Source organism: Accipiter gentilis, chromosome 30, assembly GCF_929443795.1.
Source record: "Accipiter gentilis chromosome 30, bAccGen1.1, whole genome shotgun sequence".
Lineage (NCBI taxonomy): Eukaryota > Metazoa > Chordata > Aves > Accipitriformes > Accipitridae > Astur > Astur gentilis.
The window spans coordinates 15310428-15363296 of record NC_064909.1 but is presented as its reverse complement, the minus strand read 5'-3'; the positions used below and the strand labels follow the sequence as shown (position 1 = coordinate 15363296).

The 52869-nt window shown below is 40.6% G+C and overlaps 2 protein-coding genes across 5 annotated transcripts; one reads left to right on the top strand and one right to left on the bottom strand.

Moving 5' to 3' along the window:
- Positions 1-2568: 2568 nt before the first annotated feature.
- On the top strand, positions 2569-46309 carry LIN9 (lin-9 DREAM MuvB core complex component). 4 transcript variants are annotated; one of them, XM_049833638.1, is made up of 15 exons: positions 2569-2587; positions 15024-15056; positions 16165-16259; positions 20087-20191; positions 22117-22250; positions 25219-25344; positions 30178-30335; positions 31469-31602; positions 32605-32724; positions 32871-32972; positions 39061-39141; positions 42583-42708; positions 43080-43262; positions 43373-43470; positions 44828-46309. In XM_049833638.1, exons 3-15 carry the CDS (start codon positions 16257-16259, stop codon positions 44931-44933), a joined length of 1476 nt encoding a protein of 491 aa, XP_049689595.1. In that variant the 5' UTR covers positions 2569-2587; positions 15024-15056; positions 16165-16256; the 3' UTR covers positions 44934-46309. The 4 variants fall into 4 exon arrangements, with proteins under 4 accessions (XP_049689595.1, XP_049689594.1, XP_049689597.1 ...); XM_049833637.1 differs by lacking the exon at positions 2569-2587 and adding an exon at positions 5341-5419; XM_049833640.1 differs by lacking the exons at positions 2569-2587; positions 20087-20191 and adding an exon at positions 5341-5419.
- Positions 46310-49053: 2744 nt separating this feature from the next.
- MIXL1 (Mix paired-like homeobox) lies at positions 49054-49945 on the bottom strand. The gene is made up of 2 exons (XM_049833650.1): positions 49631-49945; positions 49054-49539 (listed from the first exon to the last, which is right to left on the bottom strand). Exons 1-2 carry the CDS (start codon positions 49943-49945, stop codon positions 49054-49056), a joined length of 801 nt encoding a protein of 266 aa, XP_049689607.1.
- Positions 49946-52869: the final 2924 nt, after the last annotated feature.

Sequence of the window (52869 nt, the reverse complement as noted above, 5' to 3'; positions counted from 1 at the left end):
GCATTCAGTATCTCCTCCACTATGACAGTTCCCTTCCCACGAAGGGACAGTTCAAGCTCATTCTGACAGTTGTAGCTTCAGTCTCTGGTAACCTGTGTGGTGACAGCAGATCTGTTTCCTAAAACATTGTCATGTCCCAATACCTTTTGAAAAAGGAGTTTGAAGCCAAAGTGGTAGCTTACGGTGCAGCTGTTTCCAGGACCCCTGAAGGAGAGGAGGGTGAGGAGTGGTAGCCGGAAAACAAAGCTGTTGTCGGGGAGAGAAGGAAATGTGGAAGGACCGGGTAAGTCAAATGGCTTGACAGTTCAATGCAAGAGAATCTACTGAGGTTGGTGCTAATGGATTTTGAGGGGAAGTGAAGAGAGTAGCCCTTGTCTTCTGGTTCTTCAGTAGCTTAACCAGTGGCTAATCATTGTTTTGCTTCCAACAGAAACTTTTGGGCAGTCACTTAAGTATAATCTTGTCAGTCTCTGGAAGAGAACCAGGAGAACTCATTCAGTTTAGTTGTGAGGTAGATGTTTGGGCTTGGGGTTTTTTTGCGGGGTGGGAGGGAGCCCAAACAGGTTACAGTTCAGTTTGGGACCAGGAATTAAAGGTAGATGCGTTTGATGTTCCCTCTGTCACCTGTACCAGAGGTGGCTCAAAGTTCCCTTTTGCTCCAACCCAAGCAGCGCAGGGAGTGCTTTACGATGTGTATGTAGTGCTCGGTTGTAATTGCAGCACAAGCAAGTGTATCCCAAGCTGTCTCTACCCTTGCAAATACAGCAGTAACAGATAAAATGGGACAGGACTTTCTGAGAAGGCAGCAGGTGCCCTTTGGGGATCATAGGAGAGCCCTGCTGTGACTGCCCTGCAGTGAAATCTAATGTGAATTCAGGCGCTGCTTCTGCTGCCAGCTTGTCCAACTGCAAAGTGGACCTGCTTCTGCCGAAAGCAGGTGCTGGTACCACCGCGACCCAGCATGGACAGCCTCTCCCTGGGGCCAGGCTGAGAAGAGCAGCACGGTGACAACCACTGAAGGCACTGCTTTTGGAGTATGTGCACGAAGCAGAGCTGGATGAATAGGTAGTCCCATTTCTGTCAAAACTACTTGAAAGGAATGAGTTGTCAAGACATTGGGTCCCATGACATCTTCTGCTTTTTTCAGAGGAGGGATGTTGAGGTATGATGAGGAATGACTGCTGATCTAAATGTTAAGCTACAAAAAGCAGCAATTTATAAATATTTAACCATTTTATCTTTATTTAGCATGGCTGGAGGCTCTGTTGTACAATGGCTTGCAAATGTTAAGATAGTCCATGCAGCTTATATGATCTGGGTAAACTGAAGGAAGCCAGCCTAGGCCTACTGATTGGCAGTCAGTGTAAACTGTTTGTGTCTTGCCCAAGGTCATGCGGGAAAGAAGTGACTGAGAAAAAAATGCAGCACAGGTCACCCAGCCTGGTACTTTAGCCATAAAACAATCTTTAAATCAGTTGGTACAGCCTTCAATGAAATCCATGCCCCCCCCCCCCCCTTCTGTTTATAGTCGGGGGGGGGGGTGTGTGTGTCAAATAATTATATATGAAAAAGATCTCTGGGTACATCAAACTTTCTCAATACCGTAAAGGGTTGTACTCATGTTCTTAAATGAGTCGTGCACTGTTTGTAACACCTGAGGTCTTTGCTTCAGCTTGCTTTCTGGAAGACTGTTCCAGACCTCCCTCTGTGAGTTCTGGGGACATAATTTTCCGCTGAAGTGTTTTTGTGGCCAACTTACATCCCACTTAGTATTTTGCTTAAATGGCTTTTATATATGTGGTGAGGCCCCTAACTTAGTTCATTATACTGTCACTCCTGTTATGCCCTTAAAAAAATAGTTTCCACTGTCATGTAGTACGTGCATCTGACCAAGAGCTTGTGTGTGCTTTTATTTTCAAATAAATGCCAGGCTACTTCTCCAGAAATTTATCATTTTGGAGATGCAGTGGCACCTATGAGAAGAATTGCAGATGTAGGTCCCAGTCAAGATGACTTGCTGCTGGTTTTCATTCATTCCAGCGTGAAAGTAGTATGTGAGCCAGTGGGCTTTGCGGGTCACTTTCACAGAAAGTGAGATACTCAAGTACAGTCTGAAGGTGAGAAGAAGGAATGGCTTCCCAACAACTGAAAGGGGAAGCTAACTGCTGCTCCTACCCCCTTGTAACAAATTCTAATTTCATAATGTGATTAATGCAGCAGGACTCAGACTTCACAAGAACATCAGTGACCGAAGAGCACACTCTTCTGCCAGCTGCCTGTGCTTTTCTTCCTACTACCAGTGCCTGCCTAGGGGAGGTGAGAAAATGACACCCTAGCTGTCTCCTGTCCCCAGGATGTAGCACTACCTGCACTGTGCTGACACTACTCTAAATGCATTGATTAGTAGGTGGTGTAACCCATGTCTTAATATCATCTGCAGTAATTAAGGCGAAATGGGAGCACGGGAGTGCTTTCTGCAGCGTTTTGGCGCGCACCATTAAGAGCGGTTGCCTAACATGACCCTCTGGGAAAGCGAATGGCATGAGTGAAGCCAGTTTAAAGATCTCCCTCCATCTGTGCGAGGCAGGTGAGTCAGCAGTACCTAATGGCAGGTTGTTAGCAATGATGTTCTCGGTCACCATGCCTGTCTATCAGAATAATTGTGTCATTTCCACATCACCCAAGTGTAAACCGCAAATTTGCCAGAATAGTAAAAGGATGCACTGAAAGCATTGTCTATTTGTCTGCATACAGTCAAATGGCACTGGCTATGTCAAACACCGCTTTGTCAAACAGGGTTGCGTTTGTGTGAAACAGCATGCGCAGGAGAAATGAAGAACCAGAATATAAGGGATGCTGCAGCATTCATAATAGGCCAAGATGTAAAAAGTCTTTTATCATAGGAATCCTCATAATACAGTGTTGATCGTTACCCTTTCAGCACAGTGAATGGTAATAGCTTCTGCTAAATATTTTTCAAATGCAGCAGTTGGAATGAAATGAAGGAATACCCAGCATTGTGCTGTTGGGAGATGAATTCTGCCTTCTGACCTGGTAATTTTTAAGATGATTGTCAGGAGTGTTGGGGGTGGGGGAAAATTTAGCTCTTTCATCTGTTTTCTAGTTTTATCACAATGTACAAAGAAGCCCTGAAAGGCCTTGGGGATTTTTTTTGTTTCTTTTTTCCTCTTTCCTTTCCCTTCTAGAAATGCAGGCTCTGAGGACTGCTGCAAAATGCGATTGTGTTGTAGAAGTTTTTTCTTTGCTCCCCTGAAAATCCCTTCCTTGGGTGAAAGGTCTAGCATCGGGGTGGTGCTGGGCAACCGCTGCTTTCAGCACAGCGAGACCTGATGACCAGGTTTACAAAGCACAGGAGTAGAAATCTCGCTGGTGGTCAGTATCTTCTGTCAACTGTGGAAGTCTCGGTGTCGCCTCTCAGTTGAGCATTAACACACAATGCTAGGAACAAGGGGAGCCAAGCTGAAATACAGAAAGAGTAATGGTGTTAACACACTCTTGTTTACCTGAGCCTGGAAGGTCTGGTCCATGTCAGGCCTTTTGGGTGGTGGAGGTGTTTTATTAAAGGGGAAAATTGTACAGGGTTTAATGTGTAGGTTTTGCCTTTGAAAGAGCACAGATAACTGTTTTGTTGCTTTTTGTTATTAGTTTATTTAGCGCATTATGCCTATGCTGCTGTGCATCTCTCTGCTGTAGTTGCTTTGTTTTGTGCTGTGCAGTATGGAGAGTTCTTGCTGAACTGTCTTCAGCCCTTTGGGGGCTAAGGGGAAGGAAGGCTGTTTTAACAGCACTTCAGAATGACCTGGAAAAGGGGGTGGTAATGCCTGCTAGCCTTTGTCTTCTCTTTTTACCTTTTTTTTTTTTTTTTTTTAAAGCTCTGCTGCAATGTACATAGAAAGCCCTGGGGGAATTTCTAAATGATTTTACTCAGTTTGTTTCTTCTCTTAGAAACTCACTTTTTTCCTCTTAAGCACAAGGGCAGCATTGATTTTTTTTTATTATTTTTTTAAAAATTGTTTAATAGCATGACCTATATCCTGCCCCTCTCAACCCGCTACAGTGCCTAGTCATCTGAGTTCATTAGCAAATTAAGAACACAAATTAAAAACTCTATTCCATGTCCCAAGGTATACATTTTCTGTGTTTTGCAGAATCTTTGATTACACCTAGATGCTGTTAAAGAGATGCAAACAGGCATAGCATCCATTTTGCATTACACCATCATGCTGTTGGCAGTAAATGCTTAAGATGCGACACTGACTTAGCCTTGACTGAGATATAATGTTAATTTATTTTGAGCTTCAATTTGCATTTTCATATATATATATATATATAAAATAAAAGGCATTTTGGTTGGTATAAGTAGCAGTAGATACTGTTGTCAAAGCCCAATGCATGTAAAGAGTCAGGTCCATAAGCACTTAAGGTGCTTGTGGTTTATGGCAACAGCTTTAAAATTCGCTGTGGTGCAGAGACCTAAGGGAACTAGGTAAGGAAACTCTCTCTGCTGCTTGCAGAAAGCTTTCAGCTGTGAGGGTTGGGGACTGCATTAGAGGGCAGACCAAGACAAGGAAGGAGTTTGTCAGGCAACAACTATCCACTGTCAGGGGTTTGCTGGCTCTCTCCCTCCAGCTGGGTGAGAACAAGCGAGACCTTGACCTTCAGGCCTTGGCCTCCGTGAGCATTTTAGTCAACTCTTCACGCAGACCGTGGCCGAGGGGCCAGGGCCGATTATGCCGGGGCTTTTATGCTTATCACTTACTCCTCCTGAAGTCTCACCTTTGCCATCATTGAGGTTAGGCACGGGACAGCTAACGGTGAAAAGCAGAGACAAGGAAAATAAGTACAGTTTAGCAAAAAATTACTCTTTAATGAAGGAAGACGATATAACGTAGGGATTTTTTGAAGACACTAAGCTAGCGCGGCGACTGTGGGGTGACCCTTTGGACCGAGTGACAGCCTCCCCCGTCCCCCAACCGCCCCTCGCCCGTTCCCCCTCATCCTGCCACGATCCAGGAGGCCCGCGGCGGGGACTGTACGGTTTCAGTCGCAGACGGACGCCGTCCGTCCCCCCTCTCCCTCGCACCGAGGCGGACCGGGGCAAAGCCCCCTTCCCCTCCACGATCGCCCCGGGGGAGCCAGCCGGCCACCCGCCGCCCCTTCCCCTCAGCCCTCGGCCCCTCAGGGCGGCGAACGCCCGGCTCCCCGCCTCCGCCCCCGCCCGCCTGCCCGCGCGCACGCGCCCGCCGCGCGCCTTGGCCCGCCAGCGCCGTCCCCGCGCGGCAGCGCCGCCTCGCGCAAGGCCCCGTCTCCTCCCCCAGAATGCACCGCGCCAGGCAGCCTTTGAAAAAGCGGCGCGGCTCGTTCAAGATGGCGGAGCTCGATCAGCTGCCTGACGAGAGTGAGTAGCGACCCGTGCCCCCGCCGCCGCCGCCCTCACGGCACCGCCGCCCCCTCGCCCCCGCCTCCCTTCCCCCGGCGGGACACCCGCGCCGCGCCCCGCCGCCGGCCCGCCTCCCTCCCTCTCGTCGTGGGCGCTGTGCGGGGCCGGAGCCCGAGCCTCCTCCCTGGCAACCGGGCCGGCCCGGCTCTTCCCCCCCCCTTCCCCCCCCCGCCCCCCGCCGCCGTCCGCCCCGCCGCCGCCGCCGCCCCTCCCGGGCGAGGCCCCGGCCCAGCCGGTGGCGCGGGGAGGGCAGCGGGCGAGGAGCTCCCTGCCGAGGTTGCGACCCCCGTTGCCCTCGGGGGTGCTGGGGCTGGGCCCCCCCCTTCCGCGCCGCCCCGCCCCGCCCGGGTGAGGCGGCGGGGCTGGCCGGGCGTCACCTGCCAGGCGGGCGGGCCGGGTGCGGGGACCGGGAGCCGGGCGGGGAGGGGAAGGCGTGAGTGTGCGGGGCACACCTGACAGCCTGCCCTGCCTGCGGGGGTGAGGGCAGCGCGGGGGAAGGAGCGTCCTGCCCGGGGAAGGGGTGGGCAGCCCGGTGCTCCTGTCCCTTCTGTCGTCCGAGGGGGGCAGGAGGGCTTGGGTATACATAGCATCTGCTGTGTACAGCGTGAGCACCTCTGAAGGACTTGGCGGGGGGGGGGGGGGGGGGGGGGGGTAGGGCATGCACATTGCATCTAGGGGGCACTGATAAATGCAGAGGGAAGAGCTCCAAGACCCTGTATTGTGTGTCAGTAGGTGAAAGCTAGTTGTATAGGAAGGCAGTATGGAAATAGATACTTGCATACATACAGACCTACACATCTACATAGGGTTCCTGCGGATGCCGTTTTCAGCGCACGTGAGGATTAGGTAAAAACTGAGGTATAGATGAAAAAGATACACGTGTCGCCATATATATGGATTCATGCATGAGGTACTTGAGCGTTATAGAAGAGGAAATTATTCAACATAAAAATGTGTCTACGTGCTGTCTTGCTAGGTCTTCTTACAAACTGTAAGTACATGCCGAGCTAAAACTAGGGCATTTAGTAGTTCAGTGAACGTGCACACAACAGGGTAGACTTATATTTTTGGTGACGCTGTTTTGTGCATCACCGTGCAAGTTCATGAACATACCAATTATTTCTATATCAGAAGATTCTCAGAGAGGCAACTCAGAGTTGAAATCTTGCTTCTGACTGCTCTGTGCGGGTCTTTGTTACAACTCCAGCAACTGTCAGGAGAAAAATTGGTTAATATGCCTACACGGCCAGTGTCATTGTGTTAACTGAACAGACTTATGAAGGATCATTGTAAATTAAGGATAGAACTGACACTCTCAATTTGGTACAGTTCAGTCATGTACGCTGCACCACATTAGAGTCTGATTAATATAAGTCGTAGACCAACTGAGACAACTGTAATTAATAATTAGCAACGTTTTATTGCTTATTGAATCAACTTTCCCACTTCACTAGAATGGACAGTGTGTAAGTTACTGTTCCTCTCTTTGCCTTACCCATCTTGCAGGGAAGGCGACACGTGTTTCAAGAAGTTAACGTAAAGTACGAAAAAGAAATTTTTCGTCTCTGCCACCTTTACGTTGCCTACAGTGGCATCAGGGAGACTTAACAGGTCTGTTACTTCACCTGTAACAGATACTAGGATAGAGTGTGTGTGATTCAGTTTCGCTTAGGATTGTGCTATACTGCAGACCCTTGCCAGCAGTGTCATTGTTATGGTATCTGCTTGGCAGGCAAAGCAGACACACGGTGTGTGTGTTTGTGAAGGTAATAGGCTTCTGCTGTGCTGACCTTGCCCCTAAGGTTTGTATTTACCCAAGTTTGGTGCAAGTAGGGGATGTTTTGGTTTTTCATCAAATAGGGAGCTTTGTGTTTTCTCTACTGTTGGTGAACTGCTAGAAACGTGAAAGTTTCAAAGAGTGTTTGCTTTGTGTTTCCATTCCTATTCTTTCCAATTTTGGTGAACTGGATGTTTTCAAATTACACCGTAACTATTGCCACGCATAGTTCTTTCATTTCCAGTCCTATACTTAAAATGAAGATGTAAACTTAGTCCTGACTGATTTAACACTGACTTCATGGAGCTTTCAGTCTGCAACTTAATTTGTAAGGGATAATAACAGTAAGCATTGCAAAATTGTTTTTGGAATCTTCCATAGTGGTGTAAAAATAAGTTCCTAAAAACGTTAGAATAGTTCATGACTAACAGACTTTCAGATTCATGTATCGTCCCTGTGAATTTTCTCCAGCGCAGTTTATGGCAAGGTAGTGGACCATAACTGAGTTTTCACATAAAAAGAATTATAAGTAAAAACAGCATACTCGGTGACAAGAAAACTGAAATTTTGCAGTGTGGTAAGAGCTATGCAATTTCACTTTCAGATTGGAAATATGATTAAGTGGAATTTGTCCCAGAGTATTCTGATAGCACCTACTTGCCCTCTGGCAAGTTCTGTAATGCAGCTGGGCAGTGAATATTCCTTAACCCAGGAGGGAGATGAATGTAATGCACATAGTTGTCTCTCATAATATGTGCTTAATTTTATCTGCTAAAGTTATTATTTCTCTAAAGTTACATTCTTCTCTAAAGCTGACATTCTATCCTTTTGAAATGGATAAAGGAGTTCACACTGACAGCCTTAAAAATGAAGAAGATGGCAGTGCCTAAGTTTACATGCGTTTCTTGTAGTTGAGGCCTTTTCTTACTAGTGCTGCCAGGGCAGAGGGGTGTAGTAACCTGGGATGGAGCAAAGTGCTGTGAAGAAAGAACAACTGTGTGGCAAATCCTCTAGCTGAAAAAATCCAGAATACTAGAGATCCCGATCGCAGAAGTACTTTCAATGCAAATAATTGGATTTGTATTTTGGAGACAAAATTTGTTTCCGTAGACTCCTGAGTTGGTGATAAGTGACTAATTTTAGTCAATGCAGGTTTTTTCCCCCCTCTAATCTCCTGGTAATTTTGCAGTGGAGGTAAATGGTGGGCAGTTTTACTGCTGCGAACCAGATGGCTATTTCTCTGTGTCTCAGAAGAGGAAAACAGTTGATTGCATTGGAGTGTACATAATGCTGCCCTGTCTCTTGCTACTAGTAATAGCAATCTTATTTGTGAATTACTCAGCTATAAAGTACACACAGTAAAGCTGAGGTGAGACTTTGATAAAACAGACAACACGTGCAAATGTGACTAGAAGACTGTCCTAGTCACAGTAGAGGCAGAGCTCGGCAGACAGCAGCGTAGGCAAAGCTGCATCTTGGTGCGTTCTTTCGCACAAGTGAGTCTGAACAAGGAAGACACCTGGAATCAGCTCTGTAAAAGCAAGAGTGAGATGCCATTTTTGATAGAAGTGAAAGCATGCTTAGCTAACTAAATGATCATCAGTATGGGGTAGCTGCCAGGAGTAAACCACCAAGCTACTGCAGAGTGCAGTGTTTCTGTGTTGCATGTAGGCAAACACCAACAAGTGGCAGGTGAATCAGAGAAAGAAGCCAGACTGTAGTAGCGATGGGTGTCAAAGTGTTAGCCTTTTGCAGTACAAATACTGAAAACAGTAGTGTATTGCCGAATACCATACATTGGTAGACATCTCTGGTACTGTTTCTAGGGGCTTGTGTTTTAGGACAGGCAGAAGAAGGCAAGGATGACAAGAATCTTTCTGCATGGCCTTTTATCCCATGGATGGAGGCTGCAGCGTAAGGGCGGCACTTCATACGGAAATCATTGTCTTTACCCTCAGCACAACCTTATGCTGTGGTTCACAGGCATCCTGCCCCTGCATAGCCAGTTGCTGTGCTCTGAAGCTTTCCTGGATAGCTGGAGGAGGGATGTGGCACACCTCTTGCTGCTTTTATTTTCCAGTCCCAAGGGGCCTAGCACCACTGTGCTCTGGACATTTGAGGCAAAAAAATCAGCAGAACTATATGAGATTACAGCATTTGGGAGAAGGCCCAAGATTAGTTTCGTGGCTGCTAAATGGTACCCAAAGCTAATGATTTTGGGATCATTTGTGCTGCATACCTTTAAAATTGTATGTTACCATGGTATCGGCATATTGTCCATCATGAGAATGCAGTGTTTCAGGAAGAGGGCTTTGGTATTGTCATTATCATCTGCACAAATCCTGTAAAAGGGTTCACGTGGCTGAAGAACTGACTTCCATCCAGTAGTTATGTTAGGATTTGAAAACATACAAATGTCAGTATTAGTGGGCTCATAACATGAGGGAAATAGATTCATGCTTGAAACGAAAAGTTATTGTTCATTTATATATATATCTATCTCTTCAGCAAGGCCAAAGTTTATGGGGAGCTTAAAAGCTACCCAAAGCCACTTTTTCCTGATGCGTGTTTTGTACTTTCTAAGCTTTCCTGAACAAGCTGTCCTTTTAGTGGCTAATCGTTTGAGATGCTTCCTCTGCTGAAACAACTTGTGCCATGCTCGTGTAGATGAATGATCTCTCAGAGGGTTAATCACTCAATCTATAATAAAAGCTTGTGTTTTTCCCTTCTCCATGAGTTTCCTCTGTCACACCATTTTTAGTGTCAGTGATGTAGTTTAATTACATAGGTTTTTGAAGTCATCATGCAACCAGTGTTAAAATAACTGCTCACCTGTGCAGAATTTAGACAAAATATGTGTAATGATCTGGAGAGGAAGGGTTTTACGTTATGTAATTGTGTATCTGGATCCTAGAATTTTCTATATTGATTTAGATATGCCCCTTTGTGCCCACACATTAGTAAAATCAGTAACTATGGCACATCCCTGTGGTTACTTGTAACCTTTATTTTCAAAACTGTAATCAGCTGTTGTGAATTCATTATAAAAAAATCTGAAAACACTTTCACAAATGTAGTGTGCTTGTCTGTGTTCTTGTTTAAATTTAAAGATCAGCTGTTGAAAAGCTGTATTTCAACTGCTTTGCTTCATGTTATTACTGAAAACACACATCAGGGCATCTACAACTGCCCGTATTGAATTGCAGTCATACTCCACCTCTTGTGTTCAGTTATTGTATTTTCAAAGGAGGGGAGGCAGTAGATGCTTGTTTTTAAACTTAAACCCAACTTTAATTTTTTGAAAAGGAGAAAAGCTTTTGTGCTTTTTTCCCATGCGTCAAAGCCTATCTCCAAATCAGAAATACTTTTTGGAGGGCGAACTATCGGAGTGCCTTTTTAAGTCTGTCCATAGTGCTTGCAGAGCAGTTAGAGGAGGTTTTTTAGGTTCCCCTCATGGTAATCCTCTGTACGTGCTCCCTTGTGCTCAGAGGAGGAGGTTGGGGCTAGAGGAACGATTCCTGGCGGCCGCGGCCGTTCAGGACTCGGGGAGCTGTCCACCCGCCGGACCCCACACTGGCAGCTGCTGAAGCGGGTCGGGTTTCTAGCTAGCCTAGCATGAAAACATCAGGGTCCTTATCGTGCTAGACGTGGCTGACTTGAGGTTATTTTAATGTTGTTGGTTTGTTTTGGGTTTTTTTTAATTCGGCTTTACATGGATTTCCTGAAAATCACTTCTTGCAAGTATTATAAAACACGTATATACGCGCATTCCTGACTCTTAGTTACTAATGAGCTTCCTGTTATCATACTATTAAATGCTTCATAATCTAGCACAGTTATTTTTACTGCACTTCTGTGGTGCACATATCTTACAGATTTTTTTTTTTTTAGGGCCAGAAAAGGCCATTATAATCATCTTGCATTCTTCATTAAGCATGCTGGGATACTTGTGTTTGGAATTTCTGTGCATCGATTCCATGCTTCCTTTTTAGCTGTAGTTTTCTCTTTAAAAATAGATGTAAACTTGGTTTAAAGATTTTTGAATTATAGGGAGCTCGACATGCCCTTTCTTAGTATAGTTACATAAAATCTGTTGAGCTTTGCTTTCATTGCTAACCTAAACTTATCCAATGTCCTTTTCTGACAAATAGATCTAGTTATGCCTTTCCTTGTAAAAAAAGAGGCTGCAGAGCTATTTACTGTCTGAATTATCTTCCTTTGTAGATACTTGTGATCAGTGCAGATCTTGACCTTCTTTGGGAAGAACAAGATTGGAGTGTCTTGACTTTCTCGCATTAAGGCATGTTTTTAGATCTTCAAATGTTTCTCCTAGCTCTGTTCTGAATCCTTTCCTAATTTTTCAAACTTAGTCAAGTGTGAACACTGTGTTCAAGTAATTAATTTACTAACAACATATGCAAAGCAATACTCAATATGATACTAAGACAAGACTAAGCCAATCGTACAGTTTGCACTGGAATAGTGTGCCAGTGTAGGGCTACTGAAAGCAGGCATTCTAATTCCTGAGACACTGCTGTGGTGAGCTAGCTGTACTTCCTCCCTAGGTTGAGGTTTTTTTACTCTCAGTATTAAGAAAGTCACCTCCATGATCTTCTGAACCTGGAGGAGTTGGAAGTAGATTTTGGTTCTAATACCCTAAATGATGCATGGGCCTTATTTCTTCCTTTCCACCCATTTGTTTTTTAAGTGTTTGATGTTTGTAGAAATGGAATCTGTCATTGTCATAATAGGTATTTACATTCAAGCATGTGTATATATTCTACTTTAATCTCTATGTTTGTAATTAAAATGCTGGTTAAAAAGACTGTCTATGATTATGTATTTGTTATTCAGAACAGGAGCATACAAAATTACTGGCATTTAACGTGAGACTGGGATATTATAAATCTAATAATTATTTAAACTAAAACTTTGGATAGTTTTAATAAACTTCATCTGTCCCAAATCACTTTACAATTTTTATAGTTTCTGAAATGCTTTTATCTGTATTAAATGTTGGTTGGTTTTTATTGTAACGTATTATTGCTTAGATCATCCTAGTTTCTGGTTTTGTGGCCCTAGTACTATGTACCAAACTAAATGGAAACTGTAGGGAGATGTACCGTATTCCTTGAAGTTTGGTGGTGTTGCAGATAGCCTCTAAAATCAATACAGAAGAACTTGACAAGAAAACCCATGTATCATATTGTTGCATTTAAGGTAAAATTAAGCTTATGGACATCTCCATTGTCATTTTGATATCCTACAGGCTTTAGTCTACAGAAGTGTTAGTGTTAATAATTTTCTGCAACTTATTATTTAAAATAGTTTAGTTTAACTTTGAACTTGCCTAGATCAGGAATTTCTTATTTGGACACTTGTTCTCCTAAATAAAGATGCCCTTTTCCAGTTACATTACTTTAGTTACAGGTTAAGTGAAAACAAATGAGCAGCCTTATTCTAGCATGCATCTGTTGAAGATTAACTATCCCATGTTGAAAAGACCCTGGCAACTAATGCTGTTTTGAGTGGTAATCTTATAAAGCTACAAGGTAGCGCAGTAACATTCTGCTGTCCATCACTTCTCTACCTGTTGTTTCTGATGCCAGTCATCTAATGCCCTCCTCTGCTGACCCATCATCAGTCTCACAGGTGAAGCAATCTGAGTTTGATGGTTAGCAAAGGATCTCAGGCAATTCAGCTATGAGATTGACACCACCCCCCATATAAAGCTTTGCTGCCTCTTGCTGAGTTGTTTCGTTTTCATTGTTGACATACTCACCCTTGACTGAATTGATTGAACTTGATTCCTGTGAGCAAGATGATCAGAAAAAGAGGAAAATGATTGTATGTTCAGTCTTACAGATGAAGTGCCTGAGATCTTTCAGAATAGTGTTCCATTCTGAAAAGCCAGCATTTCCTCCATTTGACAGTCATGATGACACTGCTTCTGCCTCTCCATCACCAAGGACATGTACTTTCCCGTGCTCTTAAACTGTTTGTACTTATTAATCCCTGCACACATTTCCCACCATCCCTTATGTAAATTTGGGGGGAACACTAGTATTTCACTGTTCTTACTGTTAGTGTTTAGGACTGCATTTGTGGTTGACAGCAGGGTACCTGTGCATTTATGCAAGCATGGTGTACAGTAACTGATTATTAGTATTAAACTAAAAAAAAAAAAAAAAAAAAAGGCTTTAATCCTGTGATACCTTTAACATACAGCTTAGTTACAAGAGCTGAATTTGCTGTGAATCTGATCATCATAGAAGCATGTTCCTGTACCAGTCACTGTTAGGTCTCCAACCCAACAAAGGTGATATGTCAGAAAAGAAATGTGCAAGAAAGGCACCAGTATATCCCAGGTTTGTCACCTTGTTTTTGACATCTAATCCCATACACGTTACCTGTTGTAGATTTGAACAGCTCAGGAGATACTGGGCTGGAGGCCCTCTAAACCACCAGTGAGTCAAAATAGTTCCATTTCATATCTTAAACTTTTTTTTTTTTTTTAAAGAATAGAAACTTTTTTTCCTTTTTTTATTGAACTTTTTTTAACATGTGGCATAATAAGATGGCAGCAAACAATAGGGGTTTTTTTGCCATTGCTGCACCTGTATTCTCTTCAACAGTCCACCCCAGACCAAAATGCTCTGTTCTCCTGGAAGGGGACAATAATTCATTTTTTGGCTCTGTGATATTCCCTGGAATGTACCCTCTTAGAGGCAAGGATCTCTGGCACTGTGAAGTTAGTGGGGTTAGGACCTAGATACAGGGCAGCCACAAGAAAAGGAATTTCTAGACCTTTGGAGTCAGAAATGTTCTTGGAACAGCTGTTCCAGAGAGAAGCTGAAGAAGAGCTTGGGGAAGGTGAGAGGGAGAAGATCATGCAACACAAGAAGGAGTGGTTGCAACACTGGAACGTAACTGGAAAGATAAAATTTATTGGAGAGAAAAGATGAATGTGTGGAAGCATTGTCATGCAGAAGTAGCTTTCCCCTCTGCTAGTGTAGTTGCTTCAAACAGCTCGATTCTTAGAGAGACATTTGAAAATTTCGGAGCTTGGAGGCTGTAGTCAGGCCCAGTTTTGTCCTTCCTGACCTGGAAGCACTGCAGAGGTCCTACAGATGCAGTGGAAGGGGATCAGCAAAATTTTGATGGATGTGCTACACAGTTTGAACAGTTCAAGCAAACTAAGGGTCCCATCTGCATTTATAGTATCTGAATCTGCTGCCTTTCTGAATAAAGAGGTTTCACCAGGGAGCAACTAACTATCTGTCTTCCTACTTAGAGAACCAAGCTTAGAGAGCATAAACTACTGCTTTCACGGAAATTTTTGGCATTGAAGAATTTTGAATTGGTAGAAATAATTTTTTAAATAACAAAAAAAGAAGTGTTCATTACAGTTTCCTTGTCAGTTGTGCAATATATTTGCAACTACATCAAACAAGCAGCCGCATGGACGTATGTAGTTTGGACATAAAGCTTGTTCAGAATTTGCTGTGCTAAACAAAAGTGCTTGGCATCTGAAGCTGTTTTGTAGATGTGAAACTAAAGGAAAAAACAAAACATGAATATGCTTTCAAGATTTATTGGGTAATAAACATATAATGCTATACTTGGTGCCATGAAGGGCGCACTGGGTTCACTCACTCAGCTGTGAAAGATTTAATATTAAATTCCACGTTCTGCCTAAGAATTAATGAAGAATTAGTAGACTCTGCATAGGTTGTATGGTTTGAAATAACTTATGATTTATGTGGACTTTTTGATGTATTGCAGGTTCTTCAGCAAAAGCACTTGTGAGCTTGAAAGGTAAGAAATTAATGTGTTATTTACTTGTACCCAATCTGACTTTAAGGTGTACTTAGTTTCTAGCTTCAAAAAGTTCAAGAAAATAACACCTGTAGGAACATTCTAAAGGTGTCTGGAATGCTCTTGTGACCGTTAGCTAAATATGTTCCTACAAACACCAAAGAAGGTTTTTTGTTGAAATACGGGTTTTATTGTGGATATTTGTTACTTCTGTAGACTAATGTTCCTTGGTGGTTGAAACTACATATGTGGTGGTGTATTTAGACACTGCTCATCTGAGTGAAATTCCTGAAATGTGTTTTTTCTTCCTAAGTACTGTCTAGGCATCAGGTTTGATGAGAAGATTGAGGTAATCTTTCCTCTTTTGAGGATGAGATAGGAGAAGGATTCTTAGTGAGACCTGTACATGTGACAAAATTTACATTAGGAAGGAATTTCACAGTCTTGTTGTGTTTTCTGTCAGCAAGTTGTGGGCTAAATCAAAAATCTGTTTCTTATATCTTCTTTGAAATTGTCTTCATGAACAGTCATACAAATGTTGAATACTTATAATCTGCCCAACAACAAAAGTTTCTTTATATATTACAAGGCTTCTATTATGCAAGCAAGAAGGCATGGTCTGTTGAATATGTTGTAACTATTAGAGGTTTGTTTCAATAAAATTTGATTTACTTGTTGGTGTGCACCCACTTAATCATTTTTTAGAACCAGAAGGTGGCTAGGTCTTGTCAAGCTTTACCTTCTCCAGGTTTCAGTTACAGCCACAGTACAGCTGTCTACGTGTGTGTCAACCCAGCAGTGGAAGTAACTGACTCCAGCAAAGGAGGTATCAAGAAATCTAAATATTGTCAGGAGTAAAAAGTGTTTTGTTCATGTTTCTCCTTGTACTGAAAGTGTGTTCAATTATTTTTTTAATTAGTGTTCAGAACAATTTAATAAAAATATTGAAATCTAAAATTAATTTGTAGGTGAATCCAAAGAAGCTGTTGAAAGTAACAAAAATATATTAGTAGTTGGTGATGTTATACTAGCTTTTGGATAGTAGTTATGTTAAAACATACATACATATATATATATGTATATTAATGACGTGATTTCTTCACAACAGAGGGAAGTTTATCCAGTTCGTGGAATGAAAAGTATAATTCTCTGCAGAAAACACCCCTTTGGAAAAGCAAGAATGCTGGTTCTGCAGTGGAAATGGTAAGAAGCAATAAAAAGACAACTTCAGGATTGGTAAAATACCATAAAGTGAATCAAATTTAAGGATCAAAAAATTTGGCTGAGATTTATAGTTTCATAATTTCGAAATGTTAAACTATGCCCTTCACAAGCAGTCTGCACAGTCTGAATATGAGATGAAAACATATTTTATAAATGAATAGTCAAACAAATTAAATTGTTGACCTTGTTCAAGGTAGCTCGTAATCATTTTCTCTCTTTTTTGTAAAGCAAGTGCTATGTGAAATGTTTGTACTGTATCTACCACCTTGAACTTAGGAGTTGCCATTTTGGATCAACCATTTGTTTTCTCTCATGAAGTATCTCACTTCTAATTATGGCTCAGAACTGATGCATGAAGAAAAGGAAGAGAAAATGTCATAATGCACTTCCACCATTGTGCCTTCTGGGGGGCAGATTTTATTAAAATTAAAGGAATGTCAGTGAAATGTCATGTAGTATTCTGAGAGGTCTCACAGGAGACCTTACCTTAAAGAACAACTTTGGGGTGGGGGAATGAAAGGTAATGAGCCTGCAGCCTTCAAGAGCATGTGTCTGGTGTTTGGGTTGACCATTTCACTCTCTCTTTTTTAAATACTCCATTGTTTCTTTCCCCGTCGTATCACATTCAAGCTTTTCTTAACTATTCTTAACCTCCTCTACTTTACTGAATTATGTGATTTTGGTTTGGGTTTGCCACCAGCTATATTATACCCAGTGCCTTGTTTGTCTACATCAGTAATACTGCGTGCTCTTTTCACTACACGCTGAAGAGTATATGAAATACTGTCTCAATTGCTAGGCAGATCTTTCTCCCATACTCTTCTGGTGCTGCCTTCTACAGTAATTGTGACCAACTTACCAACTATCACCTGTTTTTTGTTCAAATCATTACTTTTTGTGAACTATTTCCCTTCCAATAAATGAACATTATGTTTGAAAACTGTTGCACTTGCCTGCTCTGCACATAATCAAAATATCTGAGCAGCATCCAGTAGTGCATTAAGAAATGTGACTAACAACTGTCATATGTGTCTCGTTGTGTGATCCTTCTCCCTGTAGAGAGAAACTTACACAGAGAAGATTTTTATTTTGGTAGGATTCACTCAGATATATATACACGTTACTATGTGTTTATGCTAGAGAACATAAGGTCTACAAAATGCAGTTCCAGACAGTGACCAGAGCTTTGTGATGGCCCTTAGTTCCTGCAGGAGTTCATGTCACAGCTTTCAGCTGTTGCCAGGAATGCTCATCTTCTCACAGAAACAAGCCTTACTGGTAACTTAGAAGATCGCATGTGCTAAAGAACCAAAGTCAATAGCCATAACATTTGTACGAAAACTTTGTCAATCTGTAGGTATGCTGGCTGTAGGTATTAAAAATAAGCAGTCAAACTTTGAATATAGCTTAGTATTCTGTAGAAACCTGGGAGAAAGATCAGAGGACAGCCCGATGTGTTAACAGTGGCCCATGTTGCTGAGATGTGATGTAGTCTTCTGTACTAGTTCAAATTCCCTGAACACTGGAAGTTTTGCAGATAGGTTGTATTGTTGGTTGAAAAATCTTTCCAAAAATGCCTGACGTACTTAGCTAACGTGGATGATACCTCTTTGTGATGCTTGTTATTTTATTCTCGTGTGAGGCACTGGCAATCCAGACTGATGAAACACTCTTATTTTGGATAGTTCCGTGGAATAGAATTTGGCAGCTTCTTTTGAGCATTGTAAAACGGTTCTCTTGATCTGGATCATAGCCTTAGCATAAGGTTGAAGGAACTCTTAAGTTTTGTCTAGATTGTTTTAGCATTTGTGTTCCTGTGTTAGCACATGCTTTCATGTGGTATGGTGTCATAAAATCAAGAAGAATTATATAGACATTTGGGAGAAAAAATTTGTCCTGGAACCAGCATCTCAAATATGAAGTCTAAAATATAATTGCAAATATTCAATAGGAACCTGGCTCTTTGTCCTGTGGGCAGAATGCTGTGATTAAAAAGTCCTGGAGTTCTGCAATGTAAGAGTTTTTATTGTTGGAACAGGATTGTGGGTTTGTTTTCTTGCTCAAAAGTTAGAATAGTTCTGACCTTTCTTTTTTAAGGTGGTGGTCTGTCAAGGACAGCAGAGATGTTATAAAGAACATAAAGACATTGTAATTGAAATTCAAGATTGTTCTTAAGGTTTAGTGAATTGGAAGATGTGAAGAAAGGAACTCAATGGATCTAGGTGAAGAGAGAAAAACAACATCCATAACAATTAATACAATAAACTAATTACTATGTTATTATGATGTGGGCACCATTTGGTTACCTTGCCAATATGTAGTTCCTCTGTTCAGTGTGTGTCTCTCTCCTGGTTTGTAACATCTACAAGGAATGGACGTTTTCTTCTGTGTGCTGAATGTGCTTAGGTGTCTAGCACGTACAGGGCACTACTGTTACTTAAATACACTTGTGTAGTTACATTTATAAAATATATATCATTCAGAGTAAGAAAGGCACGTTTCCCTGGGAAAGCTCCAGCTGTTCTCATGGCATGGGACAGAAAGGGTTTTTTTTGCTACCACTGGTTAATTTAATAGAGAATATCTCTTTTCAAACAGATATTTTAATCAGTCACAAACTTATTAAATGTCTTTCTTAAGTGTAAATGCTTATTAGTGAAGTTTTATTTCACTATTTGTTGATTTATTTTGTTTCTGACTCCTATTAAGGGCTTATCTTTGTCATCAGTATTCTTCACATTGTGAGTGTTATAGGTTTCATACCCGTATCAGTTTGTAGCACTTTCACCATCTATACTGAAAGAAGTGAAATCTGCATTTGTTCTGCCTTTACTCATCCCCTTTGTAAATAGATTGAAGCACAAGGAAATGCTACAGGGTGCAGTCTTGGGGGTCTGCAAAGGAGACACATTTCAGTTGTGGCTGGCTCCTGTGCTGGGCCACAAAGTCTTCATGGAAGGAAAAGCTGCTTGCTCTCAGCACTAGCAGCCTGTCATAGGTTACTCTTTTGTCCTCATTGAAAGCACAAGTTTTTTGTCATAGGGTAAAGTGTTGAGGAATATCTCAATGGTAGTAATTTTTTCATGACACGTATTTGCAATATGGTTTCTTGTTTTCAGTCAGCCTCTAATTCTCTTTGAGCTATAACATCTAAGCACACAAGTAAATTTTAGTTAGCATAAACTCTAAATTCTTCTCTTTTGATATTTTTACATAATTTATTCAAGCTTTAGTTTCTTCAGACTTCAGCTTCCAAGCATTTTGCAGTGTAGGCACTTTCAATGAGTTAAACAACAAACCCACAACACTTTTAGACTCATAAGAAGTCCTTGCAAAAAAATTATATCCAGCTAATGTTTTTACTGAGAACACACCAAAACAAATACGCTGTTTGAATAAACTTTTTTTTTTTTTGACCCAAAATTCAGAACAAACTGTTTAACAGATGTGCTTATAAGCAAAGCAATGACTATTTTAAGCTTAGATACACAAGTGTTTAGACACCTAACTCCTCTGGAAACAAGTGGGAGTTAAGTTCTAAATACTTCCGTGGAACTGGGCCAGCAGTATAGTAATGGGTTATAGTTAGCATTGGAAAGCCTGGAATCTTAAATTCCTTCTTCTCTTCTCTCAGCCCTTAGACCTCTAACTGCTAGGAGGCACTATTTATTGTGTACCATGTGCCTTTAAACTAATAGGTGGCAAGAGAAAAGGCATTCCATTTCTCTCACTGTGAATTCTGTGCATGAACAGAGAAATCAAAATATTTTTTTCTTGTAATTCATTCTTAATTTTGATACATGCAGCCCTTCAGAAATTCAAAACGGAGTCGACTCTTCTGTGAAGAAGATGACAGACAAATAAACACAAGGTCACCCAAAAGAAATCAGAAGGTTGCGATGGTTCCACAGGTACCTACATGTATGCAGATATTTTTACCAAAAAGGGGAACAAGCCTATCTGTGTTGAAAATTAGAATACATTTGCTTTTCAAGTTGCATTATCAGTTTATGAATATTCTTGTGAGGAAAGCTGTTGCTAGGAGTAAGCCACAAGTCAAAACAGATCTATATTTTTCTTCCTCACAGCTGGGTTCCTCACTTTGTTTATGGTAGTACCTGTTCTTTTTGATCCTGGACATAAGCATACAGAGTTAAGAAAGGATTCCAGCCTAGCTGCCCATCTTGCTTCCGCAAACAATCGTGTCCTGTAGTCTGCATAAATTTATTCAGTTTCAGTTAAAAACTGACTAGGTTTCTTGCACTGACTACATCATTTAGGAGGCTGCTGTAGAACTTAATGTATTCCAACAGTTAGGAACTTGCTCTAGATTTGTAGCCTAAATGTATTCATGGCCATCTATACCTTCTTGATCCTGTAATGATAATGTCCTCCAATTCAAACAGCTTGTTTTTCTACTCCTCCACTTGACTGTCTACTCCTTGATATAGCATGAAAGAACAGCTGTAATTTCTCTCAGCCTTTATTTGCTATGTTAGACAGGGCAACATCTCTTAGTCTCAAAGAATTGGCTCTCTAGTACCTTTGTCATCCAAATCACTTTTCTATACCGTCACCTTATGAGCCTGAATTTCCCACACTGAAAAAGTACTATTTGAATACTGGTCTTGCTTGCCTTCTGAACTGTACTGTGCAGCGCTGAATGGGGAAGACTTCGCAGTTGCCATTTTGCTGGGTCGATTTTGTCGGAGACGAGGACCATGACATTTCTCTCTATTCATTACCATGATTTCTTAACAGTAGAAAAGCCTGGATAATGTTCTAAGCCCAGTTGGTTTGTATTTAAATGTCTGGTTCAGGAGGTGAAGTATTTGCTAGATAAACCTTTGTGAGGGACTGCAGCTGCTGTAGCTCACAGATCTTGATGTCCTGCTAGGCTTTGTTTCCTAGAGTTCCAGTGGGAGAAAGGGGACCTGTATCCAGAAGGTAGTGGTTAAGTGCAGCAGGAGCCAGCAAGGTGCCTACCTTATGCTTTATCCTATTATAGCTGGGACTAAAGGTCAAAATACTTTTGAGCATTCGGGGAAGGATAACAACTGATTATGGCATCAGGGCCCAGTTAAACTAATATTCTCAAAAAGCTGTTATTTTTTGCAAATAAGTTTCTTTCTGTCAGTTAAGACAGTCATCCCTGGAACAAAATTATGGAATTATTTTTCTACGGTCTTGTTTAAATTCAGGTCTATGTATTATGCATGCAATCTAAGACAGTGTATTTTCTGCAATTTATAAAATAGCTTTCAAATGTAGTTAAAACTTGATTGCTTATGTCCATGCTAGCTTCTCTTGCAGCTTTCTAAAAAGCAGACACTCTGCTCAAAGCTTTGGCTGTATTACGTTCCTGTGCTAGCTTCATTCTCAGTTTAAGAACAGTTAGCAAGAGTAGAAGCACTAGTGTAAATGAGGCAGTTGTGTTGCTGGATCTGAGCTGCAACATCACGTATGTTCACTTGAGACAGTGTTCAGTGGTGCCTCAAACTTTTGAAATCTGTGTGTACTTTAGTGCCATGCTATTGTTACAATAATGTAGTTTCAGTGTTGGAAAATGTTTCTGTTAGAAGAGCTTTGTATAGAGATAATTTGTTGTATTGATCCTGCTAAAGTTTGCCATCTGTTATGTTTGATTGCATTGCTGATATAATGCAGTACAGATTGTTATAGATCTGCAACAAAAAAATTGTCATGAAACACTATGTGCGATTAAAATGTAACAATTATTAATGTGCAAACTTTTATCAGGAAAATGTAGTTTAATTATTTGAATATTGAAGAATGTTAGACTGCCTTTAACTGTTTCCTTTATTTTACTACCTAGAAGTTTAATACAACAATGCCAACACCAGACAAGAAAGCATCACAGAAGATCGGTTTACGGCTTCGTAACCTGCTCAAACTTCCCAAAGCTCACAAGTGGTGCATATATGAATGGTTCTATTCAAATATAGATAAGTATGTTTGTTTTATATAATTATCTCTTACTAGTAGAAACAAGTCATTTTCTGAAATTGAGTTGCAAATTTCCATATATTGGTTAGATACTCCAAAGTTTATTCTTAAATTATTAGTTATTGAAAATTACTTCATTGTTTTGTTGGGGTTTTTTTCTCTTTTTTATATTAGGCAGCCTACTTGGGTAGTTCCTTGGGTAGTCTTCCTTTATGGAAATAATTTTCTTTTTAACACCTCTGCCTCTACCAGATACAAGATTTTATTCATAATGTTTTTAGCGTGAAGCTATCAGAACATTTAGACTTTTTTAACCCTCGGATCAGTGTTACACACAGGGGATAGGAAGGAGACTGCTTCTTCGTAACTTACTGCTTCCCTAAAAGGCATAAATGTTGATTTCATAGATTTCTTCCCCATCATCCTGTTTTTACTCTGATCACTAACAGAGCTCCAGGTTGTGACTATTCAGCTGTTGTCTAGATATCAGCATCCTTCTTGGATCTGCTAGACTGTTTCTGTAATTTGTGCTTCAGGGTCTTTGGCACTTGTTCTCTTAACAGCACTAGCAAGGTGGTGTGAATAGTTTAAAAGAACCATTTCAGTTTAATACCTAATAATGAAATACTAAAAATTCTAAAATGTAAAACTCTGTATTGATGAATGGAATCTTAAAATCTACACTGATTGACTAATAGATGAAACTCTAGTATTTAATATTCTAAAGAATGGTTTCAGAGTTAACAAGCACTCTTTTCCAGAATTTATTCAAAACAAAATAATTACTGTTTTTCCTTCCTATTTTAATCATGATGGCTGTGGCTGTTTTCTGTAATTGAGAAGGCAGTCATAGCAACAGAAAAATGTTTTAGGGTATGTTCATCACAAGTAGAAAAATTATATGTCCATTTTAGTTCTAAATTCATCATCTGTAGAATTTTAATTCCTTTGAAAGAAGTAGACTTTACCTGCCTTTTTTTTTCTTTCTCTTTTTTTGGAAAAAAACCCCAAACAACAAAACGAAGAACCCAAACCCTACTTATTCCTAGTAGTAATTTTAAAATGTGACATTTAAAATTATGATTTTTACAACAGTCCAAGAACTTTTAGTTTATTTTGAAATAATTGTCTGTTGAACTTTAGGTCTATCAGTAGACTAGAATTTGAGTTCAGCAGGTAATTCTGAAAACCTCTTTGATAGTTATCAATGTATGTTTGTAATGCTAGTAACATATGATTATGTTAAGATCTTATAACATAGTTTACTAAGAAACTACATATTTTTAGAAGAAAAACTTTGATTTATGTTGTTTTGAGTGATATAATCTAGACTTAATGAGAAGCTTAAAAAAGTTTAAAGCATAGATCTATCAACTAACAAAATATGGCTCACTGTACAAGTCTCAAAATATTTTAATCTAATTGTCTCATCCAAAATTGAAATCATCACTTTAAATGCCATGTCTACTATAAGTTTTTGAAATTTTTTAATCTCTACAGCTATCATCTGTGGTTATTAGATTATTGAAGCTGTTTCAGTTGGATTCTCTCTAAGCTGCTGCAGAGGACTTTTTTTCTGTAAAATCCCATTGGCTTCTGACATGCAGGGTCTTCTGAAGAGCTACTTACTACTACAGTGATAATAGGCCCTCAGAACCAGATACAGCTGTAGCTTGCTTACACCATTTCCCAGAGCTTCCAGTCCTGTGGATGCTGTGGGTTTACAGTTTGCCTGCTTAGGGACAAGTGATAGTAAAAACAATCAAATACAGATCCTCTTTCTCCAAAAAAAGCAAAACAGTTGTTCTTTACACAGATATCTTATGTTAGCAACAGTGTATCTGGATAAAATAAAACTCTTTTATACACTTCCTTGTCTGTTTCATGAACCTCATTGATCATTCTTTGTGGTTTCCTTTACACTTCATGCCACAGCTGCAGATCCTTCTACTGCAAAAATATTCCCTTCCATTCTTGCCCGAGTCTCCTTATCTCCATGCTCCTTTCCTCTCTCCCACCACCCCATACATTCACTTGAAAGTGGTGTTGCTTCCAAGATCTTCCTTGTTCTGTGCTTGGGGATATTCCCCTCTAAACCCCAGCACCCTGAAGAGAGTGGAGAAATGCGGCTTTATCTAGGATGCGGTTATTCTTTTGTTCTCACCAGGTGAGATCTATTTCAGTTGCACATAGTCTTTAATGATTAACCTGCTATTAGATGGGCATATCCATTGCTGCTCCCTTGTCTCTTCAGCTCAAGAAGGATGTGGTACTACAAAGTAAAAGGCAGTCATAAAACCTAGAGATACAGACAGGTCATAGTATCAAAGAGAAATTCATAAGTTGTGTAGGTAGGTTCTCTGAACTGTCACTTCTGTAATACTGATCCTCTGCTTCATCATGGAGTCATGGTATGATACAGTAAAAGTCTCACCTGTATAGCTGTAGAGAATGACAAGTTGGCTCAATTTTCTGTATTTTGGAACCCTCTGTTGAGAATCTGGGTTATAATTGCATGAATTTATGAAAAAGGTACTGGCTTTCTGTTTCTCAGTATCATGTTGTCCCTTCCTTTATTTGCGATACCTCACCATATCTTTATGGCTTCCTTCAGTGTGTTGCAGGATCCTCATGACATTGCATTGGCTTTGCTGAAGTTTCATTTGGTGCCTTTCTATACATTACAAAGCAAGATGAATACCTGTTTCCCTGTAGTATCAAGAGAGAGGAACATTTTTAAACATCCCTGATAGTAAGGTTCAAATAGAACAGCAGTCCTGGAAACTTCCTGTCTTTGTTTTCTGTTGAATTTATTTCAGGTTAAATTTGTCCTTTAAATAGGAGTGTCTTGTTTATATGACTAATTTATACTTTATGTTTTCAATGTATTTCTTATGATGGACATTTTTTGGAATCTCGTGACAAAAGTTTACTGAGTGTAGTTAACGGAGGATCAATTATGTTTCAACAGACCACTATTTGAAGGAGATAATGACTTCTGTGTATGCCTGAAAGAATCTTTTCCAAATTTGAAAACAAGAAAATTGACAAGAGTAGAGTGGGGAAAAATCAGACGATTAATGGGAAAACCACGGAGGTAATTTTTTTTTCTTTCTTTCTTTCCAATTAATAACTACATGTAGTTTTGATGTTACTGGAATTGTTCCTTCTAAAATAATTGTGCATGCAAAATAACAGCTGAGAGCAGAAAAATATTTTATTGAAAAGGTGTTCTCTGAGGACACACCCCGCTTTCCTCCCCCACCCTATTCCTTATATGCATGTGTCCAGTCAATGTAGTTCTAATGAGCCTATACTTGAAATGTTCTCTTCCCACTCCAGAAAACTGAGTGTCTAAGCTAGGATATGTTGAAATTACTGTATCTTCTATGCTGCAGTGCTTTCTGGCATGGAAGACAGGCCAATTTTTCACCAAGGTTTTTTTTTCTGGCTATAACTAGCTCTTCTTGGGGAGCAAGTGCACATTTTCATCTCATTTATTTTATTATTTTTTAAACCATTTTATAGATCCTCAACTTTTCCTGGCTTGGCTGCCAACACAGAGAGAGGAGAAAGTCACCCATAAAATACTGTACATTGTAGCAAAGAAGCCAGAATTTAATGAAGGGCATAGTTTTTTCTCTAATTTAGAATTCTTAATTCTTAAACCCACAGATTCAGTTCAGCCTTTTCACAGAACCTATACAATTTAGCCTCTAGAGAAGAGAAGGCTCAGGGAGGATCTCATGTCTGTGTATAAATATCTGAAGAGAAGGCATAGAGAAGACGAGGCCAGGCTTTTCTCAGTGTTGTCTGGAGATAGGACAGGAGGCAAGGGGCACAAGCTGAAACCCAGGAAGTTCAGCCTTAACATAAGGAAACACTTTTTACTCTGAGGGTGACTGAGCACTTGCACAGGTTGCCCAGAGAGGTGGTAGAATCCCCATTCTTGAAGATACTCAAAGGCTGTCTGGATGTGATCCTGGGCAGCCACCTGTAGGTGACTCTACTGGAGGGGTTGGAGAAGATGACTTCCAGAAGTCCCTCCCAAATTCAACAATCCTGTCATTGTGTAAGATCAGGAGAAAAATGTGAAAGTAGTGTTGCAAAACTAAAAGATTGGTTTATTTATGAAAATACAAACACTAAAGCACTGAATCCGTTTCCTAGATTGCTGTACTGAGTCAGATTGTATTTTGTCTGATGGAGGCTATTTAATCTCCTGTACCTATAAACAGCTTTACGTAACTAAAAATTGCCAGTCAAGGGAAAGCAGCAGAGCCAGCTTAAAAATAGTTCCTCTTGGAAAGGAGTTCATATCATTTGAGCTTAACTGAAACAGCTTCTTGTTCCTCTATCATCATACTTCCCACTGAGGGGGGAACAGTGTATTTGGAGGTTCAATCATCACTTATTCATTTGACTTTTGCCCAAAGTGGGTACCGCTATAAAAGATCAGCTTGCCTCATTCAGCCGTCTGTTGGACCATTGACAAAACTTTTTTTTTTTTTTTTTTTTTTTTGCAGGGGGAAGTGTTGTTGGTTTGAGGTTTTTGTTAAGCTATTATACAGTTAGTTTTTTAAAAAGAGAGACTCATGCCTAAGGAACCACAGGTCTAAATGGGTAGGAAGTTGTTTTATCTGAATTCTGAAGTACAAGTATATGACTAGATATAGAGTCTTGTTTTGTTTGTTAACCAAAACTACGAGTTCTTGCTTTTTATCAACACAAAATAAGCATTCCTGTTTGCTTGTAGTTTCTTTAATAATTTAAAAAAAAACATTTATTGGTAGTCTTTTTCAAGATGTCCAGAGTGGGTTTTGGCCTTAGTTCTAAAAGATTTTGAATTATTCTAAATAGTTTGAATCCTTTTCAAGATAATTTTCATCTACCTCCAGAGCAAAGGTTTTTTACATTACTATTCTGTTAGAAATTTCTTCTGTCTGTCCTCATATGCAAGTAAGCCAAATACCATGTCAATACTGCTATCTCCCCATGAGGAAATTAGAGAAATAAGAGATTTTGCATCCACAGTTTTGGTGGCAGAGGATAATAGTGTCTCTGTGTGATAGCTGTGCACGTGGTTGTCATCTTTTTTTTTTTAATTTTGTTTTAAATATATTGTAATATCTTCTTATTTCTGCTGCTACTTTGAATGTTCTATCACACCATCAATAGTGTGGTTGATTGGCACAACAGTATTCTTCATGGGAGCCTGCAAAGCTTGTAAGATTCCAGTAGACTGTGGGGAAAGATATGCTCCAAGAAAAGGAAGAGGTAATAGTTAGTCTTGTGTACTCTGTGTAAGCTTAATTGGGGCTGTGAAATAGCAAAGGATATGAATTAAGCTCAGATATGTTTGTCCTGCCATTATATGATAGTGATGATTCCTCTGTTAGTTCAAATTCTCATGACCAAGGTAGAAACTGAGAAGAATATTCAACCTCTTAAAAAGTCTCAACAGAAAACTAATGAGGTTCCAAAGTGATCTGTACCATAGTTTTAATTTTGATTTTTTCATAGGAATGGCGTGAAGATTGGATAACCTTTATTAAATACATTTGGGGGACTTGGGGTTGGAGATTTCCTTTAACAGAAGCCAGAAATATGTTGCAAATACTTTCTACATCCATGACCTACAGCATTCAGAACAGAGACTTTTTAAGAACATCCGAGCTATCAGTAAAACAGTAGTTCCTGTTGTAGGGACCTTCCAAGGTCAGTGATTAGTATATCAGCATTTGAATTTGTATTTCTAAGAGCACGGGTCAAAGAATATCAGGTGATACCTGATGTTCCTGATGCAAGACCCTGGACACAATTAGAAGGACTAATATTAAAGTCTCTGTTGCCTTTTTTTTTTCTCCTTTTTTTGTCTTGCTGTGCTTAGTCAGTCTGTTCTCCTCAATGGAATTGAAAACCCTGACCAGCATTTTGCTACTTCATGTTCATAGCCCATGGCAAACATTTTTTCACACTTGTTCCTCCCCAGTAGTAAATATGAAGCAAATAGCATCTTTAAATGAGAATATCCAACTAAGCTTTGCATAAATCTCCCAACCACCATCACTCTCTCCCTGCCATATCCCTTTCCAGATATTTTGAATTCCTAATCAGGATCATTAGACAGTACACAACTCCAGGTAAACATGTTTTGCTCTTCAGTGGTAAACTGGTGAGTGCGACATGCACCTACAGTTGCTCAATCTACAACACAGTTTCTACACTATACAAAGACTAGTGACAACTTCCTTGGTGACAGTGATTGGAAAGCCTAGTAAGGGACCCTTCAGTGCAGTGCATTATTGCATGTACCTGACAGAAATACATCACAGCTTCTGCTCATTCCTGTTGTTTTTTGGGGGCGGGGGGGTTGTTTTATGTCTTGCTTAGGACTAAGGTCTTGTTGTGTTAACAGTGTACAGACTGGACAAAACAGATGGTCTATGCCCTATATAACTTATAAACCATGTATAAGGTAAAAGGCAAGTGGTGTATGCATATAGACAAACAAGTGTGAAACTGCCAGTTAGCATGAAAGAAAGTGGTCTCAGCATCCTGGCAGCTTAGTTCTTATGATCTTCTCATACACATTGCAAGGAAGAGAAATTTTGGAGAATAGTGAAATGGCTTTGTGGAACTCCAACTGAGGGATATACAGAAGAAAACATAAGAATGTTCATTTTGGCATATAAGAAAACATAAGAATGTTCATTTTGGCATATAATAAGAGAGTAGTAGAAGCAGACTTGGAAATAGGAGCTGACTCCTCAGTACTGAGTGAGAGAGAAATAACTGAGGAATATCTTGAAGAGATTTAAAACAGAAAATAATTTGCAGTGTAGAAGGGGGAACCAGTGGAGGATTTATCAGTGCTTTCTAAAATAGTCTTGTACAATAGGACATTTTACTGATCAGTAATCAATATATAACTGGGTAAGTTCCACAGAGAATGTTTAAATTGCAGTTGACTGCAGTAAAGCAATTAACAAAGGTAGTAAATTATTTGATAAATAACTGCTTCTGCAATTAAACAGACCTACAATAGCATCTGTACTCCTTTTTTAAATTACTTTTTTCATTGACACAAGAACAATAAAACTTTTTTTTAATAAGGAATGAGAGATGGGATTGAGTCCTTAATGTCTTTTTGCTTTCAGTATCTCCCTCATGCATCATGCCTATTCAGTAGGTTAAAAGTGAGAACAAATAAAACCAATTAAAGGCCATGGGAATAACTTTTCCATCTTTTAGATTACATTTTAAGACACCCCCCCCAAAATGGAGGAGGGGACTGCTAGAGACTATCTGATTTTACTCAATAGTGTAAGTTCAAAGAAATTTGTACTTTTACTATGATCAATCTCAGAACAATTCATCTGCATAATAGAGATTTTATGGCTAAGTTGTATTCTGCACAGATGCAAGGAGATGAGACAGAGAAGTGCCCTTTTATATTCTGTGTGTGGTGCACTTTCATACTAAGTTAGTTTAGTTGAGCTGATGACCACATGGGATCATGTATCAGTAAGTGATGGCAGCCAGGGTCCTCACAGTAAGTCCTCCTTACATGCATTGAGCTGGTATTCAGAGTAGACTGGGTGTGGGACCTGCTTTAGCTTTGTTTTGACACCAGGTGGATCCCTATAAGCAGAAAAAGTTCTAAAAATTTGTACTCTGCGGATACACTAATGCCAACAGCTAGCATTCCTGAATATTATTTTTAAATTGTTATTTTAGGAGTGATAATTCTGGGGAGTAGGACTGTCTAAATCCATTCAACAAAATCCTTTTCTCCTGAACACTTTACCCCAAGCTTTTTCATTTTCCCTCACTGATTTATAAACTGTGCCTATTTAGTTGATGTGTCTTCACATATGTATGTTTTCAGTGCTGAACTTAAATGTAGTTCTACCTAATTGTATTATAGGTGTTCATCTGCATTCTTTGAGGAAGAGAGATCAGCATTAAAACAGAAACGGCAGAAAATAAGACTTTTGCAGCAGCGGAAAGTTGCAGATATTTCACAGTTCAAAGATCTTCCAGAAGAAATTCCATTACCACTTGTAATAGGAACAAAAGTTACAGGTAATTTCTTAAAAACAAACAAACAAAAAACCAGCCAAGTATTTTGCAAAGATTTTAATAAACCATAATATACTTAGTGCACATAGTTAAAATAAATTTAAAACATCAAAACTTATATGTTTTTATTGTTAGCTTATTGAGAAGGTGCTTGTGAGGATTAGCTAGTATTTCTAAAACAGGATATGGTTTTGAGGTACAAACTTAGTATGGTTTATTATTTCTGCTATTAAAATTGCAGGGGTTTTTTTGCGAGGGCAGGGGGCTTGTGTCCACTATAGGTAACAAATCTTGGAGAGAGAGATGCTTAAATGCAAAGAGCTCAGTGCTGTCTGAAAGTTTAAAATCTAACCTAATATAAAACTAGAGCTTTATTCTTCCATAAATATAAAACTATGTATTTTGAGACAGATATACAATTGACATTGAGGTGTAGTTGGACATGTATACCAAACATGACATTGCCTTACTGAAAAAACTTACACATAACTGAGGAAGGATTATTGTTAAAAACATTCCAGAAGTTTTGTCTAAGCTTATAAAAACTTGAATTCCTCCATCCTGTCTGTTTGTGATCCAGATGCTTTTCACTTAAGCATGGTATCTCCCACTCAAGCCACTACTGTTCATTGCTTTTTGCATACTTCAGCAAAACTGCCCTTAATTCTTGCTGAAGAGCAAGCATGCACAACGTTGCCTCTCCTCACTCTCCTAGAGCTGTATCCTTGAGCTGCGTTCCTCATTGTCTTTTGCTAAATATGCAGTCATCAGTGGAAGTGATCAAAGAGAAATGGTATGCAAAATCATCTGGAAATTGACTTTTGCCTGCTAAATCTGTCTGTCAGAAGATATTGGGTATTGAATAGTGTTTTATTTAGACATAAATGTAGTGCTAAGGATTAGATTTGGGAAATACTTGACTTGCAAAGACAAATTTGACAAAAAGTTGGGTTGTATTTCTGTTGCATACTGTGATTTTTCCAGGTTTACTTTTTTTTTTTCCATTTAATCTGTGGGGTTTAAATATACATGTAAAGGGTTACTTGCAAAAGATGTATTAAGTCAGTTTTTCTCAATGATATCAGAACATTATAATGTTTGGTTTATTGTTCTTTTTGTTTGTTTTTTTTTTTAAGCACGTTTGCGAGGTGTCCATGATGGACTATTCACTGGACAAATAGATGCTGTAGACACTCTTAATGCTACATACAGAGTGACTTTTGACAGGGCAGGTCTTGGAACACACACAGTCCCAGATTATGAAGTTCTTGTAAGTATTAATGACACATTCTTAAAATAGCTGTAATAAAAAAAATTAAATTAAAAAATCTACAGTTGTATGGTTGTATACTTTAATCAAAAAGAAGAAAATCTGAAATATTACATCCAGGTGGTATTCTCATACAAGCATAGCAGATGCATGAGAAATTGTATGGGAATGAGCTTCTGTTGTTTATGGTTCTATAGAACATGATAACTCTCTATGATAAAAACATAACAACTCAGGCTAGAATAATTTACTAGACCTACTATTATAGGTTATTATAATAGCCTGAGTTTAATATGAAGACATGTCATGAGTAGTATAAGATCCCAAAGAAAATGCTGCTATGGGATCCTGGCAGGATTTCCAGAAAACGTTCAAGAAAACGACTCTTTGTAATTTGCCAAAGTTTGGAAAGGCCTGTGGTAGTTGCAAGCAAGTATTAGCAGTTGATTGAACCTCATTTTGAAACTTCTTATGGTAATGAAGCTACCTGTGGGGCTGTTGCTTTGGTCAAACAATTTGGGATTATTTCCTAGCTCATGGGCTTTTGTACCAATTTATGAGCTCCAGGAATTGTTCCTGCCAAACAGTCTGACCTAGACTGCAATCTTTTCAGAGAACCTCATGTTCTTTTGTATCTTGTGTAGTGTTGAATCTACTTAAGGGCCTATAATTTGTCTAGTCTCTGTCATGATCTGAGTTTGGAGCCTCTGCTGAACTCCTGTTCAATCGTGATTTGTCTGCAGCTTGCCAATAGAATTTTTGGAAATACTCTTGCAGGTTTTATTTGATGTGATGCCATAACACTTCGAAAACTTTAGGAATGGAATATGATTTTGAAGCTTCTGCTAGCCCAAAAGCAAAATGTTAATCTTTTAATGTTGTTGGGCTGGGGCATGGATGGGCATGGCTAGTCCAGACTCCAGAAATAAATTATGTATTGCAAAAGGTTGTAAAATTAATTAATCTGACAGCTGAAGTATATCCTTCCTTTTCCTGTCTTAGAGTAACGAGCCTCATGAAACCATGCCAATTGCTGCCTTTGGACAGAAACAACGGCCTTCAAGGTTCTTTATGACCCCTCCCCGATTGCATTATACACCTTCACTCCAGTCTCCAATTACAGTAAGTTACTTTTTTCATGTAATATGAATCACTGAAGCTGTCACTTTAAACAGTTTTTGAGATTAATCTTCTGAGGTTATTCAGCAAGATAAAAATTTTAGCAAATCCCTCTAAAAATAAGTTGTTAAATGTTCTTTCTTGTATAGGACAGTGATCCTTTATTAGGACAATCTTCGTGGAAAAACAAAATTTCAGGCACAGATAGTGAAACACTAGGAGGTTTTCCAGTAGAATTCCTGATTCAAGTGGTAAGTGTTAACTGTAACTCTTAATTTTGTTGTGTATTGTCCTTTTGTGTTTATTCTGCCAATTCTTCTGCAGTTAAATGACCTTCTGTTGATTTATGACAGATATGATGATATCCAAATAAACTTTTGAAAATAAATTAATAATATTTGATTTTATCCCTGCTACCACCCCTTCTTAATTTTCTGACTTGTTCATAAGCTTTGAAATATGCTGTTCTTCAGACTGCAGAAGGGGCTTATGTCTCCAAAAGTGTGTCTTATTTTTCCCAGCTCTATCACTTGGTCTAAAAAAAGATATTTATTTCTACCTGCAAACTTTGTACTGTGTTAAGGCTTTTTTTTATTTAATATATATTTGCATTATGCAAAGAACATTTGTCCATGTGCATTATCCTATATTGTATAATATTGCATTTTATGTTATGTAATGTCCTACCCTCTTGGAGAAGAAAAGAAGCACTCTTTTCCCTGAAAGCAAACATACATGTTATAGATAAGAAAACTGTTTTTTGTCTTCATCTTTATAAAGTAATTCATCAGTGATTTTTGTACACCAGTTCAGAAGAGCACGGACAAGTAACGTTAGGAAGCTGAGAGTCATTGAATATCAAAACTCATCGAAGCAAGTTACTCTTGAGGATGATGGAAGAACGTAATTGCTCATGTCGGCTTAGCTTAAGATCTGTGATTGAATTCTTTAACAATGAAAGCTGTTTTGAACATTCTGAAGGAGATCAGAATAACCTGTGTTTAAAATATTAAGAACTGAGAAATAATATTGCTAAATGCTTCTGTCATAGTTTAACCCCAGCTGGCAGCTAAGCCTCACACAGCTGCTCGCTCACTTCCCTTACAGTGGGATGGGGAGAGAATCAGAAGGGTAAAGGTGAGAAAACTCATGGGCCGAGACAAATACAATTTAATAGGTAAAGCAAAAGCTGCGCAGGCAAGCAAAGCAAAACAAGGAATTCCTTCACTACTTCCCATGGGCAGGCAGGTGTTCAGCCATCTCCAGGAAAGCAGGGCTCCATCACACCTAACCGTGACTTGGGAAGACAAACGCCATCACTCCAAACATCCCCCCCTTCCTTCTTCTTCCCCCAGCTTTCTATGCTGAGCATGACATCGTATGGTATGAGATATCCCTTGGGTCAGTTGGGGGCAGCTGTCCCGGCTGTGTCCCCTCCCAACTCCTTGTGCCCCCCCAGCCTCCTCGCTGGTGGGGTGGGGTGAGAAGCAGAAAAGGCCTTGGCTCTGGATAAGCACTGCTCAGCAATAACGAAAACATCCCTCTGTTATCAACACTGTTTTCAGCACAAATTCAAAACATAGCCCCATACTAGCTACTGTGAAGAAAATTAACTCTATCCCAGCCAAAACCAGCACAACTTCTCAAATTTTAAAGTGTATGTAATTGGTCAAAAGAATCAAGTTTTGTCTGTGATTCACAGGAGACACTAATATTTTGGCCATTGCACATAATGAATTTTATTTGACAGAATGATCTATTCATTTTTTTAGGGGAAACTTATTGTATGAAGCTAATTTTGAAAAAGGTGGCTTGGCATCTAGCTTAGCTAAGAAAATGTAAAATAGTAGTAGTTGCTATAAGATTAATTATGTTAAGTGAAATACACAAAAGGTACGGTCTTTGTTTATGCTGCTAAACTGTATCTGCAGCTATCCTCCTACTTGAGTCACTGAGTACTATCAATGAAACTGGGTAGCTGTTGTGGTTTACTCCCAGCCAGCAACTAAGCACCATGCATCCATTCGCTCACTCTCTGTCCCCAGTGGGATGGGGAGGAGAATCATGGGGGAAAAAAAAAAAAAATTAAAACTCATCAGTTGAAGAACAGCTTTAAAGAACAGCTTTAAAATTGAAATATAATAATAATTGTAATGAAAAAGAAGATAACAAAAAGAGAGAGAAATAAAACCCAAGAAAGACAAGTGATGCACAATTTAATTGCTCACCACCCACTGACTGATGCCCAGACAGTCCCCAAGCAGTGATCGGCCCCTCCGGGCCAGCTCTCCCAGTTTATATACTGAGCGTGACATTCTATGGTATGGAATATCCCTTTGCCTAGGGTCAGCTGTCCTGGCTGTGCTCCCTCCCAGCTTCTTGCGCACCTGGCAGAGTGTGGGAAACTGAAAAATCCTTGACTTAGGATAAGCACTACTTAACACACTGATGGTTTAGTTGTTGCCATCGTCATTAGTCTTGCACTACATCCAAAACACAGCACTGTACCAGCTACTAGAAAGAGAATTAACTCCATCCCAGACAAAACCAGGACTGTAACTAAGGGGTATTGAGCTTTACAACTATTTAGTGTGTCAAGTTGATTTGTTTGTGATACTGTTTCTGTATTTTAAATGTGAAAAAGTGTGGTTTCTCAGTCATATTTGGTGGTATATTATTACTCATTATAAGGAAAGCCAAGTTTTAAAAGTATAGGCCTTTTGCTTGTATTATAAATGGTGGCATTTTACAAAGATACTGCATTAGTATGTATTTTTGCTTGCAGACTGTCAAAAGATTTTGAACAACATCAAGCCACAGCTTTTGGCATTTGTTTATGTGAGCAACATTATCCAGTTTTTTGAGAAAGAATCGTGAGGCTTAAAAAGCATTTATTGAAGGACTGTACATTATTTTTAAGCCTAGCATTTTAAGCATCAACTTTTTTATTAGAAGTTTAAGGATGCTACTGAAATTTGGTGTTGTGAAATACATGAGACTGGTGAATACTGATTATCTATTGCACTGCATTCACCAGTCCAGATGTATTTTTATGTTAAAGGTAGCCATTAAAGATGTTCTAGACTTTCTTATACACTAGTACAGTAAAAAAGTCAAAGCCCTCATTCTGATTTAATGGTGATTCAGGAAGTAAATTATCAGAAAATGTTTGATTCAAAGAAAACTTTCTGGAGAACTATTGCCAGGCAATTATTTATGATACCATGAATAAATAATTTCATGGGAAAACTTTATTTTGGACAAAACAGAAAAAATGCAGTGCACCTTGAATAAGGTTTCAAACCCAGCTCCTTAGTTCTCTTTTACAGGTTCTGAAATTAATTTGGAATGAAAGGAAATGTAGCCAAAATCATGGGCAGACACTGACAAATAAATGTTAGGGATATTCTCATTGTGTATAACTTGCAGTTATAAGCAAACATTGGGACTTGTAACAACTATTTTAATCATAGTTCTACACTGGTGAGTCTTAGTTTTTCTAAATCTTTATGTTAATTTATACGTGTTTGTATTTTGGCATCAGAGACTGCTATTCTTTCTGGTTTTCACTGTGGACAAACATATGCATATTAGGAGAAGAATGGCTCGAAAGTTAACATTATGATATGAAGAATAAAGTCAACACTGTTAGTAACAGTAATAAATTTTTTTTTAAAGTCTTTCATGCTTACATGCAATATGTGATGTATCCTTAAATATTTCATAGGCTATACTGTGGGTCAAAATTGATAGATTACATTCTTACATTGTAGTCAGTATTAAAATTTGGAGGATGTTTTTCCAAGCACTCAGCTACAGCTTCCCCCTCCCAGCCTTCTTGTTTTGTTTTGAGGAAAAAAATTAGATTGGGAAGGAAACAATCTAGGACAAAACAGATTGTTTGCAGGGTTGCTGCATGTCCAGTAGAGGGAGTATGTTAATGCAGCACGTTCAGGAAATGAATTGGTGTCTTCCTCATTGCTGTGGAAAAAGGAGTGATCTTCTCAACTTAAATGCAGGAGGAAAACTCTGAAAATGGATACTGGAATTTTTTTACTATTTTCTGCTTACAAAAATTTTGAAAATATTTCATAGTAAGTTATTGCACACTTTACTTTGAAATGCTTGTGTTCTTATAAATATTCTTTTGACTAAAAAATGAAATCTAAAGTATGAATCTAAACATACTGGTTGGGTTGTTCCTTCATCTCTTTTAATGTGGAAAAGCACTGTCCTAAAAACTCATTTCCAGTTTAATGAGAACTATAAATTATAACAGTAAACAGGATGAGTTATGCTGAAAATAGAGCTGTTAGGCAAGAATTTCTCGAGGAAAATAGGGCCGAACTGACTTAAAGCACCCACTGCTGATACTGGCAAATGAAAATGGAATTCTAATTAATAAAATGTGCCAATGAGAGAAAGTTGGTAGATGTCATATATACATTGAAAAGTCAGAGTTTCTTGTAGAAAGAATCAGTTTGTCTTGATCTCTGGAGTGTATCTGGGAATAGGATGAATATAAAGTCCAAGCTCATGAACAGGAGAACTAGAGCCCTGCATCCTCGAATATGTCTGGACATCAAAGTAGATATTAAGCACCAAATACCTTTCAAGTTTTGGGGACAAATAATATATTCTGCATTAAGATGGATACTCACCAGCTTCATGAAGGAGGAGGACTTAGACATGTCAGGCAGTTGCCGGATGATGACAACAGCAGAGCTTGACAAGTAGCTTTTTGGCAGCAGTGGCAGATAGTGTACAGTGCTTTCCTTCCTCCCAGGTGTTTTTTTTTGCCAACATGAGCATTTGCATGGTGTGTTAGAAACTAGATCAGAGAGATAATCCAGCTCACAAGTACGAATTTTAAAACTTTTTTCTCGCATTTTCTGAATTAATTGTTTTGTCATTATCAGTTCCCTGACTGAGTTCTTCATGTAGCTGCAAAAATGCAAGTGCTGTTCAGCACGGGCATTGGGGAACAGCACAAGGACAGAAATGAGCAGCTAGAATTGGAAGAGTGATAACCTATGCAGTATTGCCTCTGTGCATCTGACCATGGCTTGCCATCTGTTCATAGGATGCATCTGGCAAAGTATTTGTGGTAGAATGAGAAGTATTGATGCTGTTTTACAGGTCTAGTTTATAGGTCTGCTATTTGGAATACTGGCACAGGCTTTCTGTTGCTCACATTCAGGAAAGATGACAGTGAATGGAAAAAAGATACAGAAAGGGCCACAAAAGTTTAGGATATGAAGAACCTTTTATGGGAGAGGAGACTGGAAAGTCTTGGGTTGTGATTAGTTTAGTGAAAGAGCAGTGGAGAGATGCTTTTACTGTCTCTGAATAAACTGGGATAAATACAAGGAGGGAGAGCCTATATTTAGCTGGAAAACAGCTTTGGCAGAACAAATTACTATGAAGTGAACAAGAATGCATTTAACATGGAGATTCCAAAGAAGTCCTGGAACAATTTTCCATTAGGATTTGGGCGGGCGAGAAACCTGGCTGCATTAAGACTGAACCTGAAAATCAACAAAGACAATTACGTATAAGCAGATGTGTGTTGAACTAGGTGTTCCTATTTCTCCAGTCCCACATTCCACTACTAGGATGCTGTTAACCCCTTTGAAATTTATAAAACATGAAATCTTGGCTCTGTTTACATCAGTAGTAAAACTGTTTCTGGTTGTAGTGGAGCTAGGATTTCTCTCGGGGCCCTAGAGAGTATGAATAGTTTTAGGAGTGATGTGTGTGTTGAGAGCATTCCCAGTGATTTCCACCTAAGCCTGCTAGGTCCCAAGGGCAGCAGAAACAGGGTATTCCCATTATGAAAGAGGGAAATGGAAAGCCCAGAGTTATTCTGTATAAAATAGATCCAACCTGTATACCAGGTTTTACTGCAGGAGTATACACAAAGGGCTAGTGCTCAGTCGAGGACACAGCTGAGAACTGTGTGAAAAAAGGTATGGTAAGGTGAGTGATATTAATTGTACTACATGATGATAACACCCTTCGCTTCCCTTCAGGCTGCAAAAAAAGAAGGTTCTTCAGTCTCTAGCTGGTCATAAATTATATTAGTCTTACTATAGAGAATTTGGGCTGATGGATTTTAGCATTCTCCAATCTAGAGCACTTGAAAATGCTTTAAAAATCTCTGGAAAATCCACCATTTAATTTTAATTAATTTTTATTTCTGCATCTTAACTTGATGAACAACTGAGAAATGTATTTTAAAATTATGAAAGAAACACACATTTTATTATCTTGCATTTCTATGGCATTTCAAAACTGCTTAAGGACCTATTCATTCTAAAAATAGTTCCTTTGTTTTAGACCAGGTTATCGAAAATCCTTATGATCAAGAAGGAACACATCAAACAATTGAGAGAGATGAATACAGAAGCAGAAAAGCTGGTGAGAATGTTCTCTTCAGTTCTTAAAACAGGATATGCTTTAACAGCTAATGCAAATAGATACAATTAAAACTAGAGTCTAGATAAAATCTGTATTTTATCACTTTCTATAACGTGAGATTTTTTGATTATTTTTTTAAAGACAAGTCAGAGAGGTCAGTTGTTTCAAATATGATTCTCCTTTGAAAGCATTATGCTTTGGAAACTGATTAATATTAACTTCAAGATAGCCTATGTCAGTTGACACATGAAGTAAGGAAATACTATGTATTTTGAGAATCTTGGGTACAAGTTTATATGGTAAGACATTGTAATTTTATTTTGTGGATGGTAGGTACTTATTTATTTAGCTTTCTGGCTAAAACAATAACTCAGTTCAGAGATTTTCTATATAAAGCTCTGAGTGCCCTTAACCAGCATTTAAAATTACAGTACCAGAGCAGCTACAGCATAATTAGCAGCAGCAGAATATTTTTTCTTGCTAGGCTTTATCTAATCATCAGTCACTAAATCAAAATGATAAGAGTGGCTCTTCTACCAGCCATGGCTATCAATCAACTTGAAAGTGGAAAGCTATCAGTCTCAACCTTCTGCTAGTGTCCATTCAGACAGTTGTCTCTACAACATACAGATAGAAGGCTAAAGGTTTGTGGAGAGGAAGAGGAGTCCTTTTTATTTCTTGAAACCAAAAAGCTGATTTTTCCCATGTAAAATATTTGAATGTTGAAAGATTTGATTTATTGTGGTACAATTTCTGTCTTTGTCCCTTCAGTGATCGTATGTGTGTGTGCGTTCTGTTGTTCTGCTTCCTACTGCCCCATCCCCACATCTCTGTAATTTTCTTCTTTTGTGCTGTGATGCTGCTCTTCAAAACTGCGTTATCATTTCAGTCACTGTTATTTTTTCCTGTGCAACAAATGTTTTCTCTTTTAATTTTGCCTATTAATAATTAAAATAGATGCAAAAAGAACCAAGATTAAAACATACCATTGCAACCTGTAACTGATACTGAAAAATTACCACCTCTTCTTAAAACAAACTAAAAAACTTCCTGTTTTTACTGAGATATTAATATTTTTGCATAGATAAGGAAACCCATAGAAATGACAGTAGCCTTTCTCTGACAAAAAATCTAGATATTAACATGTCACTTGGCTACGAAGTCATAAATTAACTGTATTGTTGTTTTCCTTGATGTTCTTATTCCACAAAATTGAAAGAGCAAAAAAGCAATGGGGAAGAAGGGGGTTTAGAAATAAACATTAAATTTGATGTATTTTAGTTCAGTTGTAGCCTAGATAAGGACTTTGAGATACTTTTGAAATTCTTCCTTGTGCTGTTTCCTTTGTAAACCAGCACTCATAACGCAACCTCCGTTACTGTTCAAGGCTGTCCTGATAAAAATAGAGGACAATTGATACCTTTCTATTGGGCCATATTCTTAGGCTGTCTTCTAACCCTTTTTGTCCCTTGGCAATCCCATCTACGTTTCTGTCACTGAGTATATGTTGTTTCTCCTTTAAAACGTACTTTCTCTGAACAAGAATCTTTTTCCAGTACCAATCCACTTGAACATCAAGAACATACCTGAACATTAATAAAATAGAATCCTTTGAGTTTGTTCAGGTGTAGTTTAACTGTCAGACTTTGATAATAATTCATACAATTGTGATTTGATAATTGTTAGAGTAACACCACTGTTTGGTTTAAAGCAATCCTTTCATGGAAACCTTTTTTTTTTTTTTTAATGACTGATCCAATATAGAAATAAACAGAACTGACCAAAATCAGAACTGGTGCTGAATGTAGTCCATTGTTATCTGGCAATAATAATAAATTTACATGAAACAGGGGATGCCTTCAGAGCAGCTATTAATATGTGCAAATGCACATTTTCTATTTAATTTTTTCTGAAAGGACAGCTTATTAATAGTTAAGCATCTTGACATCACTATACTCATCTTGGTTGCAGGCTATGAACAAGTTACCATATACATAAAACAGTGAACACACTTCTGATAGCCATTTGGATAAACAAATCTAAATAAAAAGGATGGCTAGTTCATTTTTTCACTTGACCTGTGATAAAGACAAGGTAAGGGTGATGCTGGTTGTTCCAGAGAAGCATGTAGATGCTCAGTGAGAGAGGTGTTATCTGGTTCCATCTACTGAAAGCCATCCATCTTTTGTCTGCCAGTTCAGCTGTTTGTCAGTGTTTCCAGATCTTGGATTGCTCGTGGATCAGAAATAGTGCTGGTGCTGAGAAATATTTCTTTTATCATCGCTAGCATGGAGCGCCCTTAGCTTTTCCTCTCTGATGGGGAATTCACAATTGTGTGCAGCTTTCACAGCTAACCTGGAGCTCTAGGTGGGCTGGTCACTGAAGAAGGTCAGAAAGTTACAATTTTTTCCTTACGTTCTGTAGGAAGTATGTCAAATTTATGCTGGTTTCCAGTTTGCTCTTAGGTGAATTCTGAAGTTATGGTGTTAGTTTAAAGCCCTATTAATCTGATATTCAGACTTGTAAATCCCTGGAGATTATTTTAGTGATTAACTTTAATGGGGAACTTTGAACTGAACTGATAACTGAAACCTTGATTTTGAGTTTTTGACCTGGATCCTCCTGACGAAGGCTCTTGACTTAGCAATTTGCTTTATCTTGTTCTGTAAATTCTATAGCTACAGATTTAAACGTATGAGGGACCTGTATCTCAGATTTGTGGCTGAGAAGCAGTGGAAATGGATCCAGCTTATCTTGCAAGAGGCCATTTGTGGAGGAAATTTTATAATATATTGTATGTTTTGTTTCAGTTTCATAAATATCACCCAAACAGTGTCAAGACACATTCTGAAAACAGTGTAAGAAAAAAGTACTGTATTCTGGTATTTATTTTTGTGGAGAATTGTGCTTACCCAAAATACTTCTGTTACCAAATATAAGCTCTAGTAACCTTTTTTGGCAGAACTGTTAGCTGTAACAGAAGGTACATAGCACTGAGTCACCCTCAAGTGACCACTAACTTACTAGACAGCTGTGCCTCCCATCCTGCAGCAGAGGTGGTCGTGGCCATATTGTCCTATACTGCTCTCCTATTGACAGGATAGTTTTCTGTTCGTATGGTAGAGAGAAGCCATACTCAACTACTGGAGAAATAAGCAGGTCAGACCACAGTCATCTTCTGTAGCATTTACCACCGCAGATTGTCATAGCACTTTATGAAGAGAATGAAAGCATGGTAGTTATTACACAGTTGTCACTTGGAGTTTTAAATAGTGATACTATTTTAATATTTTAATATTTTGTATGTTAACATTTTTCTATTAAACACTGGGATTCCAAATATGTCAGTATTATTTTCAAGTGAAAATTCCTTTTGATGAATTCAAAAGATATAAATGTACAGTATTGCATTAACTTTAATATGCTTTGTCTTTTCCACAGAAATCCTATTCTATGCCAATAGGCATTGAGTTTCAGAGGAGGTATGCAACTATTGTTCTAGATCTAGAACAACTAAACAAAGACTTAAATAAAGTTTTGCATAAAGTTCAACAGTATTGTTATGAGGTAAGACTTTGCTGAAATCTGTATATACCTGTTGGCTTTGCTTAACCTAAGTACAAAAAAAATCAGAATTCTCTGGGAATAGGGGGTAGGTGGGGGTCACTTTGAAGTGAAACTAGTAGTAGCTGCATTGGATTCCCTCTCTCTCTGTCTCTGCCTTTATCTGTCTGTCTCTGTTTCTTTTAGCAGAAAGCAGACACTTTTGCTGATGCCAGTGGCTGGTTTTGAAATAGACATACATGTACATAAATGAAGAAAAAATACTATGTACTGTGTTACCTGTGAACTCTCTTTGAAATCATCTGTCATTTCACCCATACACTAAACGCAAAGGAGATCTTTATTCTTAATTTCTCTTCATTATATCTATGCAGCTTGCTCCTGACCAAGGCCTCCAGCCTGCCGACCAGCCAACAGATCTGAGGCGTAGGTGTGAAGAGGAGGCTCAGGAGATCGTCAGGCAAGCAAATTCCTTGACAACAGGACAGCTTTGTGTTGAGAGTGAAAATTTAACTGATCTTATCTCTAGACTTACAGCAATATTACTGCAAATTAAGGTAAAATGTTTGCAAAAAATAGTTTCTACCATAAAATACATAGTATTAAAGCTCTGTCAGTTTCTTTGTGCTGAACCATGAGAACATCTTTTTGTTTTCTTCTCCTACAGTGTCTAGCAGAAGGAGGTGATCTCAATTCCTTTGAATTTAAATCACTAACAGATTCATTAAATGACATTAAGAATTCAATAGACTCCTCAAATATCAGGTATTACTTTTTGAATATTTAATTCTTAATTACACGTTTTGTGCCAGCAAGCAATTCTTACTGTATTTTGGAGATGAACATTGATTATAATTAAGGGTTTTAATCTGGTAACTTTTACTTATAGGAATGAATGGTCCCATTTAAAATGGGACTTCATAAAGGGAGTGTGAAACTAGGAGTTTTCTGTTTGAACCGATCAGTGAAGTAACCTGATCTTAAAAGAAAAAAAAAAAAGAGAGAAGAACAAAGTAAGTGCTACATTGATGCAGCAACAACTAGACTTTCTTGCTCTTCAGTCATTTATGACAGCTAATAAGTTATTTTGGGACATTTTCAGACTTTGAAGTCCCACAAGTAAATAGAAGTTCTTTAAATCACAGAACAGTATGATTTTGGTGTGCTTTTTGTATAGTTATTCAACCTCTTGTACGTAAATATCAAAAGCTGGCATAGAGACAATTATAGCTTCTGACCAGCTTCCATCAGCAATATTTCAAACCAAAAAACACACATATTGTGCCAGATCAAAGGCCCATCTAGTCTAGATGGGCCATTTTTCAACAGTTGTCACAAGCAGGTGCCTGAGGAGGGATTATAAAAATAGCAAGAATGTGGTGATGGCAAGAATGTGGTGATACTTGTCTGGAGTACAATGCAGCCTCCAGCAATTTGTGACCAGGATTTTTTAAATAATTGTAATGCTGCTAAATTACATAATTTAGAAAATATGCCTAAATGCTGCGTATTTCCTTATACCCTCCGTACTCCTATTGCTACATAATAATGGGAGGCTGCACATATGAATTTCTTTTTCTCTTCTTTTTTTTTTTTCTTTTTTTTTTTGGCAAAGGTAGTAGGATGGCCTTTTAATTTAAAAATAATGATTGAGAAATGCTGGTGTATAGCATTTTTTCATTAGCAAAAACAAAAATAAACCCCAGGCATTAGTGAAACTTCTCTATAATCAACACTTGCACGTTGGAATGGATTCAACTGAAGGTGATGTACACTGCAAAGAGGGTGATGTTTCCATTTCACTATTTATTTGGGGAATTTTAGCATCTTTTCATAATATTTTTATTTCATTAACTCTGGTCATGTTAAAGTCTTCTTTGAAGTACCTGAGTCAGTAACTCTTGATTTCATGCAGCTGTTTGTGCAAATGTTATTCTTACATATGTCTCTATCAAGTTGCATTGGTATGTACTACTGAGTCATCTGAATTTTTGCATTGGCTGTGTTTGTACCTTGATTTTCACTGTAGAAATATTCAGACACAGCTCTTAAATATGAGTTTTACTTAAAAAAAACCCAACTCTTAATAAATGTTACTTTTTTTCTTCTTTTCTTCCTGTAGCTGTTTTCAGAACAATGTTGAGATCCATGTTGCACATATTCAGAGTGGTCTGAGCCAGATGGGAAATCTACATGCTTTTGCAGCTAATAACACCAACAGAGACTGAAAACTTTTTCAAGTGTACAGCAAGTAGTTCTGGAAAATCCTCTTCCTTTATATAGGCTTCACCAAATATCCTAACTGCCAGAAGATAAGGGAAAAGAAAACCTCTCAGAAAGGACCCTTTTAAATATATTATATCTGCTTCTTAAGAAAACCAGCATTACTGGCCAGCATTACATTAGATTTCTCCATTTGTTATTCACATACAGTAGTTTTGCTAACTGGTAATCTCTTAGTAATTGCATTTATTATAATAAACTTGAAAACATACTTTCATATAATTTGAACTTAGTTTTTAAAAGTTCAGATTAATTCTGCACACCTTGCTGTTGGCTCTCCTGGTATGTTAGAAGTGATGAAGAGGAAATGGCTCACGTTAGTAGCCACATGGCAGGTCTTTGTTATGTAAAGCTACACTTCTGTGTAGGCACGGAGGGTTGCCATTTCAGCCTTCAGGTAGCGTGGTGACAACGCAGGCTGAGTGTTCCTGAGCTAAAGAAGCAGCAGCAGGATACGGACAGCAAAGAGAAGCTGTAAACTTGAGGATGTTGGGCAGGTCTGTCGATCAGTCAGTGTCTCGTTGGAACTTTTTAATTTATCATAACTTATAGAAGGAGTCTAATGAAGGAATATAAAAAGGTAACTGGTAACTTTTTGGAAAGAGATTGGTTATGGCTTTTTCCCTTCACACGGGGCAAAAGAAGTGTTTTAGTTGGTATTTTATATAAATGACTGGTTAAACATATTGTTTTTCCAAATTTTTGTTTGTTTTGCACAACTTTTAAATTAGATTACTGGTTATCCAACAATACCCAACATATATAAATATGAAGATTTTTATAATTAAAGATAACCAGTGGGGTAAACTGCAAAAATAAAAATTGACAACCTGCCTATGAGTACCTTTTGGAATGTTAATCTTGTAAAAAGTGTGTATTGGTTTGTTTAAATAGTCTTGTAAAGCTTCTGTGTAATGAATTGTTTCCAGATACGAATTTTCAGAGATAGTTGTAGAGATGTTTTTGATTCTTTTAGATGCCTCATTAAATGAGGTCTTTTATATGTTAATGTATAAAGAATATGTAAACAGGATTATTTTCAATTTTAAAATTTTGTATAGTTTAAAGATGCTTCTGTATTCTGTGTTGGTATTGTGCCACTGCAAAACTTTAGTGCAGAGTTTATATTTAGCTAAACTTGTTCTGTTAATTAAGAGAAATGCATAAATCTTTTATTCTCAATGAAATTTGTAACTCTGAATAAATTGACCTATGAGAGTTGATATATTTCACAAAAATGCAAACTTTTTTGCAGATGGTCTCAGGTCATTTTTTTAAGAGAAGTTAATTGCTGAAAATGAAATGTTATGTGGACAGGGTGAATAGCTGTTTTAAAAGGTATTTAGAAACTTTACAAGTGATATTACAAAATAATGCTAAACACTAATTTTGCTGAGTTACCCATGGAAATTTACCTCTAATAATGCAATAGAACATTGCAATGGTCCCTGCAATTGCTTTTGTAATTACGTTACCCATTATTTTGTGGTGTTACCATCTGTTTTGTAAAGAAGACGGAAAGGTCCGCTCCCACCACGCCTTTCATTTAAACAGAGAAAGGTGCCAAAGCCTAACTTAAGGCACACAGGTTTAGTCTGACAGTAACTAACAGTTAACTCAGGAAAAAGGAACTGTTTCCTCGCACCCCTGTCCTTGTCATCTGCTGCTCATAAAACCCGCTAGCATGCCCGTTCAGGGAGCTGTGCTGCTGAAGAACAGTTCACCCTTCTTGTCCAGTTTTCCGCCTGCATAGCACACTGAGCTCGCTCGCTGCCAGGGGCGGTGGGCGCCCATGCTAGCACAAGGGAACAGCAAGGACTGCCTTTTCCAGCAGCAGTACGGTACGGTACGAACCTCCGTACTCCCTTACGGCTCTGTCGGGACTCTGCTTGCATACTGACAAGTTAAGCATATGCATTGAATGCTTTTTGGCAATAGGACTTCCCGATACAAAACACCAGGCAGTCACAGAGGCTAACTGTGCCCTGTTGATAGCAAGCACCCCAAACTGAGGGAGAGAGATGTTGTAGACGCCGGTAGATACCGCTACCAAGAATGGTATTCAGCCATGAGGATTTGGGAACCTGCTTTTCATGACAAACTCATTTCTTACTGGATACAGAATACGTTGTAATCACGACCACGCTCCAATCTTAACTCTGATTCCATAGGTATGGTGCGTTTTTACATGTGGATTCTTAAATGTGCTCTTTCCAACGTGTTTTGTGTTGAAGTGGGTTTTTTAATCATTGCAAGGTAATGTAACATAACGGGAAGATAGATAATTTGTGATAAAAGTATCCATGTACTTTCATATGTCACTTGGCCAACACTCATGGGCAACGTGAATGAGTATACACGCTGCTTCTCTTCAAGAGGCTGCGTTTCCCCTCAGTTGCCAATATGTTGGGTCAGAGTTAATGTTGTTGTGTTTTGGTGAAATACAGTAACAGATACGACTGTTGCTGCTGAATGTGGTGTAAACGTAGTAGGAATCTCAAGAACTCACTATGACTACTGTAACTTAAGTCTGCAGGAGTAGAACAAGTTAGTTTGGTTTCTTAGAGTCAGTAAACTTGAATTCACCCTGCACCCCCAAGAAATAATTGTCTCATCTTCTGTCTCCTCCTGTAAGTACTTCTCTTCTGAGGTCTTCCTGACCTCTAACGTAACCCAAGTCCACTTGGGGCAGACAGCATCTGACTTGGGTTGGTTGGTTGGTTTTTGCTTCATGTGTGTTTCATTGGGGTTTGGGGTTTTTTTCCCAAGGACAAGCTCTGGTTTTTGACAGGAGAATATTAATCAGCAGTCCTGCTATGCCACTTAGCCTTACATGCTTGCAGTTCAACCACAATTCAGCTATCCCAGATCTTGCAAGCACAGGTATGTTATGGGCTGACACTGAGGGATTTTGTTCATTGGTAACCTTATTTTGTGGGGCATGATTTCCGATACAGGGTATTTCTGCCACCAGTACCCAGGTGACTACTTCTGTGCTTCCAAACCATGAGAGCCTCATGGCATTCAGGTGCTCTTCCAGAACTGGCGTCTTGCACCTTGCTCTGAAGTACGGCTTTGTAGGCAGGGAGAATTGGCCTTATCCTCGAAATACTTATATAGTAATATATCCTTCCTTAATAAATTGACTGAATTACAGGAGAGGCTGCTGGTACTACTACTTCTGGTGTTCTCAGTGCAGAGCCATTCAGCCTGCTACCCATCATGCAAACACCTTCTGTGTAGTCCCTAGCATTCAAATTCAAAGCTAAAGCGCCTTTACAGCGTTCACAAAATACTCCTACTTTTCTGTAGTTTAACGTTAACCTTGGCTTAAGTGGCAGAGCCGAGGCTTTTGTCTGAGCATGACAATGATTTGAAGGTTTGGGTTTTGTATTACTTAGGCCGTAAATTTGCATTTTCATTAAGGAATGGGGGTGGTTGCTTAAAGCGAATCTAAAGCAAATGCTGACAGGGCTTAAGGTATTTTTGTAACCTTTCCTTCAGGCCCCCGAGATCCCTTATTCACAGCTGAACTGCAGCCGTGGCTCTCCAGGACCTGGGAAGAGAACCTGCAGCCGGGATATCTGCCACCTCTGTTCTCTGCCCCGCACCATCTGCCGAGGTAAGAAACCTTGTCTATGCCCCAGGTACACACACAAGTAGAGCAAAAACGTAAACCTTTATTTTTATTCCCCCCCCCCCCCCCCCGGTCAAAAAATCCCGACAGGCCACCCCCACTCTTCTACTTTTCTAAGGCCAGCCCCCACCCCCAAAAACACAGTGGATTTGGTTAGCTTTTTGGCTAGAGAAGGTTAAATAGGGATACAAAACAGGCTCACGGAAATCTTTAAATACCGTGTAAAAAGATGCCCTCAGCTGACGGGGCTGACCCCCATCTTCCTTAAATAAATAGGTAAAATCAGTTACTACCGGATAAAGTGCAACAGTCGCAGAGCAGGGGTGAGGTAGCACGGTACCCCGCCGGGACGCGTTTGGCGGGGCAGGACTTCGCACCCAGGCCGGGGGTCCCGGCCCCGGCCCCATCCCCGGCCCCGGGGTCGGCGCTCAGAGGGCTCGGAAGGCGCCGAGGGCGTTCTCCTCCCACTCCGAGCCCGACTCCGAGTACCCGCTGGTGTCCTCGGCGTCCGACACCGGCGAGTACTGCCCGCAGAAGGCGCGGCCCGGCCGGTAGGGACCGGCCGCGCTCCCCACGGCCGCCGGCGGCCCCGCCAAGGAGGCGGCGGCGGCGGCGGCCTCGGCCCCGCCGGGCTGGCTGGGCGGGAAGCCCTCGAAGCCGGGACCGGGGGGGAAGGCGGCGGCCGGCGGCCACTCGTAGGGGACCGAGCCCTCCTCCTTGATCCGGACGATCTGGGCCAGGCCGGGGAGGACGCGGCGGGGCCGCTCCGGGGCGCGCAGGGCGGCGAAGCGGGGCGGCGGGAAGCCCGGCGGCGGCGGCGGCGGCGGCGGCTCGGCGGCCGGGGGGGCGGCGGGGCCGGGCCGGGGCGGTCCCCGCTGGCGGCGGGACTTGGCGCGCCGGTTCTGGAACCAGACCTGAGGGGAGAGAGAGAGAGAGAGACAGAGGGCGGCGGTGAGGGCGGCCCCGGGCGGGGCGGAGCGGAGCGGCGCGGCCGGCGCCCCTCACCTGGATGCGGGACTCGGGGATCTGCGTGGCGTCGGCCAGCTTCTCCCGCAGGTAGATGTCGGGGTACATGGTGTCCTGGAAGACCAGCTCCAGCGTCTCCAGCTGCGCCGCCGTGAAGCTGGTCCGCTTCCGACGCTGCGAGGCCGCCGGCGCCCCCTCCGACGGCTCCGCCGCCGCCGCCCCCCCGGCCCGGCCCGCCGGGGGAAGCGCCCTGAGGGCGGGCGAGGCCGGGCCGGGCCCGCCGCCCCCCGCCCACCTGCCCGCGGGGAAGGCGGGCGGCTCCGCCGGGGGCTCCCCGAAGCGCAGCGCGGACATGGTCAGCGGGCGAGGAGGGGGCCCGGGCCGGCCCGCCGCCCTTTATAGCCGGGGAGGGGGCTCGGCGGGGGGCGGGGGTTCGGCGGGGGGGGGGGGCGGCACGGCCCCGCGGGGAAGGGGGGCGGGGGGCGCCGAGGTCCGGGCACCCCGCCGAGCGGCCGGGGCACCGCGGCCCCACGCGTGCCCGAGGGGGGGGGGGGGGTGACGACGGCTCCCTGCGGGGAACACGGGCGGCGTCCGCCTCGCGTGGGCAAAACAAGCCGGCGCCGGGAGGCTGGCGCCGCGGGTAGGGCCCGGGCCCGGTCCCGGTCCCACAGCTGGGTTATTTCCGATACAACATCTGGGCCGATATACGGTTACGGAGTTGGCTCCCTCCCTCCCGCCGCCGGCGTGGAGGAGGGTGTTTTCCAGCAGCTGCCGGCTCTGGCGAGGGAGGGATCTCGCCTAGTGCGAGACTCAAAGTAAACAAAAGTTAATCCCTTCCCGCGGCCGCTCTGTTTGCAGCGCTCCGCTGCCAGCTGTGCGCCAGGCGTGCGGCCTCCTGCTGCCGCTGCTGCAAAAACATCTCTCTTCTTTTCAGGATGCAAGTTAGATCCACCTGGGGAGCCCCAGCAGCTCAGACCGGGCAGAGACAGACGCTGGTGTCATCGCCTTTTCCACCCACTCGTTAGTGCCCGCGCGCTCCCGCTCGCACTCGCGCAGCCCAGGCGCTTCTGCGATAACTGGTTCCCAGCTGGAGAGAGTCTCGCACCGAAACGTTGCCCGCACGCTCCAACAAGGGTCTATGCCTGACCATCGCCAACGCACTTCAAAATGGGTTTGCCCCCGTTCTGCTTTACGAAAGAACGGTGCTTTGATCGTTAAAAGCCATTTTTCAAAGTTTTGTTCCTAAAGCGTTTGTACCTCTGTGCTTTTACACGTGTACCAATCCGGGTGCTCTCGTTAATGAAGTTTCTGGGTCGTTTGTTCCTGAAATCATGGCCTGTAGTCTGCAGACAGCGGTCAGAAACATGAGACTTGTACAGCGTTCTCAATTAGCTCTGTAACGAGAGGGCACGGTGGTGACAAAGGGCACAGCTGAGTGGTGATCTAGAAAGCTTGGGCAGCATTATTTTACGTTTTTTAATAAAAGACTCAGGGAGGGTTGAATTACTCTGCAGATTCCGTGCAGATTTAGAAGATGCCACAGGTGGCACCAAAAGGGAATTACTCCATATTACATTTACATGATGAGTATTGTAATCTATTTCACATCAAATAACATTTGCTGAAAAATACAAGCAGAGGTTTCTTTCTTGTGTAATGCAGGATAGAGATGTGACATCCTTTAGGTTTCTGAAGGATTTAATCCTGCTTTAAATTATGCCCTTGTAGGGATATTGACTTTAGTTTCTAGGATTTGGCGAAGGTGGATTAAGTACGCCAGACAGAGCAGCTTTTTCAGGGAAATGTGTTTCTTCACACGTGTACACGTGTTTTTCTTTCAGCAGCAGCAGCCCGGGCTCAAGTAGCTGCTGGCACCGCAGGCCCCCGCTGTTCATCCCCATCCTGCTGCTTTCCCTTTAGCTGAGTGGGTTGCTAATCGGTGTGTGAGTCCACACAGCGTGATCAGGGAACTAATCCAAGTTAACTGTACAGTAACAGCAGAAGTTTTTTTCTCCAGATCTGGGATTCCCTGCCCGTGGGTCACCGGCAGCCCCTGGCACGGCCACACAAGCGAGAGGGCACTGCAAGGTGGAGCAGGAGGGAAATGAGGGGATCCCGTCTGGGGGTGCTGGTCGACTGCCGCCACCTGGATCTGACGCTGAGCTGGAGGAGGACAAACCTGAGACAGACTGCCCGGGAGCGTGGTGGTTTTCAGAGTCAGACTTCCCATTAAGATGACTACTTTATCAATGCATACTGAATACAAACTCGGGCAAGAGCGAGTACTGGGAGCTAATAGACCTATTCCCAACTCATAAATCTGGAAATGGGCTGACTCTTTGATCTCTGACTGCTGTGACATCCTTCAGGCCAAAAGCCTTCTCAGTTACCTTGTACTTCACGGTACCAGAGGTGTTCGTAGCTATCTTGTAACAGCAGCTAACATGCTTCCCCTGATGGGGAAATGAATGGAGATGTTTCCCAGGCCTGAAAGCCTTCATTAAGAGACACACATATAACATTTATAAACCACAGGAAAAAAAGAAAAAAAAAAAAAGAAAAAAAAGTCTACTTTGTTACAGTGGAAGAAAAATAACTTCTACATACTAAACTTTGTTGCAACAGATATTGTATAGGAGCCTTGTACACGCAGGTTGACACACTCGTTCTTGCAACACAGAATAGGAAGCCTGTATTCTGCAGCTCTGTAAAATGGGCTAGGTACACCCACGCTACTGTGACTGAATCGTGTGGGCAAAATGGTCCGTGCCCTTAATGCAGCCCAGAATTATACGCACAAAGTATGGGGTTCACGCTCAGTCACTGAATTACCCGTCTGCAGAGAATTGCATTTTCTAGCAGACGTTCCCGGAGTTTACCCATGAGTGGCTGCGGGCAGGCCTGGCCGCGCTGCCTGGCTGCACACCTTCGGTGCTGACCTCTGTTCACTTCCACTCTCTCTGCCTCAGTTTCCTTTTCTGGGCTGGCTGGCTAATACCAGCACGTTGATATATCTCGGTGATGAGTCCTCTTCTGCGTACCAGTGGTATGTGCTGGATGCAAAAGCAGAGCAATTCCGGGGCAAGACCAGAGCCGAGGAATCGTATTTCCTGTTGCTTAAAGCATTACACGCTAATTTCATCTGTGGGATCCTGGTGGCCACCCTTCTGTATTGGCTTGGTTTGAAAGGGGTCTAAGGTTGAAGAAAGGCAAGGGGGACAGTGCTGTAATTGTAAAGGAGTGCCTAGTCAGGTGGAGATCAGAGTAGGAGGCTTTTG

What these genes read in the sequence shown, in the direction of transcription:
- LIN9 (XM_049833637.1), top strand. Translation starts at nt 5,341, where the DNA reads ATGCACCGCGCCAGGCAGCCTTTGAAAAAGCGGCGCGGCTCGTTCAAG. An exon ending in CTGGTTCTGCAGTGGAAATG is followed by an intron (nt 16,260 to 20,086) that starts GTAAGAAGCAAT and finishes TGATACATGCAG; the next exon opens with CCCTTCAGAAATTCAAAACG. An exon ending in AATAGGAACAAAAGTTACAG is followed by an intron (nt 30,336 to 31,468) that starts GTAATTTCTTAA and finishes TTTTTTTTTAAG; the next exon opens with CACGTTTGCGAGGTGTCCAT.
- MIXL1 (XM_049833650.1), bottom strand. Translation starts at nt 49,945, where the DNA reads ATGTCCGCGCTGCGCTTCGGGGAGCCCCCGGCGGAGCCGCCCGCCTTC. An exon ending in TCCCCGAGTCCCGCATCCAG is followed by an intron (nt 49,540 to 49,630) that starts GTGAGGGGCGCC and finishes CTCTCCCCTCAG; the next exon opens with GTCTGGTTCCAGAACCGGCG.